Below are 72089 nucleotides of genomic sequence, written 5' to 3'. Positions count from 1 at the left end.
AATTGTTACTGAGGGACACAGAATTGTTACTGAGGGACACAGAATTGTTACTGAGGGACACAGAATTGTTACTCAGGGACACAGAATCGTTTAATTAAAGAGTATGTCAGACAACACGCAGAGGAGTGGCAGAGGAGGCCATGTTTTAGGAGCGAGCAGACGTGGCAGCAGAGGAAGGGGTGGAGGCAGCACTAGTCGCAGCCAGAGGCCAGTGCTCCCGGTGTCATCCAGCGGTCGTGTCTCCACCGACAACCCTGCCGTCATCGATTGGTTGGCTTGGTCGTCTTCCTCTTCCCAGGTCACCTCTGACACCTACAGCCAACGGTCGGTGGGTACGTCAGACACAACCGTTAGTTGGCATGGCCCGGGAGCAAGCCCACTGAAATCACGTGTCCTCTACCTGCCCCTGTCCTTTGGTGTTCCCTCACCAAGCGAAGTATCGCATGCTGTGGGCTCAGCCCCACTGTACAGTGAGGAAGAGCTAACAGAGGGCGGTCAGGAACGGGGGGAGACATCCGCATCTTCAGCAGCCAGGCGAAGAAGTACTGGCGAGGAGAGTGGCTCTAGAGACAGGTCTGTCTCCTGACCCACACGCAGCCGAGGGGGCTAGTAGTGAGGCGGAGACCCTAATTGATGATGATGAGGCTGATCGCACTTTGCAGCCTCGTCGTCATCAGGCTATTTCTTCCGCATCATCAGGAGAAGAGGGTGGCAGCTTGGCAGCGAGCAAAACAGTCGGTGGGTTGCCCAGGAGGCAGCAGGGTCGCAGCAGTGTCAGTGGAGGCAAACGGCCACGGAGTAGAGCACCAGCTCCACTGCAGCCTACCACCACGGCCAGTAGTGGTGCCGGTGTGCACGGAGGAAGTAGCAGTCAGCCAGTGAGGAGTATCGGGGGCAAAGTTTTCTACTCGGCGGTGTGGCAATTTTTCGTCAAGCCGCCCGAGGAAGTAAACGTAGCCGTATGTCGACTATGTGGCCAGAAAGTCAAGTGTGGCCAGGGGGCCCATGTTGGGACTACAGAGTTGCGGCAGCATGTGCAGCGTCGCCATTTGGTGGCCTGGGAAAACCGTGATAAAGATACGGCGGTTCTGCCTGCCCCAGCCCCCGCTCCATCACCCGCTCCGTTACTTGCTCCATCACCCGACGTCAATCGCCCTCTATCAGCCAGTCAAGGCTCCAACACCTCTGCTGAGGGGAGTTGTCGCTCGTTGGCATCTTCCGCTCGTTCAGATGCTCCTTCTCCTGCTACTCCTCTTCACGGATTCCGTCAGCAGTCTTTCTTGGAATCCGTTTCCAAGAGACAACAGTTTGCGAGCACGCACCCGACGGTGCAAAAGCTGAACGTCCTCCTGTCCAAGTTGCTGGTGCTGCAGTCCCTCCCTTTCCAAGTGGTGGACTCAGCACCTTTCCGAGAAATGATGGCTTGTGCCGTGCCGCGGTGGAGAGTGCCAAGCCGTCATTTCTTCGCCAAAAAGGCAGTGCCAGCCCTGCATTCACATGTAGAAGAGATGGTGGGCCAGTCTTTGAGCATGTCGGTCTCTGCCAAAGTGCACGGCAGCGCCGACGTGTGGAGCTGTAACTACGGTCAGGGACAGTACATGTCATTTACGGCCCACTGGGTGAACGTGGTGCCGGCACAGCCGCACCAGCAACTTGGACAGGTCACGCCGCTTTTGCCTCCACGTTTGCACGTCCTTGGTCCACAAAAGATGTCCGCCTCTACCACCTCTTCTTCCGCCGTGTCCTCAGCCGCCACCCCCGTGCCAAGTCCCATTACCCGACCGGCATATCACATGTGCAGGGCGCAACGGTGTCACGCTGTGCTGCACCTGGTATGCCTTGGCGAACGTAGTCACACAGGGGAGGAACTTCTGAGTGTAATGAACAGAAAAATCGACAGATGGCTGTCTCCGCGCAAACTGAAAATCGGAACCATGTTGACCGACAACGGAAAGAACATGGTGTCTGCTCTGCGTCAAGGAAGGTTGTGCCATGCGCCATGCATGGCTCACGTGTTCAATCTGGTTGTCAAGCGGTTCCTAAAATCCACCATCCCACTGCAAGACATCCTTAAAATGTCACGTAAACTTTGCATGCATTTCAGCCATTCCTACACCGCAAAGCACACCCTCCTTGAGCTGCAGCGGCAGAACGGAATTCCACAGCATCGCCTGATCTGCGACGTTGCAACAAGGTGGAATTCAACCCTACACATGTTAGACCGCCTTTACGAACAGCAAAAGGCCATCACCGATTTCCTGATGTTACAAGCGGATAAAGGTACTCCCCTGTGTAACTTCGATGTCAGCCATTGGCAGCTCATGCGTGACACCTGCCGCTTGCTGAGGCCCTTTGAGGAGGCCACGCTATTCGTGAGTCGGCAGGACTATGGGATGAACGACGTCATTCCTCTGTTGCACGTCCTGGAACAAATGCTGTTAACAATGGCTGGTCAGGGTGCGGTAGACGTGGCGCACAGATCTCAACGCCACATGACCCCTGTGGGGGCAGGACAGGAAGAAGAGGAGGAGGTAGAGGAGGACATTTGTGCTCAGGAATTATTGAGTGAAATGGGTGGTTTTTCCACTCAGCGGACAGGAGTGGAGGAGCAGGAGCATCTGGTAGAGGAGGAGGAGGAGGAGACAGAGGACCCAGATGCACCGTGGCAGTATGCTGTGGAGATGGAGGCAGGGAGTCCCTCGCATTCCTTGGCACAAATGGCCCATAGCATGCTCGGTTGCTTGCGTAGCGACAGCCGAATAATAACCATCAGACAGAGGGATGACTTTTGGCTGTCCACCTTGTTGGACCCTCGTACCGTTCAAAAATGGTGGCCTTTTTCACACCTGCTGAGAGGGAGGCCAAAATAACGTAATATAAAAACCACCTATGTAGTCAGTTGGTCTCTGCCTTTCTGCGCCAACGTCCATCCTCAGACACTGTGGGCCCTGTGCGCTCGCGTTCCGCTGCCATGGCAGCAGGGGAGGGGTGGGGTGGTAGGAGCAGTGGCAGCTCCACCAGCAGCGGCTGCCTCAGTCTGCAGTCGATGATGAGTAGCTTTCTTCACCAGCGCAGTGAGGAAACTACTAACCAGCCGCAGCAGCAGCAGCAGCATCAGGTGGACCTGGAGCAGGACCTCAAACAACAGGCTTGGGCCTACTTGGACAGCACCCTGCCAACCGAGGTAGACAATCCCCTTGACTACTGGGCAACGAAACTTGACCTTTGGCCCCAACTAGCTGAATTTGCCCTTGAAAGGCTGTCATGCCCGTCCAGTAGCGTGGCATCGGAGCGCGTGTCTAGTGCGGCAGGAGGTATTGTAACTCCGCGGAGGACACGACTGTCCACCCAAAGTGTGGAGAGACTCACGTTTGTGAAAATGAATCAGGCGTGGATTAGTCTGGATTTCAAACCACCAGTTCCTGACACAACTGACTAAATCCGCCATGAATCATGCCCCAAACATGTTAACTCTGCCATGTGCCACTTTCAGGTCTCCTCACACTGCTGGTGTGTTCCATTTTGTCATAGGGTGCTGGCAGATTACGGGCCTCCCATTGCTGCTGCCAGGCCCGTAATCTGCCATGGGCCCCCGTACCGCCTCCTCATGCTGCTGCCAGGTCCAGAGTCTCTCATGGGTCCCTGTACGGCCTCCCATTGCTGCTGTCTCCATCGCCACACTCTGCCATGTGCCACTTTCAGGTCTCCCCACACTGCTGGTGTGTTCCATTTTGACATAGGGTGCTGGCAGATTACAGGCCTCCCATTGCTGCTGCCAGGCCCGTAATCTGCCATGGGCCCCCGTACCGCCTCCTCATGCTGCTGCCAGGTCCAGAGTCTCTCATGGGTCCCTGTACGGCCTCCCATTGCTGCTGTCTCCATCGCCACACTGTGCCATGTGCCACTTTCAGGTCTCCTCACACTGCTGGTGTGTTCCATTTTGTCATAGGGTGCTGGCAGATTACGGGCCTCCCATTGCTGCTGCCAGGCCCGTAATCTGCCATGGGCCCCCGTACCGCCTCCTCATGCTGCTGCCAGGTCCAGAGTCTCTCATGGGTCCCTGTACGGCCTCCCATTGCTGCTGTCTCCATCGCCACACTATGCCATGTGCCACTTTCAGGTCTCCTCACACTGCTGGTGTGTTCCATTTTGTCATAGGGTGCTGGCAGATTACGGGTCTCCCATTGCTGCTGCCAGGCCCGTAATCTGCCATGGGCCCCCGTACCGCCTCCTCATGCTGCTGCCAGGTCCAGAGTCTCTCATGGGTCCCTGTACGGCCTCCCATTGCTGCTGTCTCCATCGCCACACTGTGCCATGTGCCACTTTCAGGTCTCCTCACACTGCTAGTGTGTTCCATTTTGTCATAGGGTGCTGGCAGATTACGGGCCTCCCATTGCTACTGCCAGGCCCGTAATCTGCCATGGGCCCCCGTACCGCCTCCTCATGCTGCTGCCAGGTCCAGAGTCTCTCATGGGTCCCTGTAAGGCCTCCCATTGCTGCTGCCTCCATCGCCACACTCTGCCATGTGCCACTTTCAGGTCTCCTCACACTGCTGGTGTGTTCTATTTTGTCATAGGGTGCTGGCAGATTACGGGCCTCCCATTGCTGCTGCCAGGCCCGTAATCTGCCATGGGCCCCCGTACCGCCTCCTCATGCTGCTGCCAGGTCCAGAGTCTCTCATGGGTCCCTGTACGGCCTCCCATTGCTGCTGCCTCCATCGCCACACTGTGCCATGTGCCACTTTCAGGTCTCCTCACACTGCTGGTGTGTTCCATTTTGTCACAGGGTGCTGGCAGATTACGGGCCTCCCATTGCTGCTGCCAGGCCCGTAATCTGCCATGGGCCCCCGTACCGCCTCCTCATGCTGCTGCCAGGTCCAGAGTCTCTCATGGGTCCCTGTATGGCCTCCCATTGCTGCTGTCTCCATCGCCACACTCTGCCATGTGCCACTTTCAGGTCTCCTCACACTGCTGGTGTGTTCCATTTTGTCATAGGGTGCTGGCAGATTACGGGCCTCCCATTGCTGCTGCCAGGCCCGTAATCTGCCATGGGCCCCCGTACCGCCTCCTCATGCTGCTGCCAGGTCCAGAGTCTCTCATGGGTCCCTGTACGGCCTCCCATTGCTGCTGTCTCCATCGCCACACTGTGCCATGTGCCACTTTCAGGACTCCTCACACTGCTGGTGTGTTCCATTTTGTCATAGGGTGCTGGCAGATTACGGGCCTCCCATTGCTGCTGCCAGGCCCGTAATCTGCCATGGGCCCCTGTACCGCCTCCTCATGCTGCTGCCAGGTCCAGAGTCTCTCATGGGTCCCTGTACGGCCTCCCATTGCTGCTGCCTCCATCGCCACACTCTGCCATGTGCCACTTTCGGTCTCCTCACACTGCTGGTGCTTTCCATTTTGTCATAGGGTGCTGGCAGATTACGGGCCTCCCATTGCTGCTGCCAGGCCCGTAATCTGCCATGGGCCCCCGTACCGCCTCCTCATGCTGCTGCCAGGTCCAGAGTCTCTCATGGGTCCCTTTACGGCCTCCCATTGCTGCTGCCTCCATCGCCACACTGTGCCATGTGCCACTTTCAGGTCTCCTCACACTGCTGGTGTGTTCCATTTTGTCATAGGGTGCTGGCAGATTACGGGCCTCCCATTGCTGCTGCCAGGCCCGTAATCTGCCATGGGCCCCCGTACCGCCTCCTCATGCTGCTGCCAGGTCCAGAGTCTCTCATGGGACCCTGTAAGGCCTCCCATTGCTGCTGTCTCCATCGCCACACTGTGCCATGTGCCACTTTCAGGTCTCCTCACACTGCTGGTGTGTTCCATTTTGTCATAAGGTGCTGGCAGATTACAGGCCTCCCATTGCTGCTGCCAGGCCCGTAATCTGCCATGGGCCCCCGTACCGCCTCCTCATGCTGCTGCCAGGTCCAGAGTCTCTCATGGGTCCCTGTACGGCCTCCCATTGCTGCTGTCTCCATCGCCACACTGTGCCATGTGCCACTATCAGGTCTCCTTACACTGCTGGTGTGTTCCATTTTGTCATAGGGTGCTGGCAGATTACGGGCCTCCCATTGCTGCTGCCAGGCCCGTAATCTGCCATGGGCCCCTGTACCGCCTCCTCATGCTGCTGCCAGGTCCAGAGTCTCTCATGGGACCCTGTACGGCCTCCCATTGCTGCTGCCTCCATCGCCACACTGTGCCATGTGCCACTTTCAGGTCTCCTCACACTGCTGGTGTGTTCCATTTTGTCATAGGGTGCTGGCAGATTACGGGCCTCCCATTGCTGCTGCCAGGCCCGTAATCTGCCATGGGCCCCTGTACCGCCTCCTCATGCTGCTGCCAGGTCCAGAGTCTCTCATGGGTCCCTGTACGGCCTCCCATTGCTGCTGCCTCCATCGCCACACTCTGCCATGTGCCACTTTCCGGTCTCCTCACACTGCTGGTGTGTTCCATTTTGTCATAGGGTGCTGGCAGATTACGGGCCTCCCATTGCTGCTGCCAGGCCCGTAATCTGCCATGGGCCCCCGTACCGCCTCCTCATGCTGCTGCCAGGTCCAGAGTCTCTCATGGGTCCCTGTACGGCCTCCCATTGCTGCTGCCTCCATCGCCACACTCTGCCATGTGCCACTTTCAGGTCTCCCCACACTGCTGGTGTGTTCCATTTTGTCATAGGGTGCTGGCAGATTACAGGCCTCCCATTGCTGCTGCCAGGCCCGTAATCTGCCATGGGCCCCCGTACCGCCTCCTCATGCTGCTGCCAGGTCCAGAGTCTCTCATGGGTCCCTGTACGGCCTCCCATTGCTGCTGCCTCCATCGCCACACTCTGCCATGTGCCACTTTCAGGTCTCCTCACACTGCTGGTGTGTTCCATTTTGTCATAGGGTGCTGGCAGATTACGGGCCTCCCATTGCTGCTGCCAGGCCCGTAATCTGCCATGGGCCCCCGTACCGCCTCCTCATGCTGCTGCCAGGTCCAGAGTCTCTCATGGGTCCCTGTACGGCCTCCCATTGCTGCTGCCTCCATCGCCACACTCTGCCATGTGCCACTTTCAGGTCTCCTCACACTGCTGGTGTGTTCCATTTTGTCATAGGGTGCTGGCAGATTACGGGCCTCCCATTGCTGCTGCCAGGCCCGTAATCTGCCATGGGCCCCCGTACCGCCTCCTCATGCTGCTGCCAGGTCCAGAGTCTCTCATGGGTCCCTGTACGGCCTCCCATTGCTGCTGCCTCCATCGCCACACTCTGCCATGTGCCACTTTCAGGTCTCCCCACACTGCTGGTGTGTTCCATTTTGTCATAGGGTGCTGGCAGATTACAGGCCTCCCATTGCTGCTGCCAGGCCCGTAATCTGCCATGGGCCCCCGTACCGCCTCCTCATGCTGCTGCCAGGTCCAGAGTCTCTCATGGGTCCCTGTACGGCCTCCCATTGCTGCTGTCTCCATCGCCACACTGTGCCATGTGCCACTTTCAGGTCTCCTCACACTGCTGGTGTGTTCCATTTTGTCATAGGGTGCTGGAAGATTACGGGCCTCCCATTGCTGCTGCCAGGCCCGTAATCTGACATGGGCCCCCGTACCGCCTCCTCATGCTGCTGCCAGGTCCAGAGTCTCTCATGGGTCCCTGTACGGCCTCCCATTGCTGCTGTCTCCATCGCCACACTATGCCATGTGCCACTTTCAGGTCTCCTCACACTGCTGGTGTGTTCCATTTTGTCATAGGGTGCTGGCAGATTACGGGCCTCCCATTGCTGCTGCCAGGCCCGTAATCTGCCATGGGCCCCCGTACCGCCTCCTCATGCTGCTGCCAGGTCCAGAGTCTCTCATGGGTCCCTGTACGGCCTCCCATTGCTGCTGTCTCCATCGCCACACTGTGCCATGTGCCACTTTCAGGTCTCCTCACACTGCTAGTGTGTTCCATTTTGTCATAGGGTGCTGGCAGATTACGGGCCTCCCATTGCTGCTGCCAGGCCCGTAATCTGCCATGGGCCCCCGTACCGCCTCCTCATGCTGCTGCCAGGTCCAGAGTCTCTCATGGGTCCCTGTAAGGCCTCCCATTGCTGCTGTCTCCATCGCCACACTGTGCCATGTGCCACTTTCAGGTCTCCTCACACTGCTGGTGTGTTCCATTTTGTCATAGGGTGCTGGCAGATTACGGGCCTCCCATTGCTGCTGCCAGGCCCGTAATCTGCCATGGGCCCCCGTACCGCCTCCTCATGCTGCTGCCAGGTCCAGAGTCTCTCATGGGTCCCTGTACGGCCTCCCATTGCTGCTGTCTCCATCGCCACACTGTGCCATGTGCCACTTTCAGGTCTCCTTACACTGCTGGTGTGTTCCATTTTGTCATAGGGTGCTGGCAGATTACGGGCCTCCCATTGCTGCTGCCAGGCCCGTAATCTGCCATGGGCCCCTGTACCGCCTCCTCATGCTGCTGCCAGGTCCAGAGTCTCTCATGGGACCCTGTACGGCCTCCCATTGCTGCTGCCTCCATCGCCACACTGTGCCATGTGCCACTTTCAGGTCTCCTCACACTGCTGGTGTGTTCCATTTTGTCATAGGGTGCTGGCAGATTACGGGCCTCCCATTGCTGCTGCCAGGCCCGTAATCTGCCATGGGCCCCTGTACCGCCTCCTCATGCTGCTGTCAGGTCCAGAGTCTCTCATGGGTCCCTGTACGGCCTCCCATTGCTGCTGTCTCCATCGCCACACTGTGCCATGTGCCACTTTCAGGTCTCCTCACACTGCTGGTGTGTTCCATTTTGTCATAGGGTGCTGGCAGATTACGGGCCTCCCATTGCTGCTGCCAGGCCCGTAATCTGCCATGGGCCCCCGTACCGCCTCCTCATGCTGCTGCCAGGTCCAGAGTCTCTCATGGGTCCCTGTACGGCCTCCCATTGCTGCTGCCTCCATCGCCACACTCTGCCATGTGCCACTTTCAGGTCTCCTCACACTGCTGGTGTGTTCCATTTTGTCATAGGGTGCTGGCAGATTACGGGCCTCCCATTGCTGCTGCCAGGCCCGTAATCTGCCATGGGCCCCCGTACCGCCTCCTCATGCTGCTGCCAGGTCCAGAGTCTCTCATGGGTCCCTGTAAGGCCTCCCATTGCTGCTGCCTCCATCGCCACACTCTGCCATGTGCCACTTTCAGGTCTCCCCACACTGCTGGTGTGTTCCATTTTGTCATAGGGTGCTGGCAGATTACAGGCCTCCCATTGCTGCTGCCAGGCCCGTAATCTGCCATGGGCCCCCGTACCGCCTCCTCATGCTGCTGCCAGGTCCAGAGTCTCTCATGGGTCCCTGTACGGCCTCCCATTGCTGCTGTCTCCATCGCCACACTGTGCCATGTGCCACTTTCAGGTCTCCTCACACTGCTGGTGTGTTCCATTTTGTCATAGGGTGCTGGCAGATTACGGGCCTCCCATTGCTGCTGCCAGGCCCGTAATCTGCCATGGGCCCCCGTACCGCCTCCTCATGCTGCTGCCAGGTCCAGAGTCTCTCATGGGTCCCTGTACGGCCTCCCATTGCTGCTGTCTCCATCGCCACACTGTGCCATGTGCCACTTTCAGGTCTCCTCACACTGCTGGTGTGTTCCATTTTGTCATAGGGTGCTGGCAGATTACGGGCCTCCCATTGCTGCTGCCAGGCCCGTAATCTGACATGGGCCCCCGTACCGCCTCCTCATGCTGCTGCCAGGTCCAGAGTCTCTCATGGGTCCCTGTACGGCCTCCCATTGCTGCTGTCTCCATCGCCACACTATGCCATGTGCCACTTTTAGGTCTCCTCACACTGCTGGTGTGTTCCATTTTGTCATAGGGTGCTGGCAGATTACGGGCCTCCCATTGCTGCTGCCAGGCCCGTAATCTGCCATGGGCCCCCGTACCGCCTCCTCATGCTGCTGCCAGGTCCAGAGTCTCTCATGGGTCCCTGTACGGCCTCCCATTGCTGCTGTCTCCATCGCCACACTGTGCCATGTGCCACTTTCAGGTCTCCTCACACTGCTAGTGTGTTCCATTTTGTCATAGGGTGCTGGCAGATTACGGGCCTCCCATTGCTGCTGCCAGGCCCGTAATCTGCCATGGGCCCCCGTACCGCCTCCTCATGCTGCTGCCAGGTCCAGAGTCTCTCATGGGTCCCTGTAAGGCCTCCCATTGCTGCTGCCTCCATCGCCACACTCTGCCATGTGCCACTTTCAGGTCTCCTCACACTGCTGGTGTGTTCTATTTTGTCATAGGGTGCTGGCAGATTACGGGCCTCCCATTGCTGCTGCCAGGCCCGTAATCTGCCATGGGCCCCTGTACCGCCTCCTCATGCTGCTGCCAGGTCCAGAGTCTCTCATGGGTCCCTGTACGGCCTCCCATTGCTGCTGCCTCCATCGCCACACTCTGCCATGTGCCACTTTCAGGTCTCCTCACACTGCTGGTGTGTTCCATTTTGTCACAGGGTGCTGGCAGATTACGGGCCTCCCATTGCTGCTGCCAGGCCCGTAATCTGCCATGGGCCCCCGTACCGCCTCCTCATGCTGCTGCCAGGTCCAGAGTCTCTCATGGGTCCCTGTATGGCCTCCCATTGCTGCTGTCTCCATCGCCACACTGTGCCATGTGCCACTTTCAGGTCTCCTCACACTGCTGGTGTGTTCCATTTTGTCATAGGGTGCTGGCAGATTACGGGCCTCCCATTGCTGCTGCCAGGCCCGTAATCTGCCATGGGCCCCCGTACCGCCTCCTCATGCTGCTGCCAGGTCCAGAGTCTCTCATGGGTCCCTGTACGGCCTCCCATTGCTGCTGCCTCCATCGCCACACTGTGCCATGTGCCACTTTCAGGTCTCCTCACACTGCTGGTGTGTTCCATTTTGTCATAGGGTGCTGGCAGATTACGGGCCTCCCATTGCTGCTGCCAGGCCCGTAATCTGCCATGGGCCCCCGTACCGCCTCCTCATGCTGCTGCCAGGTCCAGAGTCTCTCATGGGACCCTGTAAGGCCTCCCATTGCTGCTGTCTCCATCGCCACACTGTGCCATGTGCCACTTTCAGGTCTCCTCACACTGCTGGTGTGTTCCATTTTGTCATAGGGTGCTGGCAGATTACAGGCCTCCCATTGCTGCTGCCAGGCCCGTAATCTGCCATGGGCCCCCGTACCGCCTCCTCATGCTGCTGCCAGGTCCAGAGTCTCTCATGGGTCCCTGTACGGCCTCCCATTGCTGCTGTCTCCATCGTAACACTGTGCCATGTGCCACTTTCAGGTCTCCTCACACTGCTGGTGTGTTCCATTTTGTCATAGGGTGCTGGCAGATTACGGGCCTCCCATTGCTGCTGCCAGGCCCGTAATCTGCCATGGGCCCCCGTACCGCCTCCTCATGCTGCTGCCAGGTCCAGAGTCTCTCATGGGTCCCTGTACGGCCTCCCATTGCTGCTGCCTCCATCGCCACACTCTGCCATGTGCCACTTTCAGGTCTCCTCACACTGCTGGTGTGTTCCATTTTGTCATAGGGTGCTGGCAGATTACGGGCCTCCCATTGCTGCTGCCAGGCCCGTAATCTGCCATGGGCCCCCGTACCGCCTCCTCATGCTGCTGCCAGGTCCAGAGTCTCTCATGGGTCCCTGTACGGCCTCCCATTGCTGCTGCCTCCATCGCCACACTCTGCCATGTGCCACTTTCAGGTCTCCCCACACTGCTGGTGTGTTCCATTTTGTCATAGGGTGCTGGCAGATTACAGGCCTCCCATTGCTGCTGCCAGGCCCGTAATCTGCCATGGGCCCCCGTACCACCTCCTCATGCTGCTGCCAGGTCCAGAGTCTCTCATGGGTCCCTTTACGGCCTCCCATTGCTGCTGTCTCCATCGCCACACTGTGCCATGTGCCACTTTCAGGTCTCCTCACACTGCTGGTGTGTTCCATTTTGTCATAGGGTGCTGGCAGATTACAGGCCTCCCATTGCTGCTGCCAGGCCCGTGATCTGCCATGGGCCCCCGTACCGCCTCCTCATGCTGCTGCCAGGTCCAGAGTCTCTCATGGGTCCCTGTACGGCCTCCCATTGCTGCTGTCTCCATTGCCACACTGTGCCATGTGCCACTTTCAGGTCTCCTCACACTGCTGGTGTGTTCCATTTTGTCATAGGGTGCTGGCAGATTACGGGCCTCCTATTGCTGCTGCCAGGCCCGTAATCTGCCATGGGCCCCCGTACCGCCTCCTCATGCTGCTGCCAGGTCCAGAGTCTCTCATGGGTCCCTGTACGGCCTCCCATTGCTGCTGCCTCCATCGCCACACTGTGCCATGTGCCACTTTCAGGTCTCCTCACACTGCTGGTGTGTTCCATTTTGTCATAGGGTGCTGGCAGATTACAGGCCTCCCATTGCTGCTGCCAGGCCCGTAATCTGCCATGGGCCCCCGTACCGCCTCCTCATGCTGCTGCCAGGTCCAGAGTCTCTCATGGGTCCCTGTACGGCCTCCCATTGCTGCTGTCTCCATCGCCACACTGTGCCATGTGCCACTTTCAGGTCTCCTCACACTGCTGGTGTGTTCCATTTTGTCATAGGGTGCTGGCAGATTACGGGCCTCCCATTGCTGCTGCCAGGCCCGTTATCTGCCATGGGCCCCCGTACCGCCTCCTCATGCTGCTGCCAGGTCCAGAGTCTCTCATGGGTCCCTGTACGGCCTCCCATTGCTGCTGTCTCCATCGCCACACTGTGCCATGTGCCACTTTCAGGTCTCCTCACACTGCTGGTGTGTTCCATTTTGTCATAGGGTGCTGGCAGATTACGGGCCTCCCATCGCTGCTGCCAGGCCCGTAATCTGCCATGGGCCCCTGTACCGCTTCCTCATGCTGCTGCCAGGTACAGAGTGTCTAATGGGTCCCTGTACGGCCTCCCATTGCTGCTGTCTCCATCGCCACACTCTGCCATGTGCCACTTTCAGGTCTCCTCACACTGCTGGTGTGTTCCATTTTGTCATAGGGTGCTGGCAGATTACGGGCCACCCATTGCTGCTGCCAGGCCCGTAATCTGCCATGGGCCCCCGTACCGCCTCCTCATGCTGCTGCCAGGTCCAGAGTCTCTCATGGGTCCCTGTACGGCCTCCCATTGCTGCTGCCTCCATCGCCACACTCTGCCATGTGCCACTTTCAGGTCTCCCCACACTGCTGGTGTGTTCCATTTTGTCATAGGGTGCTGGCAGATTACAGGCCTCCCATTGCTGCTGCCAGGCCCGTAATCTGCCATGGGCCCCCGTACCACCTCCTCATGCTGCTGCCAGGTCCAGAGTCTCTCATGGGTCCCTTTACGGCCTCCCATTGCTGCTGTCTCCATCGCCACACTGTGCCATGTGCCACTTTCAGGTCTCCTCACACTGCTGGTGTGTTCCATTTTGTCATAGGGTGCTGGCAGATTACAGGCCTCCCATTGCTGCTGCCAGGCCCGTGATCTGCCATGGGCCCCCGTACCGCCTCCTCATGCTGCTGCCAGGTCCAGAGTCTCTCATGGGTCCCTGTACGGCCTCCCATTGCTGCTGTCTCCATCGCCACACTGTGCCATGTGCCACTTTCAGGTCTCCTCACACTGCTGGTGTGTTCCATTTTGTCATAGGGTGCTGGCAGATTACGGGCCTCCTATTGCTGCTGCCAGGCCCGTAATCTGCCATGGGCCCCCGTACCGCCTCCTCATGCTGCTGCCAGGTCCAGAGTCTCTCATGGGTCCCTGTATGGCCTCCCATTGCTGCTGTCTCCATCGCCACACTGTGCCATGTGCGACTTTCAGGTCTCCTCACACTGCTGGTGTGTTCTATTTTGTCATAGGGTGCTGGCAGATTACGGGCCTCCCATTGCTGCTGCCAGGCCCGTAATCTGCCATGGGCCCCTGTACCGCCTCCTCATGCTGCTGCCAGGTCCAGAGTCTCTCATGGGTCCCTGTACGGCCTCCCATTGCTGCTGTCTCCATCGCCACACTGTGCCATGTGCCACTTTGAGGTCTCCTCACACTGCTGGTGTGTTCCATTTTGTCATAGGGTGCTGGCAGATTACAGGCCTCCCATTGATGCTGCCAGGCCCGTAATCTGCCATGGGCCCCCGTACCGCCTCCTCATGCTGCTGCCAGGTCCAGAGTCTCTCATGGGTCCCTGTATGGCCTCCCATTGCTGCTGCCTCCATCGCCACACTGTGCCATGTGCCACTTTCAGGTCTCCTCACACTGCTGGTGTGTTCCATTTTGTCATAGGGTGCTGGCAGATTACAGGCCTCCCATTGCTGCTGCCAGGCCCGTAATCTGCCATGGGCCCCCGTACCGCCTCCTCATGCTGCTGCCAGGTCCAGAGTCTCTCATGGGTCCCTGTACGGCCTCCCATTGCTGCTGTCTCCATCGCCACACTGTGCCATGTGCCACTTTCAGGTCTCCTCACACTGCTGGTGTGTTCCATTTTGTCATAGGGTGCTGGCAGATTACGGGCCTCCCATTGCTGCTGCCAGGCCTGTAATCTGCCATGGGCCCCTGTACCGCCTCCTCATGCTGCTGCCAGGTACAGAGTGTCTAATGGGTCCCTGTACGGCCTCCCATTGCTGCTGTCTCCATCGCCACACTGTGCCATGTGCCACTTTCAGGTCTCCTCACACTGCTGGTGGGTTCCATTTTGTCATAGGGTGCTGGCAGATTACGGGCCTCCCATTGCTGCTGCCAGGCCCGTAATCTGCCATGGGCCCCCGTACCGCCTCCTCATGCTGCTGCCAGGTCCAGAGTCTCTCATGGGTCCCTGTACGGCCTCCCATTGCTGCTGTCTCCATCGCCACACTCTGCCATGTGCCACTTTCAGGTCTCCTCACACTGCTGGTGTGTTCCATTTTGTCATAGGGTGCTGGCAGATTACGGGCCTCCCATTGCTGCTGCCAGGCCCGTAATCTGCCATGGGCCCCTGTACCGCCTCCTCATGCTGCTGCCAGGTCCAGAGTCTCTCATGGGTCCCTGTACGGCCTCCTATTGCTGCTGTCTCCATCGCCACACTGTGCCATGTGCCTCTTTCAGGTCTCCTCACACTGCTGGTGTGTTCCATTTTGTCATAGGGTGCTGGCAGATTACAGGCCTCCCATTGCTGCTGCCAGGCCCGTAATCTGCCATGGGCCCCCGTACCGCCTCCTCATGCTGCTGCCAGGTCCAGAGTCTCTCATGGGTCCCTGTACGGCCTCCCATTGCTGCTGTCGCCATCGCCACACTGTGCCATGTGCCACTTTCAGGTCTCCTCACACTGCTGGTGTGTTCCATTTTGTCATAGGGTGCTGGCAGATTACGGGCCTCCCATTGCTGCTGCCAGGCCCGTAATCTGCCATGGGCCCCTGTACCGCCTCCTCCTGCTGCTGCCAGGTCCAGAGTCTCTCATGGGTCCCTGTACGGCCTCCCATTGCTGCTGTCTCCATCGCCACACTGTGCCATGTGCCACTTTCAGGTCTCCTCACACTGCTGGTGTGTTCCATTTTGTCATAGGGTGCTGGCAGATTACGGGCCTCCCATCGCTGCTGCCAGGCCCGTAATCTGCCATGGGCCCCTGTACCGCCTCCTCATGCTGCTGCCAGGTCCAGAGTCTCTCATGGGTCCCTGTACGGCCTCCCATTGCTGCTGTCTCCATCGCCACACTCTGCCATGTGCCACTTTCAGGTCTCCTCACACTGCTGGTGTGTTCCATTTTGTCATAGGGTGCTGGCAGATTACGGGCCTCCCATTGCTGCTGCCAGGCCCGTAATCTGCCATGGGCCCCTGTACCGCCTCCTCATGCTGCTGCCAGGTACAGAGTGTCTAATGGGTCCCTGTACGGCCTCCCATTGCTGCTGTCTCCATCGCCACACTCTGCCATGTGCCACTTTCAGGTCTCCTCACACTGCTGGTGTGTTCCATTTTGTCATAGGGTGCTGGCAGATTACGGGCCTCCCATTGCTGCTGCCAGGCCCGTAATCTGCCATGGGCCCCCGTACCGCCTCCTCATGCTGCTGCCAGGTCCAGAGTCTCTCATGGGTCCCTGTACGGCCTCCCATTGCTGCTGTCTCCATCGCCACACTGTGCCATGTGCCACTTTCAGGTCTCCTCACACTGCTGGTGTGTTCCATTTTGTCATAGGGTGCTGGCAGATTACGGGCCTCCCATTGCTGCTGCCAGGCCCGTAATCTGCCATGGGCCCCTGTACCGCCTCCTCATGCTGCTGCCAGGTCCAGAGTGTCTAATGGGTCCCTGTACGGCCTCCCATTGCTGCTGTCTCCATCGCCACACTGTGCCATGTGCCACTTTCAGGTCTCCTCACACTGCTGGTGTGTTCCATTTTGTCATAGGGTGCTGGCAGATTACGGGCCTCCCATTGCTGCTGCCAGGCCCGTAATCTGCCATGGGCCCCTGTGCCGCCTCCTCATGCTGCTGCCAGGTCCAGAGTCTCTCATGGGTCCCTGTACAGCCTCCCATTGCTGCTGTCTCCATCGCCACACTGTGCCATGTGCCACTTTCAGGTCTCCTCACACTGCTGGTGGGTTCCATTTTGTCATAGGGTGCTGGCAGATTACGGGCCTCCCATTGCTGCTGCCAGGCCCGTAATCTGCCATGGGCCCCCTACCGCCTCCTCATGCTGCTGCCAGATCCAGAGTCTCTCATGGGTCCCTGTACGGCCTTCCATTGCTGCTGCCTCCATCGCCACACTCTGCCATGTGCCACTTTTAGGTCTCCTCACACTGCTGGTGTGTTCCATTTTGTCATAGGGTGCTGGCAGATTACAGGCCTCCCATTGCTGCTGCCAGGTCCGTAATCTGCCATGGGCCCCCGTACCACCTCCTCATGCTGCTGCCAGGTCCAGAGTCTCTCATGGGTCCCTGTACGGCCTCCCATTGCTGCTGTCTCCATCGCCACACTGTGCCATGTGCCACTTTCAGGTCTCCTCACACTGCTGGTGTGTTCCATTTTGTCATAGGGTGCTGGCAGATTACGGGCCTCCCATTGCTGCTGCCAGGCCCGTAATCTGCCATGGGCCCCTGTACCGCCTCCTCATGCTGCTGCCAGGTACAGAGTGTCTAATGGGTCCCTGTACGGCCTCCCATTGCTGCTGTCTCCATCGCCACACTCTGCCATGTGCCACTTTCAGGTCTCCTCACACTGCTGGTGTGTTCCATTTTGTCATATGGTGCTGGCAGATTACGGGCCTCCCATTGCTGCTGCCAGGCCCGTAATCTGCCATGGGCCCCCGTACCGCCTCCTCATGCTGCTGCCAGGTCCAGAGTCTCTCAAGGGTCACTGTACGGCCTCCCATTGCTGCTGTCTCCATCGCCACACTCTGCCATGTGCCACTTTCAGGTCTCCTCACACTGCTGGTGTGTTCCATTTTGTCATAGGGTGCTGGCAGATTACGGGCCTCCCATTGCTGCTGCCAGGCCTGTAATCTGCCATGGGCCCCTGTACCGCCTCCTCATGCTGCTGCCAGGTACAGAGTGTTTAATGGGTACCTGTACGGCCTCCCATTGCTGTTGTCTCCATCGCCACACTCTGCCATGTGCCACTTTCAGGTCTCCTCACACTGCTGGTGTGTTCCATTTTGTCATAGGGTGCTGGCAGATTACGGGCCTCCCATTGCTGCTGCCAGGCCACTCTGCCATGGGCCCCTGTACCGCCTCCTCATGCTGCTGCCAGGTCCAGAGTCTCTCATGGGTCCCTGTACGGCCTCCCATTGCTGCTGTCTCCATCGCCACACTGTGCCATGTGCCACTTTCAGGTCTCCTCACACTGCTGGTGTGTTCCATTTTGTCATAGGGTGCTGGCAGATTACGGGCCTCCCATTGCTGCTGCCAGGCCCGTAATCTGCCATGGGCCCCCGTACCGACTCCTTATGCTGTGACGTTGCAACAAGGTGGAATTCAACCCTACATATGTTAACCGCCTTTACGAACAGCGAAAGGCCATCACCGATTTCCTGATGTTACAAGCGGATAAAGGTACTCCCCTGTGTAACTTAGATGTCAGCCATTGGCAGCTCATGCGTGACACCTGCCGCTTGCTCAGGCCCTTTGAGGAGGCCACGCTATTCGTGAGTCGGCAGGACTATGGGATGAACGACGTCATTCCTCTGTTGCACGTCCTGGAACAAATGCTGTTAACAATGGCTGGTCAGGGTGCGGTAGACGTGGCGCACAGATCTCAACGCCACATGACCCCTGTGGAGGCAGGACAGGAAGAAGAGGAGGAGGTAGAGGAGGACATTGGTGCTCAGGAATTATTGAGTGAAATGGGTGGTTTTTCCACTCAGCGGACAGGAGTGGAGGAGCAGGAGCATCTGGTAGAGGAGGAGGAGGAGGAGACAGAGGACCCAGACGCACCGTGGCAGTATGCTGTGGAGATGGAGGCAGGGAGTCCCTCGCATTCCTTGGCACAAATGGCCCATAGCATGCTCGGTTGCTTGCGTAGCGACAGCCGAATAATAACCATCAGACAGAGGGATGACTTTTGGCTGTCCACCTTGTTGGACCCTCGTACCGTTCAAAAATGGTGGCCTTTTTCACACCTGCTGAGAGGGAGCCCAAAATAACGTACTATAAAAACCACCTATGTAGTCAGTTGGTCTCTGCCTTTCTGCGCCAACGTCCATCCTCAGACACTGTGGGCCCTGTGCGCTCGCATTCCGCTGCCATGGCAGCAGGGGAGGGGTGGGGTGGTAGGAGCAGTGGCAGCTCCACCAGCAGCAGCTGCCTCAGTCTGCAGTCGATGATGAGTAGCTTTCTTCACCAGCGCAGTGAGGAAACTACTAACCAGCCGCAGCAGCAGCAGCATCAGGTGGACCTGGAGCAGGACCTCAAACAACAGGCTCGGGCCTACTTGGACAGCACCCTGCCAACCGAGGTAGACAACCCCCTTGACTACTGGGCAACGAAACTTGACCTTTGGCCCCAACTAGCTGAATTTGCCCTTGAAAGGCTGTCATGCCCGGCCAGTAGCGTGGCATCGGAGCGCGTGTTTAGTGCGGCAGGAGGTATTGTAACTCCGCGGAGGACACGACTGTCCACCCAAAGTGTGGAGAGACTCACGTTTGTGAAAATGAATCAGGCGTGGATTAGTCTGGATTTCAAAACACCAGTTCCTGACACAACTGACTAAATCCGCCATGAATCATGCCCCAAACATGTTATTATTTTTAACATAGGCCTCTGTATGGCCTTCAATTTAAGCTGCTTACGCTTCGCCACTCTGCCATGGGCCCCTGTACCGCCTCCTCTTGCTGCTGCCAGGTCCAGAGTGTGTCATGGGTCCCTGTACGGCCTCCCATTGCTGCTGACTTCATCGCCACACTCTGCCATGTGCCACTTTCAGGTCTCCTTACACTGTTGGTGGGTTCCATTTTGTCATAGGGTGCTGGCAGATTACGGGCCTCCCATTGCTGCTGCCAGGCCCGTAATCTGTCATGGGCCCCTGTACCGCCTCCTCATGCTGCTGCCAGGCCCGTAATCTGTCATGGGTCCCTGTACGGCCTCCCATTGCTGCTGTCTCCATCGCCACACTCTGCCATGTGCCACTTTCAGGTCTCCTCACACTGCTGGTGGGTTCCATTTTGTCATAGGGTGCTGTATGGCCTCCCATTGCTGCTGCCTCCACCGCCACACTGTGGCTCCACACTCTGGTTTTGGCACCGTGACTGCCCAAATGAGTGAAGTGTGCGGTGATTCTAAGATCGACGGCACTCATCTGCATGTCATACTGACTGACAGTATTATTTCTCTTCCCCAGCAGACTCCAAGGGCATTTAAATTAAAGGTACAGTGTTCTGCACTAATATAAAGGCTCTCTGAAGCCTAGAAACACCTTTTTATAAGTTAAATTCGCAGCGAATATATTCGCATCGAATCAAATTTATTCCCCGAATTCGCCGAATCAGCCGAATCGAATTTTTGAATACTTCGCTCATCTCTAAACAAGATGTGCTTTAACTGCAGACTGTCAGCTTTAATTTGAGGGTATTTACATCCAAATCAGGTGAACGATGTAGGAATTGCAACAGTTTGCATATGTGCCTCCCACTTGGTAAGGGACCAAAAGTAATGGGACAATTGGCTTCTCAGCTGTTCCATGGCCAGGCGTGTGTTATTCCCTCATTATCCCAATTACAATGAGCAGATAAAAGGTCCAGAGTTCATTTCAAGTGTGCTATTTGCATTTGGAATCTGTTGTTGTCAACTCTCAAGATGAGATCCAAAGAGCTCTCACTATCAGTGAAGCAAGCCATCATTAGGCTGAAAAAACAAAACAAACCCATCAGAGAGATAGCAAAAACATTAGGTGTGGCCAAAACAACTGTTTGGAACATTCCTAAAAAGAAGGAACGCACCAGTGAGCTCAGCAACACCAAAAGATCCGGAAGACCACAGAAAACAACTGTGGTGGATGACCGAAGAATTCTTTCCCTGGTGAAGAAAACACCCTTCGCAACAGTTGGCCAGATCAAGAACACTCTCCAGGAGGTAGGTGTATGTGTGTCAAAGTCAACAATCAAGAGAAGACTTCACCAGAGTGAATACAGAGGGTTCACCACAAGATGTAAACCATTGGTGAGCCTCAAAAACAGGAAGGCCAGATTAGAGTTTGCCAAACAACATCTAAAAAAGGCTTCACAGTTCTGGAACAACATCCCATGGACAGATGAGACAAAGATCAACTTGTACCAGAGTGATGGGAAGAGAAGAGTATGGAGAAGGAAAGGAACTGCTCATGATCCTAAGCATACCACCTCATCAGTGAAGTATGGTGGTGGTAGTGTCATGGCGTGGGCATGTATGGCTGCCAATGGAACTGCTTCTCTTGTATTTATTGATGATGTGACTGCTGACAAAAGCAGCAGGATGAATTCTGAAGTGTTTCAGACAATATTATCTGCTCATATTCAGCCAAATGCTTCAGAACTCATTGGACGCCGCTTCACAGTGCAGATGGACAATGACCCAAAGCATACTGCAAAAGCAACCAAAGAGTTTTTTAAGGGACAGAAGTGGAATGTTATGCAATGGCCAAGTCAATCACCTGACCTGAATCCGATTGAGCATGTATTTCACTTGCTGAAGACAAAACTGAAGGGAAAATGCCCCAAGAACAAGCAGGAACTGAAGACAGTTGCAGTAGAGGCCTGGCAGAGCATCACCAGGGATGAAACCCAGCGTCTGGTGATGTCTATGCGTTCCAGACTTCAGGCTGTAATTGACTGCAAAGGATTTGCAACCAAGTATTAAAAAGTGAAAGTTTGATTTATGATTATTATTCTGTCCCATTACTTTTGGTCCCTTAAGAAGTGGGAGGCACATATGCAAACTGTTGTAATTCCTACACCGTTCACCTGATTTGGATGTAAATACCCTCAAATTAAAGCTGACAGTCTGCAGTTAAAGCACATCTTGTTCGTTTCATTTCAAATCCATTGTGGTGGTGTATAGAGCCAAAAATGTTAGAATTGTGTCGATGTCCCAATATTTATGGACCTGACTGTATATATATATATATACATACATACACACACGTTTTGCCTTTAATTCTATTTTAAACTGAATATGTTGTTGTACAAGGTGAGGGCTTACATATACTTTAACATTCAGAAGCAAGGAGACTAAAAAAATTACTTTGCTACAGTAACATTTGTTTTGTTGGTATGCAGAACAAACTGACAGCAAATATTCAGCCTCCTTCCTGAAAAATCCCCCATTCACTATATTTTGATGGTGATTCAGCTCTGACTTTGCAGTAGAGCAGACACACCGGAGAGAACCTTCCACTACCATCCCCCCCATACAGTGGCAACCTCCCCCCACCCCGGTGAGAGAGAAGACACTCACCTTCACAGCTCCAGACACCCCCGGGAACAAGAGTCAGGCTCTGCATACACCATCAAGCAACCCGCAGACTCTCTCAGATCCCACATAACCTTTTTGTGATAACCATAAATTAAGTATAATAAATTCATATAATCAAAACTAAAGAAAAAATAAAATAAAATCTATAAAAATATGTGAATTGTGTCCAAAAATTTTTTTTTTTTTTTAAATAGTAATTGTGTCCAATGTCCAAATCCCAATTTTCCACCTTGATGCAGTTAGAAGGAAATCAATCCTAGATATTCTGAAATACCTCAAAATAAAAGAAAAGAAAAACCATAGTGCATTATCTTTTACATATATAACACTCCACTCAGTGCTCAACACAAAAATCACTCTTAAATTGTGCAAAAAAAAAAAAAAAAAAAAACTTATACAAATATTCTTTTAATTTGTATAAAATTCAAACCCAAAAAGTGAAAACTCTGTGATCACTATATAACCACACACTTTGTGATCAACCACTTCAATTCCATAAAGACACTCTGTGCACAACCCCTAGTGAATAGTGATACTAGGTACTAGTACCCTTTTTAATTCAGCCACAAATGATACCAGGTACTATTACCCTCTTATAGTTGTTTTCAGGCATGACCTATCAAAAGTACTCCTTCCTTTCCAATGCTTTACTTCAAGGGCAATCCTCCAATATCCAATTTTACACTTGTGGGCCAGCCCCTTATTTGGCTATCTACTTTTATTTGTAGACCAGATGCGAGGGCTACACCACGTTATTGGTTGGTTCCTTTTTTCCTCTGCTTTGTACTGTACATTTGAAAATGTAATAAACAGATTTCACATGCACAGCCTCTCCTCAAACACAGGAAGAACCCAGAGAAGGAAAACTACGACTCCCAGCACAGATCCCACCTGGTCCCCATGCTGCGTGTGTCCCTTCTTCCATCCCCTCTTTCGGGAGGCAGCACTGCCCCCCTGAAAAATGCTGCTGCCTCCCTGAAAAATGCCACCCTAGGCAAATGCCTTGTGGTAAATACACCCCTACTTCAGAACAGTTATCAACAAAACAAAGGCATCATTCTTCAACAGTAAAGCTGGCCATACACTAGTAGATTTGTGAATGAATGCATGAACAAACATTCATATGTAAATTCTTACTACATTGGATGACTTGAGGAATGTCCTTTGAAAGTACTTCAAAATGTCCTTTGTTTTTAACATTCAATTTTGGAACTAATGGACTTTACCTTACAAAAACCACATACAATGCTAGAAATGTGTTAATTTGAAAAAAAATCCATCCTGCTCCTTTGAATGTACTCATCACTGCAGTCAAAAATTAACATACTGTATGTAGATTTGACCTCACAAACAGAACTGAATAAATGTTCTTAAGGCTCCATGTACAAGGGACACTTCCAAATGGTGAAAACTGACTGCTGCAAAACATAGGTTAAAAAACTGAAAAATAGTCAAAAATTAACTATTTCAGACATTTTGAGAGAAATAGAGGGAGCAGAAGCAGAGAGAGCAGTATGTGTTGAGATTAGCTGTCTTTTTTTTTTGTGGTGTTTAGATGTGTTCCAGCTCATTTCTGTGCAGATATTATTGCGGCAGTGTCTAACATTTTCTTTCATGCGAAACCTCAAAGTATGGTGCACCAGATCCATTTGAGTACCGGGAAAACGCTTTGCATGCATTTATCATGAAGGCAAAAGGCTCTGGCAAGCATCTGGAAATAGAAGAGTTAAAAAAAATTTCTGAACGCTTATAAACGCGGTTAGCCGTGTTTACAAGCGTTTGGTGTTTGAAACGCTGATAAAATCTACTCCTGAACGTAAGTGCGTTCAAAAACATGACTGTAAACTCAACTGCCTGTAAATAACTGTAAACGGAGATGTGTACATGGACACATAGGAAGGCATTAGGGAGAGTTCAGGGGCTGCTGAACAAAAATGCAGAAAAGCTCCTAAATGTGAGTTTACCAGCTGCAGTGTACATGGAGTGTACATGAAGCCTAAAACAAAAAAATTTGAAAGAGATTTTACTAGTGTACTGCCATCTTAAAGCAGAACGTCCCCAAGAAGGGGAAGTTCTGCTGTTCTGCTGAATCTGGTGAAGAACCGTCTTGGGTGACGACAGTGCTGGATCCTTGGACAGGTAGGTGTCTGTTTATTTACAGTCAGCCGCTACAGTTTTTGTATGTACTGACTGATTTATTCACGATGACTGAAGCTCCTCTTTAAAGTGGAGATCCACCCAAAAGGGGAAGTTCTGCTTTAAACCTTTGTCCCCCACTCCGCATTAAGGATTGGCACCTTTGGGGAGCGGGTACCCGAATTTGACAGGTACCCGCTCCCACTTCCGCTGCGATCTCCCAGGCAATCGGAAGTGGAAGTTGTCCTCCTACCCTCCCTCCCCGTAGTTTACTGGGACACGTGACAGGCCCCAGCAGACTACGGACCATTCACAAAGCGCAGTGCTTCTCGCACATGCGCAGTGGGCACCCGGCTATGAAGCCGCAAGCTGTCACAGTCAAGTGCCCACACTGAAGATGGCGGCGCCAGGGAGAGAAGACAGCCGGTGAAACCAGCGGTTGTGAGGACCGAGGGACAGGTAAGTGTCTGCATTTTAAAAGTCAGCTGCTACAGTTTTTGTTTTTTTTCCACTTTAAGTAAAAGAACAAGATGACATTGTAATAAACAATGAGGCCAGGAAGTTTTTTCCTGATTTTGTTCAGCCAAATTCATTAAGTTATAGTGTATGTCAGGGCAAATAAAAAAAAAAGTTTTCACCATCTTTGCAATACCTGCATATTTTCTAAAACTTTGTTTTTTTTATCTGCAAGTACAGAAACAGACTTGTTATCTTTCAGCAATTCATTGTGTTTCCTATATACTGTTTCAGCTGATAACACTAAAATCCCAAGCAGCAATGTCAGCTCTGCTTGCTGGACTACAGAACTCTGGTTATTACTAGCCCTTTTTGGCCCACTTCACATGTCTACATTGATTTATAACCCCTCTGCAAAACTGCCCACACATTGTGTGTGGCAAAAGGGCTCTTGGGAGGTGTTGTTTTGGGGGTATGTCTACATCAATAGGAAATGGCCTCCAAACAGCTGCCCCTGCATGCAGCTTACAAGCCTAGTGATGATGTCATAAGGAGTAATAAAAGTTGTTCTTCACTACATGAACAAATAAAGGGAAAATGAACAATGGTACATCCTCTAGATCAGGGGTCTCCAAACTTTCTAAACAAGGGGCCAGTTTGCTGTCCTTCAGACTTTAGAGGGGCTGGACTGTGGCCAGTGGAACTAGAAAATGTCCTGGTGTCAGAGGGAGTAAACAATGCCACGTCTTCAGTGGGAGTAATAGTGCCCCATCATTGGTGTCAGTGGGAGTAGTGTCCCTTTGTTGGTGTAAAAGGGACGAAAGATGCCCCATCATTGGTGTCAGTAGGAGGAAAAGTTCCACATTGTTGGTGTCAGTGGGAGTAGTGTCCCTTTGTTTGTGTAAGAGGGATGAAAGGTGCCCCATCATTGGTGTTAGTAGGAGGAATAGTGCCGCATTGTTGGTGTCAGTGGAAGGAATTATGCTTCTATTGGTGGTGTCAGCGGGAGGAATACTGCCCCATCATTGGTGTTAGTTGGAGGAATAGTGCCACATTGTTGCTGTCAGTGGGAGTAGTGTCTCTTTGTTTGTGTGAGAGGGATATAAGGTACCCCATCATTGGTGTCAGTAGGAGGAATAGTGCCGCATTGTTGGTGTCAGTGGAAGGAATTATGCTTCTATTGGTGGTGTCAGCGGAATACTGCCCCATCATTGGTGTTAGTAGGGGAATAGTGCCGCATTGTTGGTGTCAGTGGGAGTAGTGTCCCTTTGTTTGTGTGAGAGGGATATATTGTGCCCCATCATAGGTGTCAGTAGGAGGAATAGTACCGCATTGTTGGAGTCAGTGGAAGGAATTATGCTTCTATTGGTGGTGTCAGTGGGAGGAATACTGCCCCATCATTGGTGTTAGTAGGAGGAATAGTGGCGCATTGTTGGTGTCAGTGGGAGTAGTGTCCCTTTGTTTGTGTGAGAGGGATATAAGGTGCCCCATCATTGGTGTCAGTAGGAGGAATAGTGCCTCATTGTTGGAGTCAGTGGAAGGAATTATGCTTCTATTGGTGGTGTCAGCGGGAGGAATACTGCCCCATCATTGGTGTTAGTGGGAGGAATAGTGCTCCGTTGCTGGTGTCAGTGGCAAGAATTATACCCCCTTTGTTGGTGTCAGTAGAAGGAATAGTGCCCAAAGGCCGGTTAAAGGCAAGCAAAGGGCCACATCCGGCCCCAGGAGTTTGGAGACCAGTGCTCTAGATGAACTGAGGGAGGCTTTGGGTGATAAATTTGGGTCATGCCTAAACAAATTCTTTAAATAGCTATTCTGTGATCGAGGGATGAAATATTCAATGCAATACCTAGCCAAATTGGTGGATGGAAACCACATTGCCTTCACTACATCACTAGAAGAAGCTAGCCCTACAAACTTAAAGATTGTGAACTCTCTGGAAGTATAGCTTGATCCTAAAAGAGTGTTGCACTAAACATTAGAGTGTGCAACCCCCCTGACAGTTAATCTTACATTCCATTCAATGATTTGCTAATTCCCTTTACAAAACACTAAAGCCTGCTGTGTAGACAGTTTTCTCTATTCCACCCCTATTGTCCTTTATCCTTTTCTCCCTGAGGGTGTTCCATCCTCTGGTTCTGGTATATGAAAGGTCAGAGTGATTAGTCCTACAGGTCAGGCAGGATGGTTTGCATTACAGTGTAACACCAGGGGGTTTTTTGGGTGGGTTAAGAGCAATGTGTACAGCTTTTTATATATTTTTATATGAGAGTGTTGGATATACTCTTTCATACTTACGTCTAACTTCTTGGCACAGGAACCTGCTTTTCTTTTATTGAATCAATATGAGCATGAATGCTGGGCAAGTAGCATTTTCAGAAATAGAGGTCAGCAATATCCATAGTTACCTCCAATCTGGTTGCCATTTAAATAGCCATACACACTCAAAGTTAGCCTGTAGTGTGAGGGTCCATCTGACCGGTTATCATTTGACTAGACTTTGTAGTTACAACAATGCACTGAACAATAAACAAATTATGCTGATCTAACAGATTAAAATCTGGCTGTGGACAGCTTTATACAGTTGACTAATTAAAGTGTTACTAAACCTGTGACCCTGCATTCACTATATCTGATCTTCCACAATACATAGAACATGGAAATGCAAATATTTTAGTAAATATAGATTGCTAAATACCTTTTCTCATCAGCAGTTAGAGCTGTTTTGTGACCTCTATCAGTGCCCAGCAGAGCACTGGTTAAAGCTTGTAGGAGGAGTTTTTATTCTCCCTAATTGTCCTATGAGGCTGCATAACCCCTGACCCTCTGTCTGGAAGGTGCTGATTGGCCCTGTGCTGATCACATGCACTTTCCCAATAAAAAAAAAAACTCTCTAGCAATAAACACCAAACTGAGCATGTGCAGCTTGCCCCCTAGGCTCTGTTCTATCAGCAGATGGATTGGAGACAGTAGCAAAAGGGATGGATCAGAGAAGACAGGATCAAACATCCTTTTTACAAATTGCGGAGGATTAACCCCTTAGGTTCCACAGTGAGTATAACAAGCATGCTTTACTGCGTGTACAGACTGATTTTACAGTTGTGAGTTAAGTAACACTTTAATGTCTCCAACCTCAAATTTGTAAAGGGGAAAACCAAAATTCTCAATTTTTCTTTTTAAATTCTATTTAATAAAGCAAAATGACCATTAGGAAATTGTCAAACCACTCAAAAGTTTATTCCCCATTGCTTTGCAAATGTAGGACCTAAAACACATTCTGTTGGCAAGAGTCTGTGATTCAGTAAATCAGCAAAGTCAGTTATTCTTTTTTTGATCATGATGACTGGGATGTGCCCCCTACCTCCTTCTTCTCCATTAAGAAAAGTTCTTTCACTGATTACACTGCTTCTCACATGATTCTTGAATGGGGGAGAGACTCCTCTGTCTGATCAGACTATCAGAGTCAGAGTGAGTAAACCTTCAATCTTTTATTTGTAGGACAACAAAACCTAGCACTTGTCATAATCCCTATTTTCTGGTCTTGAGTTGATATATATATGTATACTTACATACAGTCATGGCTACAAATGTTGGCACCCCTGCATTTCTGTCAGATAATGCACCATTTTGCCCAGAATATTATTGCAATTTCAAATGTTTACGCATTGTCATGTTTATTTCTTTTGTTTGTATTGGTATGGCACAAGAAAGTGGAGAAACAAAAGGCGAATCTGACACATTCCAGGCAAAACCCCCAAACTGGACTGCACAAAATTATTGGAACCCCCAATTTAATATTTGGTAGCACACCCCGTTGGAAAAAATAACTGAAATCAATGACTTCTTGTAACCATCAATGAGTTTCTTACACCTCTCTACTGGAATTTTGGAGCACTCTTCTTTCACCAACTGCTTCAGGTCTCTCAGATTGGAAGGGTTCCTTTTCCCAATTGCTGTTTTGAGATCTCTCCACATGTGCTCTATGGGATTGAGATCTGGACTCATTGCTGGCCAGTTCAATACTCTCCAGCACGTTGTCTGAAACCATTTCTGGGTGCTTTTTTATGTGTGTTTCGGTCACTGTCCTGCTGTAAGACCCATGACCTCTGAAAGAGACCCAACTTTCTGACACTGGACCCTACATTGCACCCCACAATTCTTTGGTAGTCTTCAGATTTCATAATGCTATGCACACGGTTAAGACATCCAGTGCCTGAAGCAGCAAAGCAACCCCAAAACATCAGTGAACCTCCACCATGGTTGACTGTAGGGACTCTACTCTTTTCTTAAAAGGCCTCATTGCTTTTTCTGAAAACAGTAGAATAATGGGCTTTACCAAAAAGCTGTTATTTTGTTTTGTCTCTCCACAGTACATTCTCCCAAAAGGATTTTGGCTTCTTAAGGTAAGTTTTGGCAAACTCCAATCTGGCTTTTTTATGTTTCTGTGTCAGCAGTGGGGTCCTCCTGGGTCTCCTACCATAACGACCCTTTTAACTCAGATGGGGACTTATAGTGCGAGCTGACACATTTGTGCCCTGTGCCTGAAGGTCAGCTTGAATTTGTCTGGATGTTGATTGAGGTTCTTTAGTCACCATTCGAATAATCCTTCATTGTAATCTTTGATCAATTTTTCTCTTTGGTCCACGTCCAGGGATATGAGCTACAGTGCCATGGAACATTAAGATCTTTGGAGATGGACTTGCAACCTTGAGATTGTCCATGTTTTTCCAACATTTTTGTTTTTCAAATCCTCAGACAAATCTTTACTGCTCTTTTACTTCTCCATACGGCACACAGAGACACACAACAGAAAGGTTGAGTCAATTTTTCACCAGTTGAACTGGTTGCCGGTGTGATTTCTATATTATCAGCACCTGTTAATTGATACAGGCGAGTTTAAGTACAAATTACAGGAGCATCACAAACTTTGAATGTAATTGTTTCTCACAATTTTGAGAAGGTCTTAATAATCTTGTCCAGACCATTTTTGGAGTTTTGGGTGGAATGTGTCAATTTGGCCTTTTGTTTCTCCACTTTTTTGTGTAATACCAATACAAACAAAAGAAATAAACATTTGTAATTGCAACAATTTTCTGGGCGAAGTGGTCCATTATCTGACAGAAAAGCAGGGGTGCCAATATTTTTTTGGCCATGACTGTGTGTGTGCGTATATATATATATATATATATATATATATATATATACAGCAGTAGCACTCAGTAGCAGGCTTAGTAATACTCAGCAACAGGCTCAGTGACTCTCAGTAACAGCTGGTAACAGATTCATTAACTCTGAGTAAACAGTAGAATTACAGCTCTGGTCAAACACAATGCAGGTCCCAGTCAAATGCAATGATTGTCCTTAAGGCATAGGAGTGGCAGAGCAGTAAAGGGGGTTGCTAACTAGTGCCATTGTGCAGTGCAGGCTGTGTGGGTCTTATCAGGGTGGCATTTGTTGGAGAGATGGCAGGCTGACATGTGGCAGACACAATTGTGGCTCAATTCAGGATGGAGTGTGTGGTGGCGGCAGCACTAAAGAACAGTGCAGACTATAGCACACAACAGTGACCCCCTACTCTGGCCCTTCTCGCACTGGAACCTTACTCTGTCCCTTCCAGGGTTCCCCTCCCTACACTATCTACTTTCAAAATGTGTGTCAAACCAGGTAGGTCTCTGCTATTTAATACCACCCAAGATGGCTGTAGAAGGCACTGGAAGTGCAGCGTCTAATCAGACAGCTGCGTCTCTTCTGACACCTATAAAGGCTGCCCGAGAACATCTTCCCCTTTGACCTCCACTCCATCCCTGACCAGTAAGGTTCTACCTTCATGGTGGAGGAGAACTACACTTGCCAACACTTGTGCCCGTTACCTACATAGGCAGTTTTTTGGGAAAGATCAACCAACCCTTTAAAGCTGGACCCTTGCAGTGGAGCCCCCACACTGTAAAGGTTACATTTTCATTTGATCTAGATATGCAAGGATAAGGTGTAAAACCTACCCTATTACTGACTCTGGTAGGCTCCCTTCATCCATGGGAACGATGCTTTCAGCACTGGTTGAATGCTAATAGCCCTGCACTGTACGTGATGATACAGAGGGACTGCCCACAGCTGAGAGCTTTGGGTATAAGAGAACAGCACTGGAGCCTGCCACACCTAGGGATTGGGTAAATAATACAAGTTTTCCCTGCACCCCCAGACTAAAAGAGCATTTAACCCTTTAAACATTGACGTATGAGAAGACCTCTTGGTTCCATTTTTGCTACTGCACTTTGGATAAGGTGGCAGCCTCTTTAACTTCTAAGAAGAACTGGTTGGTAGTAGCCATCTAGCTGGAGCACCCACGTGTTCTCTACGGTATATCTGTTATAGCTTCTGCTTGTCTGGATGAAGCATTCCATTCCAGAGTTTAACTCCCTAGCTTGTTCGAGGATCTCAAACAAATCTTTCCACTGGGCCAGAAATGTATTTTCCATGGTTAGGGCCAACACTGAGACCCTGTCTGCAGGTTGAAACTTTCTTACCCTTGCTGACCCATTGTACATCCTGGTTTGAGAGTCCTCGGCTCTTTGCATTTGCTCAGAGACCAAGACATGACTCCAGCTAAGAAGCTGTAGCCTGGACAAGGGCTTTTACAACATCCTCTATTTTAGGAGAGGCAACAGTGCTCAGCCAAAACAGGTCCCTGAGCCCCCATTCACACCAATGTGATTTGTCATGCAACTTGACAGTTCAAAATCACATGACAAGTCACACCCTATTTATGCGTATGGAACCATTAAAATCGGTGTGACTGTGACTTGAACCGATTTTGAAAAAGGTTCCTGCACTATTTATGGCGATTTCATGTGCGACTTGCATTGACATCTGTACATAAAGTCACACAGATGTCACCAAGCCACACCTGAAATCGCAGTAACCAGCAGCTTTGAAGTTGCGCTACTGCTGCTAAAGTAGCAAGATTTCATAGCTGCATTCAGTGTGAACTAGGCCCAGGGGCGGACTGACCATTTGGAAACTCGGGCACTGTCCGAGGGCCCGGGGTCAGTAGGGGGCCCCATTAATGCCCCTGGTACCTTTTTCATAGGCTTTTTTGAGTTTGGGCAAGGACACAGGGGCCCCATGATCCCCTATTGCCCGGTGGCTCCATGAGTTGTCAGTCCGGCCCTGACCAGGCCTGAGAGTTTCAATGTAAATGTCTCTCTCTAGGAACTCCTATCAGCATCTGTGACGAATTGTGACAGGAGACATGCTCAGGCGGTAGCTCTCTGGCAGGAAAGCACCATAAAACTCAATCTCTTTGATGGATTCCTGGTCCAAAGTTTATTTTTATGTATGGTGAAGACAGCGCTACTTCAACAGTATAAACAAAGAAAAAACTCCCTGCTTACTTCAGCAAATACAGCAGCACATATTATAGGCGTGCAAAAACTCACTCTGATAGGTGGGGGGGGGAAGTCCTCTTTTTTGGTGGGACTTTAACGGCACAATTTACTTATCAATCCTGATTTTTATGAGGTCATCAACACTTTCTCACACAAATTCCTTATGGTCATCGCTACGCACTCATAGTAGGTGCGTCTAGTTCTTAAACTTAAAGTTTGTGGACCAGGTTGGCCTGGCTGTGGACCAAGCAGTACAGAGAGGGAACACCAGAGGTGGGTGAGAGGAGCAATACACAGAGGGAACACCAGAGGTGGGTGAGAGGAGCAGTACAGAGAGGGAACACCAGAGGTGGGGGAGAGGAGCAGTACAGAGAGGGGACAACGGAGGTGGGTGAGAGGAGCAGTACAGAGAGGGGACACCAGAGGTGGGTGAGAGGAGCAGTACAGAGAGGGGACACCGGAGGAAGATGAGAGGAGCAGTACAGAGAAGGGACACCGGAGGAAGATGAGAGGAGCAGTACAGAGAAGGGACACCGGAGGCGGATGAGAGAAGCAGTAGAGAGGGGACATCGGAGGCAGGTGAAGTACAGAGAGGGGACACCAGAGGTGGGTGAGAGGAGCAGTAGAGAGAGGGGACACCAGAGGTGGGTGAGAGGAGCAGTAGAGAGAGGGGACACCAGAGGAGGATGAGAGGAGCAGTACAGAGAGGGGGAATGGAGGAGGATGAGAGGAGCAGTACAGAGAGGGGGAACGGAGGAGGATGAGAGGAGCAGTACAGAGAGGGGACATCGGAGGTGGGTGAGAGAAGCAGTACAGAGAGGGGAAACCGGAGGAGGATGAGAGGACCAGTACAGAGAGTGGATACTGGAGGAGGATGAGAGGAGCAGTACAGAGAAGGGACACCGGAGGCGGATGAGAGAAGCAGTAGAGAGGGGACATCGGAGGCGGGTGAAGTACAGAGAGGGGACACCAGAGGTGGGTGAGAGGAGCAGTACAGAGAGGGGACACCAGAGGTGGGTGAGAGGAGCAGTAGAGAGAGGGGACACCAGAGGAGGATGAGAGGAGCAGTACAGAGAGGGGGAACGGAGGAGGATGATAGGAGCAGTACAGAGAGGGGGAACGGAGGAGGATGAGAGGAGCAGTACAGAGAGGGGACATCGGAGGTGGGTGAGAGAAGCAGTACAGAGAGGGGAAACCGGAGGAGGATGAGAGGACCAGTACAGAGAGTGGATACTGGAGGAGGATGAGAGGAGCAGTACAGAGAAGGGACACCGGAGGCGGATGAGAGAAGCAGTAGAGAGGGGACATCGGAGGCGGGTGAAGTACAGAGAGGGGACACCAGAGGTGGGTGAGAGGAGCAGTACAGAGAGGGGACACCAGAGGTGGGTGAGAGGAGCAGTAGAGAGAGGGGACACCAGAGGAGGATGAGAGGAGCAGTACAGAGAGGGGGAAGGGAGGAGGATGAGAGGAGCAGTACAGAGAGGGGACACCGGAGGAGGATGAGAGGAGCAGTACAGAGAGGGGACACCAGAGGCGGGTGAGAGGAGAAGTACAGAGAGGGGACACCGGAGGAGGGTGAGAGGAGCAGTACAAGAGAGGGGACACCGGAGGTGGGTGAGAGCAGCAGTAGAGAGAGGGGACACCGGAGGTGGGTGAGAGCAGCAGTAGAGAGAGGGGACACCGGAGGAGGGTGAAGTACAGAGAGGGGACACCTGAGGCAGATGAGAAGAGTACAGAGAGGGGACACCGGAGGAGGGAGAGAGGAGCAGTACAGAGAGGGGACACTGGAGGAGGAAGAGAGGGGCAATTATATATATATGTATATAAATCCTTGCTTCACTACAAGTGAGTTAGTGACGTGGAAGAAATATGCAAGTCACTTATGTTAATAACACTGAATACTTGTCTGTGACTCACTAAACAATACAATCCCTCGCCCTCTCATATTTCACAATGTTTATGGCTCTTTAAAGTTTCGTCCGGCAGCAGTAAGGACACCAATATGAAAGGGCTCTATCTTTTCCGTTGTATTCCATTCAGGCAGTATTGGGGCAGCAATGTGAAAGTGGTGTATTACTTGCCGTGTAATCGAGTTAGGCAGAGCAGTGGGACAGCCCTGGTGTCCTTCTCCTGTAGTTCCGCGTTGTCAGATCCGCGGGTGCTCGCACCACGTCACGGGCAGCTGGAGGAGACTCGGCTCCCGGGACCCCGGCATGTCCACCCCAATAGACTCGGACGACGCTTATGATTTCCTCTTCAAGATCGTTCTGATCGGGGATGCCGGGGTGGGGAAGACATGTGTGGTGCAGAGGTTCAAGAGCGGCGTCTTTGTGGAGCGTCAGGGGAGCACCATCGGGGTGGACTTCACCATGAAGACTCTGGAGATCCAGGGAAAGAGGGTCAAGGTGAGTGGTCGGAGCATTGGACTGTACCAGGGGTCGGGGCACTACAGGACCCAGCATGCCTGGTCGTTCCTGGACTGCAGAGTCATGCTGAGACCTGGCCTTTCACAGCTCAGTAAAGTGTATGCTCGGCCATACCGAGGGAAGGGGTAGAACCCCTGGCTGGGTATGTTTACTGTCTGGGTACCATTGGGGGACTTTCCCTTCACTTCCTGTTCTTGAGACACAACAGGAGGTAACAGCAATTCCCTCATTGGTGTCCTCGTTGGAAGATTCCCCTTCACTTCTTTTTCTGGGGACAACTCTAACATGTTGACTTTCCTCTCACTTCTTTCTCAGTGATAATGGTCCCCAGTACAAATAGAGAGGGGAAATGTCTGCAATGGGAACAGAGAGTGCTATAAAAACCAGACCGGAGGTCTAACCCTTTCCTGCCCCCCAACTGTAGAGCCATACAGACCAAGTGTGATACTCCTCCTACGTGTACAAATCTGTATTTATTTTGCTAGAAGATTACTTAGAACCCCCGAACATTATATGTATTTTAAGAAGAGGCCCTGGAGAATAAACTGGTGGGTGTTGCAATTTTTTATGTCATGAGGAATTTACTGAATTTTAATGCACACAATATAATACATAAAAGGATGATGTCACACCGAGTAAATTAATACCAAACATGTCAAACCTTAAAACTGCGTCCGCCCATGGAATGATGACAAAATACAGTACCGTAGAGCGGAGCGCCACCCAAAAGGGGAAGTTCCGCTTTGAGGACTGGTTCCCCGCTTCCTGTTAGGGATTGGCACTGGGTATCCGAAATTGACAGGTACTCGCTTCCACTTCCGCTGTGATCGCCTAGGCCAGTGGTTTCCAAACTGCAGCCCTTTGCTTGCTTTTATTTGGCCCTTGGAGCATTATTTCCCCCACTATTAGCAACAGTGGGGTATAGTTCCTGCCACTGACACCAAAAATAGGCACTATTCCTCTCACCGACACCAAGGATGGGGCACTATTCCTCCCACCGACACCAAGGATGGGGCACTATTCCTCCCACCGACACCAAGGATGGGGCACTATTCCTCCCACCGACACCAAGGATGGGGCACTATTCCTCCCACCGACACCAAGGATGGGGCACTATTCCTCCCACCGACACCAAGGATGGGGCACTATTCCTCCCACCGACACCAAGGATGGGGCACTATTCCTCCCACCGACACCAAGGATGGGGCACTATTCCTCCCACCGACACCAAGGATGGGGCACTATTCCTCCCACCGACACCAAGGATGGGGCACTAGTCCTCCCCCTGATACTAATCAGGGGGCATTGTTTACTCCCAAGTCAGGATATTTTCTACTCCCACTGACCACCAGCCCTCCTAAAGTTTGAAGGACAGTAAACTGTCCCTTTGTTTAGAGAGTTTTTAGACCTCAGGCCTAGGCGATCAGAAGTCGTCCCCTCCCTGTAGTCTTCTGGGACACATGACAAGACCCAGAAGACTATGGGGCCATTCACAAAGTTCAGCACTTCTCGCACATGCGCAATGGGCACCCCGCTGTGAAGCCACAAGTTGTCACAGCTGGGTGCCCACAATGAAGATGTCAGTGCTGGGAAGACAGGGCGGGGGATGAAACTGGCTGCAGAGGGGGGATGGGGCACTGTGAGATCATGGGACGGATAAGTGTCCATTTTTTAAATGTCAGCAGATACAGTTTTTGTAGCTGCTGACTTTTATTTTTTTTTCTTTGGAACTCCACTTTAAATTCTCCATAGGCAATGCTTTAAAGGCCTTTACATGGTATCAGTCTCAGTCACACGGGAGTCCTGCTGATAGAATGATTGCTGTCGCTGCGACATTTGCAGTGATACCTCACGTGGTGCGATTGCTGATTACAAATGTGTGCAGGTCCGACGTGTGCGTTCTCCTTTGAGCGTGAGCATGGGGGGATGGGGACACTTTTATTTGTACAGTGGTTCCTTACGAATGCCTCGGTTAACATAATTTTCGGTTTACGATTAAAAATTCATTGAAAATAATGCCTCGGTTTACAAATTTTTTCGCAATACGAAGCAAGTTTCCCCAAGATGCATTGCGCCTGGGAGGTTCATAGCACCGCCCCCGTGCATGATGGAGTCTGTGGGTAGCACATGGCGTCGAGTGTGGAGGTGTTGGAGCGGTTTTTGCATCAAGTTTTGGAGCCATTCTGGAAATTTGTAACGTCCCTGTACAGTATTTATGCCTTTAAGGTGCACTTTATAAAGAGTTTTGAACAGATAAAACTTTTTTTGACCTTTTTCTGACCTCCGGAACGGATTAATTGGTTTTTCAATGCATTTATGAATTATTTTTTATCATGTCCCTGTACAGTATTTATGCCTTTAAAGTGCACTTTATAAAGAGTTTTGAACAGATAAAAGACTTTTTTTTTTTTTACACTTTTTTCCTGACCTCTGGAACAAATGAATTGTTTTCAATGCATTCTTATGGGAAACCGCATTTCGGTTTACAAATTTTTCGCAATACAAAACGTCTCAGAGAACGCATTAACTTCGTAAACCGAGGTACCACTGTATTTTAATGTTACTGTACCTTTACAATTTTATTTAATCCTTTTTATTGCTATCACAGGGAATGAACAACATCCATTATGTTCGCATGGGCTTTGACAGGTCCTCTTTATGGAGAGATCTGGTCTATCAGACCCCAGATCTCTCCTCTGGCCTCCAAAGCAGCAGATCAAACCAAGATCAGTTTGATCTGCTGCTACACAAGCTGTAAACAATGGAAATGGAACCAGAAGTGATGAAATCCTCCTCGCTTCTGGTTTGTGACATCACATAGTGGGAGGAGTCTCATCAGTTTCTGTTTGGGGAAGCCGAGGCCGCTGGTGCCATGCTTACCGGGCTCCCTGATTGCTTGGGAGAGCCCGGTAAAGGTGATGGGGGAGGGGTGGGACCTTCTTCCACTACCTGCAAAAGTAATCCAGCAGCGTTTTAGCCAGTAGCATTAATTGTACAAGAGAAGGGAATCGCCGGCCGAAAAAAAAAAACCCCTCAATGACCGTAATATCACCCTTCCAATCCAGCAGCGTCTTGGTCGGTAAGTGGTTAATGTTCTGCAAGCTCTATTGGTGGCCATACATGAAATGATTTTATATACAATCGTATTGTCTACTGTCTGGGAAAACAATCAGAAGATTGAAAAGACTGATCCATGTGCCATACACGTAACAACCATATTGCTCCATCTACTGTCCTATCATTGGGTTTTGCGTCCACACTGATCAGAAATATTTCAGTGAAATCGATCAGTTTTACTCAAAATCGATCATTGGCACAGCTAGCGGTTGATTTATAAAGAAATCGCATGGCCATTCTCCCAGTCAAAGTGCATGTACCTTTGTTCTGTATGAACGATTACAAAAATAAATGCTATTAGACTATACAATCAATTGGTTTACATTTGACCAGCTCAGGATAGAAATGGAAAATTCCACATTTGGCCATTAGATGACGCAAAGTATTGTAGGAGTTTCCTCTAATGCTCAGCTCCATCTAGTGGCCAAAGATTGTATTTTTCATTTAAAGTCTATGGTTTACATTCGAATAGGATGTTTGCAGTTGTTTTTTTGCCCCCAACAAATGTACATGCACTTTCACTGAGCAAATGGCAAATCCATAATTGATAGATTCGATCTTATTGTTGGATTCTGTGAAGAATCATTTGATCAGATGGGTGCATGTATGGTCACCCTGTGACACTTGGAGTGTTACATGACAATGTATTTATAATGTTGTACATTACGATGACGGGTGAATGGCATGCCTTGTTTCCTGGATCCCCTAGATGGGGGGATTCCAGCAGTCCAGTTTCATATGAAATATTCCCCAGAGAGAGCCTTGGGCTGCAGTTGAAGCTCCCTGTGTTTGAACAGCTTTTCCTGTGTGTGTCATCCTTATAGACCGGCCCTCACCGTCTTTGTTCTCTAAACAGGTTGAGAAAGTCTTCTTACAAAATAAGACACATCCTGTTGTGTTCCATGTGTAAGCCGAACAAAACACACTACAAAGCTCTCTGTTCATATAAAGTACAACTCCACATGTGGGCAGCACAATGGCTGAATGGTTAGCACTTCCTCCTGGCAGGTTTGTTTCGAATCCCAACCACAGCACCACCTGCCTGGAGTTTGCATGTTCTCCCTGTGCCTGCGTGGGTTTCCTCCGGGTACTCCGGTTTCCTTCCACATTCTAAAGACATGCTGGTAGGTGAATCGGATCCTGTCTAAATTGGCTCTAGTATATGTATGTATGAATTTAGGGATGCAGCAAAATGTTGGTGGCCAAAACGTTGTGGCCGAAAACACCTCCATCAGTCGTTGGCCGATATGAAAATAAGCACTGATACAGGTGCCGAAAATAACCCTGCCAACCGCCCGCCCACCCTTGCCGCTGTTCATTTGTTCTCAGCCATACCTGAGAAACCACCGAACACTGGGCATAGAGATAAGTGAAGGAAAGGTGGCCTCCACTCATCTCTATGCCCTTGGAGGACCGGAGCGATGTCACGTCCGCTTCCCACTCCGTGTAAACATGGCCTCTTCTTTTTCTTTTCTTTTTTTTTTTTTAAAGCACTGACTAGATCAGTGCTTTTTTTTTTTATCTAATGCTTTACATTGTAAAGGAGAGATGTGGGGTCTTATTGACCCCATATCTCTCCATAAAGAGGACCTGTCGCTAATTATTTTTATCAGAGGGGATGCATGCAAAGAATGAAACATTTTTTTTAAAGGGACAGTGTGAAAAAAAACCCCATAAAAAAATTTAAATAATAAAAAAAAAAGTTTCCCCCCCGTGCTCTCAGGTAGTTGTGAACGAGTACATAGGCCACGCCCACATATGTAAACGGTGTTCAAACCACACACGTGAGGTATCGCTGTGAACGTCAGAGCAATCATTCTAGCACTAGACCCCCTCGGTAACTTTACACTGGTAACCTGTGGAAATTTTTAAAGCGCCACTCATGGAGTATTTTATGTACCGTAGTTTGACGCCATTCCACGAGCATGTGCAATTTTAAAGCATGCCATGTTGGGTATCTATTTACTCGCCATAACATCATCTTTCATATGTTACAAAAAAATTGGGGTAGATATTGTGGGGGTTTTTTTTAATCATTAAAGTGTTTATTTTTTTTTTAATTTAATACAAAAGGAAAGAAACAACATTAAATAAATGCACTTCACCAATACATCCCAGTTGCATCATATCATATTCCCCCCTCCCTCCACCGTTCCCTAATCCTCACCTCAATCCTAATTTCTAACCTTTTGTCATAATTATCAATCTTAATCTGTATTCATTTCCTCCTATCCCCTTTCTCTGTCGGGTGGTCCTTTAAGACTCCCCACAATACTCTTCCACTTATATTCCGACCAATTCCAAATCTCTTTTTATTTGTTTTAAAAACCAACCACCCGCTCCACATTTTCCTAAATTCTTCAATTTTATCCTCCTCAATGTGACACAACTCCATCCTATAGATGTTCTCTACTCTGTTTATCCAGTCATTCAAGCTAGGTGGATCAGGGGCACGCCAGGATTTGGGAATTAGACCGTAGGCCACACTAACTAGGTGGTATAATACCCTGTTCTTATGTTTTACCAAAGGTTCAAATTTATAAAATACACAAATCTCTCTGTACATTAATCCCACATATTTCCTGAACACATTATAGTACTCCCCAGTATTCTTGTATCTTCAGTCAGTCCCACCATATATGTGCCATCATGCCCTTTTCCCCACAACCTCTCCAACACAAAGGTGAGACATCTGCTCGTTGTCTATGTGCTTTACTTGGTGTGATATATCATCTGACCATATATTTGTAATTCATTTCCACTATGCTCATGTTAGTTACCTCGTGTGCTAATTTAAATAATCTATTCCTCTGTTCAACTTTGATCCCAGTTCCTGCTCCCACTTTTCCAAGTTCTGGGGGGATCAGTACCCTCTATATCCAGAAGATTCTTATAAATTTTAAAAGTGCCCTGTTTAGGGGCTATAGTTACATTCAACAATTTCTCAAATGGGTATTGATCCTCCAACATCCTCAGTGGTTGTGGGAGTGTTGGAACAAAGTACCTAATTGACCATACCGCCACTCGTCTAGTGTAAAAAATATATATTAAAGTATTTTTTTTCCAAAAAATATATAATAATTTTTAAAAACCATTCATTTAGGTTTTCGGCCAAGTGCATGCTGAATTTTCGGTTTCGGCACCAGAATTTTCATTTCGGTACACCACTAGTATGAATGTAAGTTAGGGACCTTAGATAGTATGCCCCTTGAGGGTTAGGGACTGATGTGAATGTACAATATATATGTAAAGCACTCCATAAAAAATTGAACGCGCTATATAAGAACCTGAAATAAATAAATAAAACCTGTTCTTAGTTTCGGATGGCGCAGAGAAGATCATGAATCTGTGTCCCCATTTGGAACTTTCCCCTTATTACCTTTCCCAGTGAGAGTGTTGTCACCAAACAGGGAGGGGTAAAACCCAGTGACTGTAAACCCTCACCCCATGCAGTTTAAAATAGAAATGAAAGGCAAAACATTTGTGTACAGATCTAAAAACGCATTATAAATACTTTTTTTTTTTTTTTCTACGTAATCCTTTACCCTCCGTTCTTGACTACATAAGAGCTGGGGGAGGAGAAACAGCAGCACACTGATGTTTCTAGTGAATGGCTGTACAAGGAGGGGCGTCAGCACAAGCCTGATCATTGGAGGAGAGCAGGCTGAGTTCACAGCACAGCTAAAGAACTTACCATAGTGTGTTCTCATGCCTAGCTTGGTCCCTTTTTAATAGGAAAGCAGAGGGACTGGCAGGAACACCAGGGATTTCACACAAAGGAAGCAATACAAAGAGAACAGGATACGTTTTCATACAAGTACATGGTACAGCAGGCACATATCGGGAATATGAAATGTTGGGTTTACATACTCTTTAAAACTCCTATCAGGATTTTTTTCCTTTTCTTTCTTTTTGTTTTTGCTGTCTGTGACCTGCTTGGGAGATATTTCCTTCCTTTCTTGAAGACACAACAGGAGGTGAGAGGAAATCTCTCCAGTGTGAGAGGAACTCTGATCTCGGGCAGTTGTCACCAGATCCTTGTCCCCATTGGAAGGCTTCCCCTCGCCTCTAGTTCTCATCACAACTCTGAAATGTAGGATTCTTCCTTTCATTTTGTTTAGCAGGATAAATACCAGGGTGAGTCTCAACAGCAGGGACACCACAGTAAAAACTTGACAGAGGGTCTTACTTTTTCATACTCCATCCAAAATTAAAATAGAAAGTTTAGCCTTTCCGTATCCTTTAATAATTTGGCAGAATTATACATGGAACAAAATTGACAGGATTTGTAATTTTAGGTTCGGATAAAGCAGAGAAGGGTTGGAACCTTCACAGGTTTTTGTTGTCTGTATTATGATTTTTTGCTCTTCATTTTTTATTTTGGTGTAGTCATTTGGATATTAGGTGACAGGGTCCTCTATCTCTAAAGCAGAACGCATTTTGTCTGGGGTGCCACTTTAAAGTGGTTATAAAGGATCAAGGTTTTATAAATGTATGCATTCTTTGCACTTGGTAGGAGGGAGGAGCCAGGAGCATCAATGGGGGACCCAAGAAGAGGAGGATCAGGGCTGCTCTGTGCAAAATCACTGCACAGAGCAGGTAAGTATAGATATGTTGGTTATTTTTTGTTTAATTGCCTTTTTATTATCAATTTAAAGTGAACTGTGGCCAGGCTGCAAATGTTGATGTTCTTATGTATTCTTAAAAAGCGATAAACAAGCCCTCACGGATATCTGCATCTACAGTCACTGTGGAGCAACTCCTTCTCAAACATCATGGAAGAGTTACTGAAGTTTATTATTTATTTATATCAGGTACTTATATAGCGCCGTCAATTTACGCATTCACATCAGTCGAAGTTGTTTTCTCGCCAGCTCAGCTTCCCCCTGCTCTTCCCTCTAGCATTGACTTGGCAGTCTTCTATCACTAAATACAGAGTGGGAGCCCTGGGAGAGGGAGCTGAGCTGCTGAGAGAATGAGTTGAAGGACTTAGTGCTTTTGTTATGAACTTTGTAGTTGTAGTTGCAGGTGTTCTGGAGCAATTCATCCTCAGACACCATTGAGGGGTTGTTCTAAAGCTCATTTCAAATATGTAAGTACCTCAATGTTGATAGCCTAACAATAGGTTCACTTTAAGACTACTGAGGTGTGCAGCAACGTACTGCAGGTGTTCACACAGGAACAGCACAAGACTCTGCCATGCATTTGTTGTGGTGTCTTTTATTACTCATGGCGGTTTTAGTTCTGCTATATTAGGATTGTGAAAGAACAACTGAGGGATAAACAAAGCCCTTTCTGTAGAGTCTAATGGTTGGGATGTTTACATCTTTAAATGTAACCAATGAACCATTTTATCTCACTTGTTGAACCTGGCGAAGATGATCATATGTACAGTTTCTATTCTAATAAATTAGACACATGGGATTGAGTGATTGTGCCCACCTACAGCATGAGGTTAGTATTGTGATTGAAGCCAAATACAGCCAGGCAAGAGCAGTAAGCCATCAATGGCGACCTCCATGTTTCTTTTAATACAGGCTTACTTTAAAGTGGTTGTAATCTCCATGCATATACCCAGTGAAGTGACTGGTCTCAGGTGATATAGAGATGAAACAAATCCTCCTACATAAGTTGTGCCTGTTTATCTGCAGTATTCTGTCTCTGCAGAGCTCAGTGAAAAGAGCTCTAAGCTGATTGAAGGGAAGGTACACCTGTTTATCTGCAGTCTTCTGTCTCTGCAGAGCTCAGTGAAAAGAGCTCTAAGCTGATTAAAGGGAAGGTACACTCCCCACCCCCCTTCATGCAGCTCACAGGAACAAAGCTGAGATCCCTCCCCGTCACCTTTTTTTTTTTTTTTTTCTTCTTGGTGTCAGGAAAACTTATCAGAAATGACTCCTACAGATAGCAGAAGAAGGAGGTAGCAGACTGAAATGACACTTAGTGCTTTGGATTGAGACAGGTATACACTATAGAAGGATATTATTTGTTTATATTTCATGAAGTTGATTTACAACAACTTTAAGGCTGAGCTGGACATATCCCAGGAGTCAGGTAGCCAATTCTTCCCAAAAAATAGAGCAGGTGCCTAACTTTTCAGGTTCTCTCTAGTTGTCAGCGAAGATGGTTCCTAGGACCGCCATGTGCATGGGAGCCATAAGGCCATATTTCTATGCCTGAAATACACAGCTGCAAAAACCATAGTAGTGATTGTCTGTATGTAAATTTACGCTGTTACTTGTATTTATTTGACACATTCGTTATCCTACACATGACTGGATGAAGACAATCTGCTTCCAAGGTTGTACGCCTGTACGCATGCATGGGTTTTCACAAGTAGCGGCATAATCATACAACCAATCATTACTAAGGGCCCAGGGTTGGAAATATGCCTGCAATTTACATTACTGTATATGTCCTCATGTACCCGGTGTTCATTAGGCCTTAAAAAAAAATGTGCACTGGTCCCTGGACTAGAAAGACTGGCTCCTGACTTCCATAATAATGTGTCCACCCATGCTTTAAGGGGATTTTCGAGCACTAAGGAGGCCATCATTGCTGTCCTACTGAAAAACCAGTTGCCTGTCTGGCTGACTCGGAACAAGCCGCAGCTGTCAAAGTTAGATGATACATTTTCAGTGAATCAATAAATTACAGCTTGGAAGCCAGGGAACTAGAATTTTCAGAAAGAAAAGTCTGCAAGGACAGCCTTCTTATTTATTTAGACCAGGATTCCTTTAAGATGAGTAGAGTAGAAGCCCAACTGTTAGTCGCCGCTCTCTGCTCAGCCCCCCCAGTTCTCACTGGAGTGCTGGGCTGTAGGGGGCAAGAGAGTTGCTGGCTCATGTTCTCAGCAGATCGCTGAGGGGCTGAGCCAGGTGCCGCTCCAGACTCTGGTGTGGATCCCGACTTTAAAGTCATGATCTTTCCCCAGCCTGGCCTGGCTGAGTGACGTCAGCCGACAGCAGGCTTGAGTCTAAGCATTCTGATAGAAGGAAAGAGCAGAGTGACAGGGTGCTGAGCTCATCATTCTGATGCTTCTCCAGCCACAGGCTTGGGGAGCTTAGGCGTAGGAAGCTGCAGTATGGAAAGACAAAAAAAAATGATTATTTGACTTCTTTGTATTAAAACGGCACAATTGTCAACATAATCGCCTGATTCCCAACTGCCAACTGTATGGCAGGTCACAGCTCCTGTGGTAATATGTTTAGAAGGCCTTATTGGATTATTTCCCAGACTGTTTGAGAAGTTGTGTAATCTGAACATGTGTCCAAATGACTCCAGATGGAACACAATAATAATGTTCTCTTCACCTGTTCAGAGGTTGTCATATTCTAACACTGCATTACTAGTCCTTTGTATTTGTAGTCTAGATCAGCCTTTCTCAACCAGGGTGCCTTCAGGCTCTTTCAGGGGTGCCTTGGCAAAATGCTTAAAAACTGGCCAAAAATTGTATACAAGCCAGCAGATGGATCAAGCCTGCCTTTTAGTTACACAAAGCCATAGGTTTTCATGGTACACTTTTACAACCTGCCAGCATCCTAACAAAAAATGATATAATTAGTTGATAAGGAGGATGTCGGGTGCCTGCACAGCATCCTTGTTTGCCCCTCTCCTTCAACACTGGGGTCACGTTAGTAGAGTGAGGGAGAAACATTGGAATGTTAGTCAGTACCAGTCTGGAAAGAAATATTTGCTTTGGTAGAATCGATCACCTCTAACGTAGGGTGTCCTACATGTGTGGATGTTGTTGGGTGTCCTACATGTGTGGATGTTGTTGGGTGTCCTACATGTGTGGATGTTGTTGGGTGTCCTACATGTGTGGATGTTGTTGGGTGTCCTACATGTGTGAGTGTTGTTGGGTGTCCTACATGTGTGAGTGTTGTTGGGTGTCCTACATGTGTGGGTGTTGTTGGGTGTCCTACATGTGTGGGTGTTGTTGGGTGTCCTACATGTGTGGGTGTTGTTGGGTGTCCTACATGTGTGGGTGTTGTTGGGTGTCCTACATGTGTGGGTGTTGTTGGGCGTCCTACATGTGTGGGTGTTGTTGGGCGTCCTACATGTGTGGGTGTTGTTGGGCGTCCTACATGTGTGGGTGTTGTTGGGCGTCCTACATGTGTGGGTGTTGTTGGGCGTCCTACATGTGTGGGTGTTGTTGGGCGTCGTACATGTGTGGGTGTTGTTGGGCGTCGTACATGTGTGGGTGTTGTTGGGCGTCGTACATGTGTGGGTGTTGTTGGGTGTCGTACATGTGTGGGTGTTGTTGGGTGGGTGCCTTGATTGAAAAAAGGTTGAGAAACACTGTCCTAGATCTATATTCATACAAAGAGATGGGTTAAGTCAAAGCTAAACAGTATTGTATTGTCAGTGTTGAGTCGGAGCTCAGACCACCATTGCTGACCATAAAATGCTGGTAGGTTTGACTTCTCTACACTGCAAGTCTGATGAGTACCCCCTAGACCTGGCCTGTCCAACCTTTTGGCTTTCCTGGGCTACATTGGAAGAAGAGGTATTGTCTTGGGGGACACATAAAATACACTAATAATGATAGCTGATGAGCAAATAGGTTGGACACCCCTGCCATATATCTTTTTCGATTTTTAGGCTCCATGCACATGAGACATTTTGATAACGCTGGTAACATTAGCTGTGTAAAGTCACATTAAAAACTTGAGTTTTTCAGCTTTTTTTTGCATTAGCGTATAGCGGCAATTAGCGGCGTTCTTCCGTGAAAAAAACATTTTTTTGTTACAAAAAAGTCCAAAATCGTTTGCGGCGTTTTACCGTGTTTTTCAGTGTTAGACTGTTTTCACAGCTAAAAAACTCCTCTAGAAACCCACTGGTCTTGGGTTTTTTCCAGCCAAAAAACGTTGATTACAGTCTGTGTGTATGGACACATAGGATAACACGCTGGGGGGTTTACTAGCTGTAGAAAAAAATGTCAAAAGCCAAAAACAGCCGCTGTAAAAATATCCAGTGTGCATGAGGACTTAGGGCTCATGTACACCATGGGACGTATGGAGAACACTTCTGAACACTGTAAATTGACAGCAGGAAAACGCAGGTTAAAAAACGTTCATTTTGCCGCATTTGCATACCGCCTTTAGCCGCGTTTACATTCAGAAGCGTTTTTTTAAGGATAAGCACAGGAGAACCTCCCAAATGCCCAGAATGCACTGAAAAGTGGTAAATTATTAACTATTTCAGACTGTTTCAGAGAAATACACACAGTAGAAGCAAATGCATGTGTTGAGATAATTAGGTGTGAGTTGCTCATGGACCCCTTGGTGCCTGCGCTTCCCAGCCCTTTAAGAGTTTCAGAAGCCGGGAGGCGGGGCAGGGTTTAGGGTCATGTGACCGCCATGACGCGCCGTCACGGCGGTCACATGATCGGGAAAGGTCCCGATCGAAAGAGGAGATCGGGACCTTTCCATGAGTACCGGACATGTGTGCTGGGAGCACGCAGGGCGCACGCTCTCAGCACATATGTTCTTTTTTAATAGAATGCAAATGTGCGGCCGCTGGGGCCCAGACACCGGGAGGCCACACATAAGCATTTGGCCTGAGTGAAGAGGTTAACATTTCTTTTGTTTCCAGGGGTGGGAAAGGTATCTGGTGGAGTAATTAAGTAATTAAGGTCACCTGGCAGGGGGTCTTCATGAGGAATTTGAGGTGTGAATGGTCATTAACATATCTTTTGTTTCCAAGGGTGGGAGAGGTCCCTGGTGTGAATTGGTCATTACAATGTGTGACAAGCTTGGTAGGAACATCCTGTTAAGTGTTTTGTCCATCAGAGTACCTTGAAAACTCTTTGCTTGCGGTTTTCATGATGAAAAAAGGCTCTGGACAGCATCAAGAACTGGAAAAGTTAAAAAAAAATTTAAAACGCAAGCGCTTATAAATGCGATTTGCCACGTTTAGCCGCATTTTGCGTTTCAAACACTGATAGAATCGACATCTGAATGCAAGTTTGTTGCGTTAAAAAAAACGACTGTAAACTCAACTGCTTGTAAATGACTGTAAATGAAGATGTGTACATGGACACATAGGAAAACATTAGGGAGAGTTCAGGGGCTGCTGAAAAAACATCTCCTAAACGTGAGTTTATCAGCTGCAGTAAATAATATATACCTTCTGCGCTAAGGAAGTGTACAGCAACTCAAACAATTATTTTAGATGAATAAATAAAATACATAGAATAGTGGCAGCTAACACCCACACCTATTACCCAAAAGTGAAAAATAGTAAATGAAAAAATAAATGGTGTAGCGCTCAAAAACCATAAATAAATATTAAATATATATGGATCTTACATACAAAATAATACAAAACTGTAGTATTAATGTCTCTGAGTGATCTCTCAATAATGGCATCAAAAAAGTGATAAACCAAGGTGAAAGATCTCTAATTAACCTCTCAATAGTGCCTTGATCCCTAAAGGGATCCAAACGTGACAAAGCAAAGTGAAATAGTGATCATATAATACAACCTGTGATATACTTCAATAAGTGTGCTCACAGCTACCCCGATCCTAAATTTAGGATCAATGCCTGATCATAAAAAAACAGTGAAACCAAACAAGTGATCAGGAATCGGTGATTAAGTGATCCCAGCACTGGGGGATAAATCATACAAATGGAGTGAACAGTGCTTCAAAAAAATCACATACATAAATACTAATCTCAAAATAATTTCCCAAATTATGCTACAATAATGTGAATAAAACACAAAGTCCAACCACATCCAAAGAGATCAGTGTAAATAAATGCAGGTGTTCCACAATCTTAACCGTGCAACTGGTGCTGTGGCTGTGCACTACAGTAGCTGGTGATAAATCAAAAAAATAGCTGAATTGCCTCCTCACCTCCTTATCGTGACCCAATGGGCCAAAAAGCTTTTGGATCACCCCTGGATCCTCCAAGTGCGATATCCCTTTTATGGACTCCTTCCAGTAGCAGCATATTAACGCATCAAGGTCCCCTTTAGGTCTGAGTAATACAGTCAACTCCCACAGGACTCATCATTCGGACATAGAAGAGAGAACCTCCATAGTGTAATACTGTTCTAATATTGAAAGTATCCAAAAGAAGCCAATTTCCTACTTACAATACATCAGATGAATACAGGCTTTTTTTTACAACCTCATGCTATGGGTGTATAGTGCATGGGTTCATTAGGAGCACCAAGATGGCGTCCATGCCGGATATTGCGTCACCACGTTACCTACACGTTACGTCACGGCACACGTAACTTCATCAGGGTAACGCTAGGATCAGGGTAGCTGTGAGCACACTTATTCAAGTATATCACAGGTTGTATTATATGATCACTATTTTACTTTGTTTTGTCACGTTTGGATCCCTTTAGGGATCAAGGCACTATTGAGAGTTTATCAGCTGCAGTGTATATGAGCCCTTATGCAGGCCATAGACGGGTCGTTTATCGGCCGAATTTTGGACCGCACGAAAATTCGGCTGATATTCACGTCGTTAGTGGGGCCAGCCCGTCCGATCTTCTCGTTTACTTTTATCGGTCATGCTGGAAAATCCAGGAAAAACAGCCATTTTTCGTGGACATTGGTGGCAGCATCGACTGAAATTCGACCAATAAATGACCCGTCTGTGGCCAGCCTAATAGTAACCTCTTTGTGGATGAGGATTTGGGGCTCTAGATAAGAGCGAGACAGAGACAAGAAAAGCAAGTATTTCTTGATTCGTCCCCAGGTGTATGGGAGAATTGGCTTTGACTAAAAGTACAGCTACAATTCCTTGTGGCAAAATTGCTTTGCTATGTCAGATTGGATGGGGACTGTTCCTGAACAGGTTTTGCTTTCAAACCACCCCACTGTGTCTTTGGAGGCCGTGCTGGGGAGTGGTTTCTGACTGTAGTCTACATCTGAGTCGCCAAGTATATAAGAGGAATCCAGTGGCAGATGCTACAGCACCAGCATTTTACATGGCCAAAGGATCTCTGTTGCAATACAGAAGGCCCCCCACTGGCAGAACACAATAGCTGGAGCACTGCAGGAGTGATTCCCCCATCCACATCAAATGGGTTCAACCCCGCTGGTTGAACATCAACCAAAAAAAAAATATTATGTATGGCCTGTGTTTGGCGAAAAGGAGTGGAGGAGCTGGTTCAGATTGCATTTTCACTTAAGTGGAGCGTCTTTGGTTGTTTTTCAAAGTTTTTTTGCAGGGGTTTGTTTTTTCTCTTTTTGAATAATTCTAGAGGTCTTTTGAGCATTTTTTGTAGGCACTTTTTGCTTAAACGTTTTCTAAAAATAATTTTTAGCCAATTAAAAGGGTACTACTAAGGGGAAAACATGCAATATGCATGTTTCTGTGCATGTCTCAGGTGTTTCCATTGAAGTCTATTGGGCCCAAAAATGCTTGAAGCTTGTAGCTCAAAAGAAGTGTTTCGTACTTTTTTTCGACTTGCGAACTTCCAGAAAAGTGGCACACAGGTGTGAACAGGCACAATCAAGAACCATGGCATATTACATGTTGAATGTATTTGAGCTATGAGACGATCAAGTGTGAATGGAGAGTTCAGGATAACCTGTTAATTCCATATCCACCAGTTTGGAAACTTGCCTGTATTGTACGATGCTTGCTTTGCTGAAATACGAACTTCAGCTGCAGTCTTGGGCCTATTCCAGGGTGAAACAGGTTTTCCTTTGAATGATAGTATAGGGTCCTCCTGCGCGTATAAGGATCCTCCTTAACCCTAAACTGCTGACACTTAAAACCTAAAACCAAGGTGTATGTGACTTAAATGAAATACAATGTAGTGCAGCGCTATATAATATATACTGTATACAAATAAATATATATACAAGAAAGTGATCAGATCCTTCATGGATCTACGAGTGAAAAAATTGTGACAAAGTGGCAACAATACAAACAATCATATATAAACATGAAAATAAAAATTCCCAGTCCCTCTAATCCACAATTTAAGGATCCCTCAGTTGTGGATTAGGGGGATTGGGAATTTTTATTTTCACGTTTATATGTGATTGTTTGTATTGTTGCCACTTTGTCACTATTTTTTCACTCATAGATCCATGAAAGATCTGATCACTTTATTGTATATATATTTATTAGTATATAGTATATATTATATAGCGCTGCACTACATTAGGTTTTCCTTTGAAATTGCCCTGTATTTTGCACCATCAATCTTGCCTAAAATCCTATCCACTTTCCCAGCTGCTGTTGTGGACTGCAGAGATTTCACACCCTGTACACCAGGTCTGACCTGGTGGGGATCTGCAGCAGTTTTGTTAATTAGCCCTCATGCACACTGGACGTTTTTACAGCTGCTGTTTTTGGATTTTTATGTTTTTTTTTTCTACAGCCAGTAAACCCCCCAGCATGTTATCCTATGTGTCCATGCACACATAGACTGGAGTCTATGTTTTTTTTGCTGGAAAAAAAAACAGGACTAGTGGGTTTTCTAGAGGAGGTTTTTTAGCTGTAAAAATGCTCTAACGCTGAAAATGTGGTAAATCAGTGTTTTTGGACACTGATTTACCCTTGACTTTTTGTAAAAAAACGCAAACGCGAAAAAACTTGGCTAAACGCTAATTTAGAAAAACGCTGAAAAACTCACGTTCTTCACGTGACTTTACACAGCTAACGTTACCATCGTTATTAAAACGCCCCGTGTGCACGGAGCTTCAGATACAGACTCTGCACCAGCTTCTATTGCACGCTAAACCCTGGTTCACACAGATGTGGTTTTGGATTTGTTTTATACTGCAGGGATTTGCATGACATAAAAAATTACAATGAATTCCTATGGAGGTTGTTCACATCTGTGCTGTTCACACACAATGTGTTTTGAAAAAAGGTTGTGTGTGTTTGTGTGTCTGGAGTCCTGCCATCGGGTTTTGAGTTGTTTTGTTTTGTTTTTTTTGTTGTTTTTTTTTTGACCAAAAAAAAGACTTTTTTTTTCATTTAAATATTTATTAATTTTTCAGATAAACAGGTTATACAAACATACTCATTAAAACCTTAGCATATTATCAAAACTTTTATAGTTTCATTCCTACCAAAAAAAGACTTGATTCCCCCAGCCACACATTTGAGGTGAATGGGGGAATCCTGCTGTGCCTTTTGTATTCTGACTGTGGGGAGACTTCCCTGCCATCAGGATACACTGATCAGCACTGCCAACTATAGCCGGTGGTGCTGATCGACCGAAGAAAAATGACAGGGCAGTTATACAGAAGTCGGTCGGTAGATCAACTTCTGTACAACTACCCTGTCTATACATGGATTGAATTTTGGCAGCCGCTGCTAAAACCAGTGAATTTCGATCCGTGTATGGCTGGCTTTCTGGGATGATCTGACTCAGCTGATCTGTTAAAGGCCGTGGTGTGCTTCGTGACTGCTGTGTCAGCTGACTATTGTGAAACCAGCAAGTTACACCTGAACAGTGCTTAGTGTTTGCTTTTATCAGTGTTTGTGTTTACAAGATGCCAGACTGTCCTTAAGGATAATTGCACTTTCCTGGGAACAAAAGATATATATATATATATATATATATATCTCAAATACAATTGCTAAGCAAGCCATATTATAATTTAAAGCGGAGCTCCACCCAAAAGGGTAGGTTCCGCTTTAAGGACTGGTCCCCCACTCCCTGTTATGGATTGGCACCTTTGGGGAGCGGGTACCTAAAGTTAACAGGTACCCGCTCCCACTTTCGCTGCAATCACCTAGGTCAGGGGTGTCAAACACTTTTTTATCCGACCGGATCAGCATTATGGTTGCCCTCAAAGGGCTGGTTTTATCGGTAAGACTACATGTCCAGAGCACTCCACCCCCATTACATCAGATGCCATGAATCCCACACCCTCCCTAACATCACCGTGCACCCCTTTGGGGGTAGAGCTGGAAAGCAGAAAGTGCAGGGTCTGGAGGAGGACCAGAGGAGAAGTGAAGTCAGTTACCAGAGTCTGCTGAATGCTGAGACAAGGGGAGCCAGAGATGAGGGGGTGCTGCAGCTGCGCTGAGAGGTGCAGGATTTGGCAGAGGAGTTCTATTCTCCTCTCTGCTGCTGACTGCTGAGACAAGGTGGGGGCGGAGACAAGGGGGTACCTGCAGGAGAGGTGCAAGGGCCCCATGATATGGCCTGGAGGGCCAAATTCGGCTCGCGGGCCTTGTGTTTGACACCTGTGACCTAGGTGATGGGAAGTGAAAGTCGTCCTCCCTTCCTCACAACAGCCTACCGAGACACGCGACAGGCCACGGGAAAATCCACACAGTGCAGCACCACCCGCTCACGTGCAGCGGGCACCTGGCCGCGAAACAACCGAAGATGTCGGTGCCGGGAACGCAAGGCAGTGGGCGCCAGGAACACAAGGCGGCCAGTGAAACAGACCGCAGGGGACACACCATGGGATCAAGGGACAGGTAAGTGGCTGTTTTTTAAAAGTCAGCAGCTACAGTTTTTGTAGCTGCTGACTTTTATTTATTTATTTTTATTTTCACTGGAACTCTTCTTTAATGACATTAAAATACCTTTCCTTTTTAGTCTGCAACCACTGTACTTACTGTAAAATTCAATGCAATATGGCAACCTGGAGGCATTCTGAACACCCCCAGAAATGTCATCTTGCTTGTGTGATTTGCTCATATAAATATATACAAAAAGTGACTCAGTCCCAGAATAATCAATCAAAAATAATGGATAAGTGACTCAACCCAAAAATGTCAAAAAGTGACTCAGTCCCAAAAAATAAAAAAAAAAAATAAATATATATATATATATATATATATATATATATATATATATATACGTACATACGTACGTATGTATGTGTGTGTGTGTATATATATATATATATATATATATATATATATATATTATGGAAAATGACAGTCCCAAAAAAATCAGAGAGCAACGTAGTGAATCTTCAGTGCATACCGTGACAAATCCAGTGCTACAAACAAATCCTCCACCGGCTAGCGTGCGCAGTCACCTTCAAAATTCGACCTATAAAGAGTCACAAAGCATACAAAGCCTCAAACGATGATTTCCAAGAGAAAGATCGTCTTAAGATAAATGTCTTTTTTTTGTTTTTATTATTTTTTTTATATTATCAAAATAGTAGATGCACAGTACATGGAGGTTTGGCTACATTCTGTTATTCACCCACTATAGTACTTATGGCACAGCAGTAAAAGAGTTCAAGCAGAACTAAACTGTATCTGAGCACCACAAGATAAAGTGCTCTTTATTTCATATTTAATATTCAAAGCAAACTTGCCAATCCATCCATGTCTCTATGCTTTGTTTTTTGAGAAATTGCTTTGAAAACACCTCCAGGGTTTTCTAGGTGCAGCTATCTTGAGTAAGGGCAAATGATTTGTGCACCATTTACTTCCTGGAATCAGTGTGCCCTTTGCTCAGGCATGCAGACAGGAAGGCGTGCTTAGCTGACAAAGTTCCTCCAGCTGAAAGATTTCTGGGATGGATGACCTCATTTTGGCCTAGGCCAGAAACCAGGAAGTAACTAAAGAAATAAAAAAAAAAATGTTTATAATAAGCAAATAGAATATACTTTCCTATCTACTTGCTAAGACTAGCAGCACAAGGATTAAAAACAATTATTGTTGATTGAGAGAGTTTAGTTTTGCTTTAGGCCTAGACTCACACAAATGTGGTGTGGGAAACGCAGTGATCCCTGCGTGGTTCCCACACCGTGTTGCAATTGCAATGTTTTTGCGATCCGCTATGGGTGTGAATACAAATTTTAACCAAACCCAAAGCACGTTGCAAACGCATTGCAGATTGCCTGGGTTGTGGTTCTTCTCCTCCAAAAAAGGTGCCTGCACTTCTTTAGTATGATGCAGTGTGATTTTAGCCCATTCAAAATGTTAGGGACTCAAATCACACCACCCTGGATCGCATGTGAATTGCACAGGAATGCTCAAGCTTCACCTAATATGATAGTGGGGAGGCAGTGCCATGGCAGAAGGAATTCCTTGGCTACAAGTGCCTATTCCAACCATAGATGGAAGGCAGTGCCAAGGCAGAAGGAATTCCTCGGCTACAAGTGCCTATTCCAACCATAGATGGAAGGCAGTGCCATGGCAGAAGATATTCTTTGGCTACAAGTGCCTATTCCAACCATAGACGGAAGGCAGTGCCATGGCAGAAGGAATTCCTCGGCTACAAGTGCCTATTCCAACAATAGATGGAAGGCAGTGCCATGGCAGAAGGAATTCCTCGGCTACAAGTGCCTATTCCAACCACAGATGGAAGACAGTGCCATGGCAGAAGGAATTCCTCGGCTACAAGTGCCTATTCCAACCACAGATGGAAGGCAGTGCCATGGCAGAAGGAATTCCTCGACTACAAGTGCCTATTCCAACAATAGATAGAAAACGGACCATTGCCTAGTTAAGAAGTCTGTGTATTAATGTATGATGTGATGTCATACATTTGATATTGTCTGGTGATCATCACCAGGGCTCGGTAGGAAAGGGAATATTTGGCTTTGTTTAGCTGTTTTCAAGTTTCAGATGTAAACAATGGAGCTGTATGCAGATTTAAAGGGAAGTCAATATATCTGAGTCATTCTGCCCTGAGTCCACCACACCTACCCAGGAAGATCCTCCGCGAGATGCTGGAGATCTTGTTGTTCTTTGTTGCAGTGACTTCGCTTCTGAGACCACACAGTCTTGCAATAGTTAGTCCTCATGTACACGGGGCGTTTTGATAATGCTGGTAACATTAGCTGTGATAAGTCATGTTAAAAACTTGATATTTGTAGCTTTTTTTAGCGTTTTTGCGTTAGTGTTTAGCAGTGTTTTTTTCCACGTTTTGTGTTTTACCTAAAAAAAAATGTTTCTTTTTGGTCAAAAAAAGTCCAAAAACGCTGGTTTGCGACGTTTTACTGCGTTTTGTCACGCTTTTCAGCGCTAAAGCGTTTTTACAGCTAAAAAAACTCTCCTAGAATACCACAGCCAAAAAAGTCCCTGCCAAAAAACATTGATGCATGGACACATAAGATAACATGCTGGGGGTTACTAGCTGTAAAAAAAAACAAACGTCAATAGCCAAAAACAGCCGCTGTAAAAACGTTTAGTGTGCAGGAGGACTTCAGTTCATTAAAACAACTTGGCATTTGTAGCCATCCATGTAATATGCTGATTATCCATTGTGCATTATATACCGGGGGCTGCTCTTATTTGCTGAACATTTTCATTTATGATGTGATCAGCATTTTCCCATAGTAGCAGGTACCTGTGAACTGTAGCAATTTGCAACTTTGTTATCAGCAGCATTCTACTGGTGAAACCCTGGGAAGTACAAGAGTATTCTCTGCAAATGTGTGGCCATTTCATTAGGGGCATATTTACATCTGTTGGTGCATTAAAGCATGCATGTCAACATGGTTTGTTAAGATAGCCCATTCTTTTTTTTCCTCCCAATGTCGTAAATCACTTTTACAATTTCTTACCTCCCACAGACTCCCCTCCCAATGTACCCCAGTCCATATCTTAACTTGATTACCTCCGTTTTTCCTCCTTATATTTATCTATCATTATCTGCATCCCTTTCTCACCCATTATCACTTTTCATATTCTCCGTCATGCTCTCTCTGGATTTTTCTCCCATTCTTCTGACGCACATCGTGGTGCACTGCAGCACTCATGTGTTGACACGCTATTCAGAATGAATAGAACTGCAGCGCACCACCATGCATCGCTGTTACAAAGTAACTGGACTCTATTGACAGAAACATATGTGTTCTATTTCTGCTTAGGGTGAATTATGCTAACCAGTTATTTCTTTTATTTTATTACAGACACTGTTATAACTGTCAGTTTACGCAGCACTTTACATATATTGTACATTCACATCAGTCCCTAACCTTTAGGAAGTGTACAATCTAAGGTCCCCGACTCAGTCATACATACACATACTAGGGCCAATGTAGACAGGAGCCAAGTAATGTACCTGTATGTCTTTGGAGCGTGGAAGGTAACAGGATTACCCATATGAAACCCACACAGGCACAGGGAGAACATGCAAACTCTGTTTACTTTTTTTCTTTACAAAAAGCTGGCACTGCCAAATCCATTCTTTGTCCAGCATCCCGAGTTTAGAGCCTGGCAGCACCTCCTTCCAAGTCTTATAACTGGCCCATCACTGTAATAGGTAATGTTCTAGCAAATGACCCCTGCAGCTGCAGGCAGTGTGGAGCAATTCATTCAGTAGGTCAGGTGACCTTGTTCACTTACTTAAGTAGTTCCTCGGCAGCCTTCCTGCACAGTCAGAGTAGGAGCTTAATGTCAGTCAGTGCTCTCTGCTCTGCCCCTCCAAGGGATAAAGCGGAGCGGAATTGGAACACGTGTCAGGTTTGTATTGCTGTCTGTGCCTGTTAGAGAGATTCACCTGCTCTATTTGTCCTTTTTACTGTTACACAGAATATGAACATTAAAAAAAAAAAAAAATTTCACATTTTTGGGTTGTCCCCAGAACAGTAATGCGTTGACGGGTCGTTTATCGGCTGGATTTTCGTCCGAACGAAAAATCGGCCGATATTCACACCATTAGTGGGGCAATGCTGTTGGCCGTTTTTCGTGGATCTTCTCGTTTCTTTTTGTTGGTCATGCTGGAAAATCCACGAAAAACATCCATTTTTCATAAGCATTAGTGGCAGCATCCATGGCAGCAGCGACCGATTTTTCGTTTATCGGCCCACAATTCGGCCAATAAACAGCCCGTCTATGGCCAGCCTAAGAGATGACATCTTCCAATGGGGACACTAGATCTGGTGACCCTGATAACAACCAGAGATTCCCTCAGGCATTTCTTCCCAATTCCTGTTTTGATTATTGCACAGGAAGTGACGGGAAATCTGCCAAATGGGACACAGATGGCAAAAACAAATCTAGCAGGGGTACATTTCACGTAAATTAGTTTCACTTCAAGTTTTGGCCTTTAAAATTCTAAGGCAGCCAATGCACTTCATACCGTTGTCAGACACCATTTTTGTAAAATTGAATTTTCTGCAAATAGGGATATTCACTGAGAAAGCATTCACGCAGTTCCAAGCTGCAGGGCATACTTTGTACAATGCCACAGAACCGGGGGCGGACTGACCATTTGGAAACTTGGGCACTGCCCCAGGGCCCGGGGTCAGTAGGGGGCCCCATGAGATGCCCCTGGTACCTTTTTCATAGGCTTTTTTGAGTTTGGCCAAGGACACAGGGGCCCCATGATCCCCTATTGCCTGGGGGCCCCATGAGTTGTCAGTCCGCCCCTGCACAGAACATGGTGGAACTGCGTAAATGAACAAATGTTCTTGCTTGATGGTTTCATCTGCTGTCTAGGTGGGGTCACTCCTCATTGATATAGCCTGTGTTGCCTCTATCTGCTGTGAGCCTGGAGACTGGAGAAGGTATAAACCATCATCATGAGAGACAATGATCTAGCTGATGGATTTTCCATTTAACAGTTGCAGATCTGGGACACTGCTGGGCAGGAACGTTTCCGCACAATAACCCAGAGCTACTACAGGAGCGCCAATGGAGCCATCATTGCCTACGACATCAGCAAGAAAAAGTCATTTGAGTCTGTTCCTCGCTGGATAGAGGACGTTAAGAAATATGCCGGCTCCAACATCGTACAGCTGCTGATTGGTGAGCTGAATTGTCTCTTTCCTTTATGAGCTTCTTGTATCACACTAGTGTTGTAAGACTTGCAAAAAGTCAGCGAGATGTTTTCACATTTCCCCAAACTTTTTTGTTTTTCTTTTTTTTATCTATTGTAACCTCATATGTCCTGAATTTTTTTTTTTACATTGTTAGATTCCTAAAGTCCATCTCTTGGCAACATAAAGTGGTATTAAAGTGTTACTAAACCCAGGACCCTGAATTCACTATACCTGGTGTCCCACAGTACACGGAACAACATGGAAATTCAATTATTTTAGTAAATATAAACTGCTAAATACTTTTTCTCATCAGCAGTTAGAGCAGTCTTGTGACTTCAGCAGAGCACTGGTTAAGGCTTGTAGGAGGAGTTTTTCTTTCTGCTCTAGGAGGATGTGACACCTCTGACCCTCTGTCTGGACAGTGCTGATTGACCCTGTGCTGGTCACATTCACCCTCCAAGGAAAAAAAAAAAAAAAACCTCTCTACCAATACACAGCAAACTGAGCATGTGCTTTTGACCACGGGTTCAGTCTGTATCAGGTGGTCATTTCAACAAGAGGAGGGGCAGAGAAGAAAGGATCAGCCTTTTTACACAATGCAGATGATTAACCCCTTAGGTTCCACAGTGAGTATAACAAGCATGCTTTACTGCATATACAGACTGATTTTACTGTTGTGGGTTTAGTAACACTTTAACCATTTGCCGCCCGCCCTATGGCCGAAGGGCAGCCGGCAAATGTCATCAGCGTTCCAGGTGGATGCCATATGGCGTCCTCCCGCACATGCGCAGATTGCGCTCCTGCAGAGCGGCACAGCGGCGCGATCTGTCATCGGCCGTGTACCTCGGACACGGCCGATGACAGATCTGAGTATCGGCCCCCGTTGCCGGTACCATGTGACCTGCTGTGACCAATCACAGCAGGTCACATGACAGTTGTATACAATGGATGGCTTCATTCATGCCATCCATTGTATACTAGTGTCTAGCTGTGAATGGTCACAGCTAATCACATGCACATGTCATGTGATTAGCTGTGGCCAAATCACAGCTAAGCACAAGAAAAAAAAAAAAAAAAAAAAAATCCTGAGTGAATCGATGTCATTCAGGTAAATGCTTGCTTATAGCAAAGTAATTCTTTGCTATAAGCAAATTGTGTAAAAAAAAAAAAAAAAAAAAATACTGATCACTTCCCCAAAGTAGTACAATGTTACTATGGTAACATTGTACTACTTTGGTCATAGTGAAATATGAAAAAAAAATCTTAAAAAAAATATGTATATATATATTTTTTTTCATACTGTCACCATTCAGTGTCCCTGATCACCACCATGCCAGTTATATGATGACGCTGTACTGCACTGGTGACAGTATGTAAAAAAAAAAATACTGAAACTAATTTTTTTAATTTAATTTAATTATGACAAAAAAAATACAACTTCAAAAAACTCGCCATTCCTCTTATGAAGTACGTCGGACTGTCTACTCTGCAAAAAGGGGTCATTTGTGGGATATCTGTACTATTCTGACATTCTTGGACCTCAAGAAATTAGATTGGCTGTCAGTACTTCAGGATTGATCAATATTCAGATCTATACCATAGTTTGTGAACTCTATAACTTTCCTACAAACTAAAAAATACATCCTAATTTGGGTTATTTTCACCAAAGACATGTAGCAGAATACATCTCAGCCTAAATTTATGAAGAACAATTATTTATTTGCAAACTTTTATAACAGAAACAAAGAAAAACATGTGTTTTTGTTCAAACTTTTTTGGTCTTTTTTTGTTAATTTAGCAAAAAATAAAAACCCCAGCGGTGATTAAATACCACCAAAGAAAGCTCTAGTTGTGTGAAGAAAATGATAACATTTTAGTTTGGGTACAATGTTGTATGACCGCGCAATTGTCATTCAAAGTGTGAGAGCGCTGAAACCTGAAAACTGGCCTGGGCAGGAAGGTGTAAAATTGCCCGGTATTGAAATGGTTAAACACCATTTTCTCACCTGTACCTCTAGGGAAGCTTATAATAAAGCGTGTTTGTAGGTACAAAGATTATCTCCTAAATGTGCACCGTTTAGGAGACATTCACTACTTCTACAGCTGGTGATGTCACCAGTGCTTGCGCAGTGCTCTCTGAAGAGACAGCATACCATCCCTTCAGAGCACCGTGCCGCAGACGGGGCTCCCATGGACACGTGAGGGAGTGACTTTCAGGGGAAAAGTTTTTTATTTTTTTCTGTGGGTTTTTTTTTTTAACCACTTTCCCTCCAGAGGATTTACTCCCCTTCCTGACCAGGTCATTTTTTGCAATACAATGCTGCGTTATTTTAACTGACAATTGCAAATGAAATTGAAATGAAATTTATGTCCTTTTTTCCCCCACAAATGGAGCTTTCTTTCGCTGGTATTTGATTGTCTGTGTGTTTTTTTTATTTTTTGTGCTATAAACAAAAAAAGACCAACAATTTTGAAAAAATAAAACAATATTTTTGACTTTTTGCTATTAAACATGTCCAGTAAAAAAAAATCAAATTTCAACATAAATTTAGGCCAAAATGTCTTTGCTAAAAGAAACAAAATCCCAATACGTGTAAATTAATTGGTTTACGTGAAAGTTATAGCGTTTACACATTACGGTATATATACTGGGATTTTTTTTGTTTTTCATACTAGTAATGAAACTAGGACTTTCTCACTGCTAGTACAGTGATCACCCCAACTGAGCTATTTTGTTCTGACAAGGGGGGACGCCCCCACCACCACCAGAACACTCCAGTCAGCTTTCTTAGTCATTGGCTGAGAGCGCTGATAGGGAGCAGATTGGCAGACCTTTTTCAGTCATGCCTCTTCAGACCGGCTGCTATACACATGGGCCGAATGTCGGCCAGTTTCAATTGAATTGATATTTATTTTTTTCAGGTACTTGTATAGCGCCGTCAATTTACGTAGCACTTTACATATATATATTGTACATTCACATCAGTCCCTAACCCTCAAGGGGTGTACAATCTAAGGTCCCTAACTTACATTCATACATACACATACTAGGACCAGTTTAGACAGGATCCAATTCACCTACCAGCATGTCTTTGGAGTGTGGGAGGAAACCGGAGTACCCGGAGGAAACCCACGCAGGCACAGGGAGAACATGCAAACTCCAGGCAGGTGGTGCCGTGGTTGGGATTCGAACCAATGACCCTAGTACTGGCAGGCAGAAGTGCTAAACATTTAGCCACTGTGCTGCCCCATGAATATTTTGAATTATATTATGAATATTTTACTCATAGTTACATTGGTCCAGCTTGCCATACGTGGCAGATGCCTCTGGAGACTGAATCACTGAAGTTTATCACCGATACTGCAGTGATCTCCACTTGCTACAGGGTCCTGTGCTGAGCGGCTGGTCTACTACACTCTGAACACAGGAGGTCGGCCACTCGGCACAGGAGCCATTCAGAGAATACTTCGCATTTTCTGAATGAATGCAAAGCATTCTCTGATTGGACAAGGTGCAGAGCGTGACATCATGGCCCCCCCACCTTGTCCAAACAAAACTTGAAATTGTTCTTTACTATCACCTTCATGGCTTCTAGTAAGAATTCAGACTAAAGCTGGCCATACATTAGATTTACAAACATACATTCAATGACTTGAAGAGTGACATTCAGATGAACTTCAAAATCAAATGTTATAAGCAAATGAAAATTTTGGAGTGAATAGATTTTTCTGAAAGATAACCACATACACTGTTAGAAATGTGTCCCTTTCAAGAAAAAACTTCTGTCCTGCTCCTTCAGATTTTCTCAAGACTGCAATTGAAAACAAGTGTTGATTTCAGTCCACTAATGATTAGAAAATTGAACAAATATGCTTCTTACAAACAATTCAGACCAGAATTCTACTAGTGTGGGCAGCACAATGGCTAAATGGTTAGCACTTCCGCCTGGCAGTACTTGGGTTGTTGGTTCGAATCCCAGCCACGGCACCACCAGGTTCTCCCTGTGCCTGCGTGGGTTTCCTCCGGGTACTCCGGTTTCCTTCCACCCTCCAAAGACATGCTGGTAGGTTAATTGGATCCTGTCTAAATTGGCCCTAGTATGTGTATGTATGAATGTGAGTTAGGGACCTTAGAGGGTTAGGGACTGATGTGAAGGTACAATATATATGTAAAGCGCTGCGTAAATTGATGGCGCTATACAAGTACCTGAAATAAATAGTGTATGGCCAGCTATACAAAGTGATGTGTGCAGCCCAGGGCAAGCTGAGTGGGGATGTGCTAATAGCACATAGTTAGCATGCCAGGATTTCTGTCTGCTCTGGGCTGTATTGTCAGTTTGGCACCATCAGGATCCTGCAGGGGAGGGGTGGAAGATATCCATATTAGCAAGCTCCACTTCCTGCAAGTATTTTTTTTTTTTTTACCTTTTCCATGTACGGCACACAAGATCTTGTTGTTCTTTCATGCCACCTACATCATAGCAGCAGCTGCATGTTAGATGGAGGGGTCCACAGATAGGGAACAGTAGCCACAGTGAGTATGTGTGTACTAGGACAACGCTGCTCCCGCATAGAGATGTTCTGGGAGCGTTGTCGCTCTAGGAAAGGAAGTTGTTGGGAAAGGTGTTAGTGGCAGGATCACAATGTACAAAAAAATGAAAATGCAAGCCCACAGAGAAAAAAGTGGATAAGGTTTATAGTTTCTCTTGTGTTTTTTTTTTTGTTTTTTTTTTCTTTTTTTAATTTGATAAATGTAAAGTTTGTAGTCATTAAAGATGGTCAGGATGGATTTGATTGAAATCACTTGTAAAAAGGCTCGATTTAAATCATAATTTTTAAAGACCAACTGTCATCTCTGTCCTGAAGTGGGTCCTCCTCTGACCTGCCGCTGAGTCACTGACAGTCCCATTCACTTTAATGGGATGGTTGGTGATGCGGCAGTGACACAAGGTGAGGGAAGTGGCGTCAGCAGATGAGTGGATGCCCGCTAACAGGCGGTGCCATGACGGATCTAAAATGACAGGTGCTCTTTAACCACTTCCAGTCCGGACACTTTTACCCCCTTCCTGTCCAGGCCAATTTTCAGCTTTCGGCGCCATCACATTCTGAATGACAATTGGGCAGTCATGCAACACTGTACCCATATGAATTTTTTTTAGCATTTTTTTCAGACAAATAAAACTTTATTTTGGTGGTATTTATTCACCACTGGGATTTTTATTTTTTTTTGCTATATAAATGAAAAAGTCCAAACATTTTGAAAAAGTGTTTTTCTTATAAAATTTTGCAAATAAATAATATTTCATCATACATCTTGGCCAAAATGTATTATCTTGTTATCTTTTTAGTAAAAAAATAAATAACCCAAATTAGTTTATAACCAAAAATGTATAATTTTTAAAATATTTAAATTTTTATTTTTTTTAAATATTATTTGTTTTTGTTTTGTTTTAACATACTGTCACCCTAGCAGTACAGTGTCACCATAGTGACACTGTACTACTTGTGGGGTGTGATGAAGATTTTCTTTTTTTACACTGATTGCTTTTACACCCATAAAGGCTATAAAAGCAATCATTTCTGCTTCTCTCTGGCTGCATACTTGCAGCCATTGAGAAATACTGTGAGAGCTGTGTTTGGTCGCAGCTGGTCACATGGTACAAGGCTGTTGTGAAATAGCTTTGTACCATGTGACCTCTGTGATCATTCACAGATTTCACACGTAGTAAGCAATGATGTCAGAAGTGACATCTTGCTTACTACTATTCATGTGATCACTGATTGGGACCTCACACAGAGGTCCCGTACAGCGATTGGTGTTCTGCTGTGTCCTCCAGATACAGCGGGCACCAGATTGTGGTGCCACACGCTCTCAGGGACTATGCACAACCTGAAAGTGCGGACGCCGTTTATGAACGGCAACCCGCTCCTGCACTGCTCCCGTCCGGTGGTTTGTGTACATGGGCCGGACAGGAAGTGGTTAAAGATACTCAGGATGGATTTGATTTAAAGCACTAGTAAAAAGGCTCGATTTTAATCATAATTTTTAAAGACCAACTGTCATCTCTGTCCTGAAGTGGGTCCTCCTCTAACCTGCCATTGAGTCACTGACAGTCCCATTCACTTTAATGAGATGCTGGTGATGCGGCAGTGACACAACAAGGTGAAGGAAGTGGCGGGAGCAGGTGAGTGGATGCCCGCTAACAGGCGCTGCCATGATGGATCTAAAATGACAGGTGCTCTTTAAATGTAAGGAATCCGACTCATTCTTGCTGGTAGTTAGAATCTTTAATATTTGCAAACTAAATGAAGGTTTCCTTTTTAGAATAATAAGATGTCAGGTTACTAAAACAGCGATTATCAGAACCGATTTTAGGTTAGTAGGTTAATCGCTGGAGAACGACTCCAATTCTTTTATTTCGTGTTTTTTTTTTTCTCATGGATACTGTGAGAATGTAAATATTGCAGAATATACAGCCTCATGCTACATAACTAAGCTCCATTTCATGCTGAATAAACTAAATTATTAATGTATCTTAAACAGAAAACTACCTTTTTTTTTTAGATAGATTTTTACTTGAAAAGCATTTTTTTTTAAATAAACTGATAAAAATCAAAATAATCCAATTTTAAATTAAAAAAAAATCTGATTTTATTTTGGAAAAAAAATAGATTTTTCTCCAGCCTGAAGATAGTGTATTTATGTGATTGTAATGCAGAGTCCTCTTATAACTGCACAACTCACTGCAAAGGCTAAATGCCAATAATGTCCAGGAGGACGGGGAACAATCAAGATTCCTACCCTGCCCTCCACTCTCTAGTGCTGCCCCACGGCATCGTCATGTGCAATGTAGGGTTATTAACCCTGCAAAGTATATATGGGGGGGGGGGGCAAATATGCAACCATAACTGTAAAGTGGATTAGAGAGGAGGCTGCGGTGGACTGATTGAACCTCTTGAGGAAACTGGCTGGAACATAGTATAAGGTAAGTGTTTCTTCTTATTCTGGCACCCCTAGATATAACAAGCATTTGAAACCGTATTAAACACTCACCTTTTTATCGTAACACATTGAGCACAGTAAAATTACTGCTCCCTAGTAAACTATTTGATAAAATTCTTACCCCTGCACTTGCAATATACAACTTCCAATGCTTCTTGGTTCCTGCTCTCACAGGGCCACTTCCCTGAACATCCGGTCTTCACAGGAAAGAGTTAACAGTGGACAGTGCAGTATCCACGCAGACCTTTAGCTTAAAAAAAAGGAGGTAGGAGCAAGGGAATTCCTTACCTTGTTAGGTTGCAGGGCTATGTGTTTCTTTTGAGTGCAGGTAGACACAATTCTGGTTACTATATGCAGTGCAGGGAGACACAGTTCTGGTTCCTATATACAAGGGTGGCTCCTGAAACAGGAAACCTGGGGCAGCGGTCATGGTCACCAGCTTAAACTGGAGCATTGGTAAGAACATCCTGTACGGCTACCAGACATTCTGACATTTAAAGGTCTTATCTTTTACTGGATAAGTTCACCTTTTGGACAAAAATAATAAATGCACATTTTTTTTCAGGTAATAAAATGTGCATTTATTATTTGTGTGCAAAGGAGCCTGTAAAGCATTGCACCAGTAATCAATAGATCGCTGATGCCATGCAGGTCTCCTGCAGACCTGTCAGAATATCTGCTTGCCGTACGGGATGTATGGGATGTTCGGGATGTACGGCCAACAGATATTCTGACAGGAAGCTTGAATGAACCATACCCATGGAAATGATGCAGCTCTGCTCGCTAAAGCTGTATGCAGAGATTATCTTTGTATTCTGAACAAGGACATCTGTAAATAATTTTTTACCTGATGTCAAAAGCTCTGCCGCCAGTGAAGGTGGAGTGTGTTTGACTCCCAGGCCTCCTGCTCTGCCCTTTATCTTTATTGCTGTGTTGCCTGTCTTGGTTGTCCTCAAGTCATATGCACTGACTCTGATGTGCCAACATTGAAGATAAACTGTCAGGGTGTGTGCAGTACTGGAGTGTTTGCTCTCTATTGTCTCTGTTTGCTCTCTGTTCTTTATTGAATTCAGTGTCCTTCCCAAACACCTGTTCCCCCTAGACAGGAGTGTGACCAGGTCTATCCATACCTGTGTCACCCAGCTGTCATCCGTATGCTTTAGGGCTGCATTGAGAACCCTTAGGCAGGCCATAGAGGGGGTCTATTTTTTTTTTCAGTCAGCAGGTTGAACGAAAAATATGACCAGATTCCCCCATCCACACATCTGAGGTGGATGGGGGAATCCTCTGCTGAGCTATTGTATTTTGACAGGAGTGAGACTTCCTCACCATCAGAATACACTAAGGCCCCATGTACACGGGACACTTCTGAAGGATGGAAACTGACTGCTGCAAAATGTAGGCTGAAAAACCTCTGTTTAGCTGCATTTGCATAACACGTTTATGCGTGTTTGAGTTTAGAAGCGTTTTTTTTAAAGATAAGCACAGGAGAACCTCCTAAATGCCCAGAATGCACTGAAAAGTGGTAAATTATTAACTATTTCAGACTGTTTCAGAGAAATACAGAGAGTAGAAGCAGAGACAGCAGTATGTGTTGAGATTAGCTAGGGGTGAGTTGCTCATTAACATTTATTTTGTTTCCGAAAGGTGTCTGGTGGAGTGAGTCATTAAGGTCACCTGGCAGGGGGTCTTCCTGAGGAATTTGAGGTGTGAATGGTCATTAACATATCTTTTGTTTCCAAGGGTGGGAGAGGTCTGAGGTGTGAATTGGTCATTGCAATGTATGACAAGCTTGGTAGGAACATCCTGTGTTCAGAGTTGTGTCCATTTGAGTACCTTGAAAATGTTTTGCATGCATTTTTCATGATGAAAAAAAGGCTCTGGACAGCATCGGGAACTGGAAGAGTTAAAAAAAAAAAAAAAAATTGAAACTGCTTATAAACGCAATTTGCCACATTTACAAGCGTTTTGCGTTTTAAACACTGATAAAATTGACTGCTGAACGCAATTTTTCTTAAAAAAACAACTGTAAACTCAAATGCCTGTAAATGAAGATGTGTACATGGCCACATAGGAAAACAGGGTGAGTTCAGGGGCTGCTGAAAAAACACGCTGAAAAGCTCCTAAACGTGAGTTTATCAGCTGCAGTGTACATGAGCTCTAATCCGTGCTGATCATTGTCAGCATCCCGGTGAGTGTTAAATGGTTTGTATCATCTCTGTAACTGATATATCTTGCTAGAGAGCTTGTTCTTTTGAAAAGCAGACTAAAGCTCTGTACACATGGTCCAAAATCAGCCGCTACAGTAGAAACTTGACGACTTTCGTCCCGTATGTACAGCTGCTTGTCCATAAAGAAGCCAATCTCATGACCAGCTACTGTCGAACGGGCATGCTGGAGACCTAGCAACCGATCAACATCCAAACAGCAATCTCAACCAATGGCTGCGAGTGCTGACCAGTGGGTTCTGGCAAGTGGGACGCAGCGGGGAGATTGATGTGCTAACTTTGTATAGTTAGTACAATGACCTCCTCCGTTTTCTTTTTCGTTCAGCTTGCTGGGTTGAACTAAAAAAAAAACGTAACGTGTATACCAGGCATTACTGGCCAGATCACCAGATGGAAATAAGAGGAAAGCCTAAAAAAATAAAATGAATACAGCCAACATTGCAATAAAATAAATGTTTGCTTCTGGGTTTAATCCCGTGTTAAGCTGTAAAGGCCTCTGGATTGGGTTGTACACATGTGGCACGGAAAAAATTGCCCCCTTGTCATGTTTGGTGGGCAGCAAGTAGTGTAGGGTCATGCTTGGGGCATGGTATTCCCATTCAAAAACCCTATTCAGCTCTAAACCTGCTCTAGCAACGGTAAGGTGAGAAACTGATTGGTTAAGAGGAAGAATAGATCGTTCTTTGTTCAGACACTTTAATTCATGATACTTATTGTGCTAATACAATTTTGAAATATTGTGCTTTAGCATAGCATATTATCAGTTTTTTGTGAGGTTGGTGGATCTGTACATGCAATAACGAAGTACAACCTTTGCTTTTCAGGAAACAAATCTGACATGCACGACTTTCGAGAAGTCCAACTACAAGATGCTGAAAACCTAGCAAACCATTATGATATCATCAATGTCATCGAGACCTCTGCAAAGGATTCCAGTAACGTGGAAGAGGCTTTTGTGAAGATGGCCATGGAGCTGATGATGAGGCATGGAGGACCAGTCTTTACTGAAAAACCAGTAGATAGTATAAAGCTTGACAGCAAAGACATGGCTGGAGAGTCTTGGGGATGTGCCTGTTGATGACTGTTTTTTTTTTTGTTTTGTTTTGTTTTTCCTAGCATGTTATATTTAGTTCTAGAATTGTCATCAGTAAATGGGCTTTTCCACTTTTTTAAAAACTACAGCTCTCAATATGCAGCTTGCATGCTGAGAGTATTAGTTGCTACTTTTAGTATCTGAAGGACAGACTGCTCCTAAAAGCTAATTGGACTCGGTCTTTGGAGAATCTGATTGGTTTCTGGCCAATCCGTTTTTAGGCTGACCTGATCGAAAGCTCCATGTAAGTTTGTGGGCAAGCGAATGTAAACGCAAGTGTATCCGTTTACATCCGATTGCCTCCAAGTCTGTCTGGATCCAGGAAAAAAATGGAAAGGGTCTATGTCCCTTAGTTTTTTTGTTTTTGTTTTTTTTCAGGCCTAACACCTCATGGATCAGAGGTGGTCTGATGTAAATGGATGCAAGTCCTTTTTATAATTCTGCTGCTCGTAGATCTAATATGGGTCCGGAAAGCTCCTACAGCAAAAAACTGAAAGGAGGCTGATGTCAAAAAAGTGAAATTGTTCTGCACCAATTCAATAGGGGATCTTTTTTGCAATTTCCCAGCTAATCGTAAATGGCCTATGTGAAGGAGGCTTTAGCTTGTGTAAGAGCAGTGTGTTTGGCAAGCAAGTGAAGCTATTTTGTTGACTTTTTTAAAGAACCTTTCCAGTTTTGGGAGGTTCAACACAGATGGTAATGGGAGTACTGACTGTACAAAAAAAAAAGAATGCTGCCAGCGGCTTGTTTAACCCTTTGAGGACCAAGGGACGTATTTGTCCCATGTTTTTAATTGCGTGTATCATCTGATTAAGAACTTAAAACTTTTTTTTTTTTTTGGTTTGAGTCAAAATATTAGTTCTTATCAACAAACAACAAATGGATCTAGCTTTTTGCCAATTATTTCATGAAATGGCTTAGTTACAGCAACTGAAGTGTACGAACTTTAAAAACAAAAAAATTGATTCTTTTGGCGTTCCAAAATCTTACGGTCCTCAAAGGGTTAAAGTCAGACTGCAACCAATATTTGTGTTTAACTTTCCCAAACTGGAGATGAATGATACTTTAAAGTCGATCTAACAGTTCATTCCCTGCATTCCCTCCATTAAAGTGGTAGTAAAGACATTTTGTATATTTTTACCTACAGGTAAACTTATAATAAAGCTCACCTGTAGGTAAAATGAATATCTCCTAAACATTCACCGATTAGGAGATATTCTACAGAGCAGCAGCACCCGGGGACAATACCGGCACGTGCGCTCTGAAGAAACGATATACCCGTGCCATTCCTTCAGAGCTGTATGGTGCGGGGGTGATGTCATCGGCAGCTCAGTCATTCAAGCAGTCTCAGCCTGGGAACCCAGAAGGAAGACCAAATGAAGATGTAAGTCTTCTGCAGTGGTGACAGAGGAGGGCTTCGTTCTAAGGTAAGTCTTTCATAATGTGCTAGTATGCGTTGCGTACCTACACATTATATTACCTTGCAGGGAGAAAATGTGTACCGTACTTTTCGCTCCATCAGATGCACTCCCCCCCTTAAAAAATGGGGGAAAATGTCTGTGCGTCCTATGGAGTGAAAAATATGGTGTGTAAATAAATATATATATATATATATATATATATATATATATATACATACATATATATATATATATATATATAATTTTTTTTGTTTTAAGTTAAGTTTACTACCACTACTTAAAAAAAAAAAAAAAAAACTCCCGGCTAACTGTTTTTCCTACGCCCCACGTAAACACTTGCCTGTGCCTTGTCCTTGGTCAATCACTGTCCCGGCTGTAGCTCTTCTTCCTTTACCTCCTGAGGGATACACAGCCAGCAGCAGGTACCATAGGCGCCTGCTGCTGTCAGTCATATCCTGTGAGGAGGGAGCAGGGGGCATGGCCAAGTGGTGTGGGTCTATGGACCCACGCAGCCCAGCTCAGGAGTGCGCTTGCCTGGATGCTTCCATAGCACATGGCTTGCTATGGTAGCACCCACAACTAGAAGGGGGAGACAAGGGACTGCTTTATGCAGTGCCATTGCAAGTATACCCTCATTTTTATTTTGATGAAAAAAGGGTTTAATAAGATCACTTTAAGGTCTCATTCATGCGAGCAGCCAGGGGGCTGTAAAATCAGATGGTTTTAAGAACCCCCACCCAATAACCTCACTCTCTTGCTGTACGGTTGTGGCAGAAATTAAACAGCTTGTCACTGACGGCCGGTGGCAGTGCTGGAATGGGGCCGCAGTTGAGGCATTTTAAGGGTTAAAACAGGCACTGAGGTGGTGATATATATCGTTTCCTCGCTGCCTGTCAAATGCCCTCTGAAAAGCAGTCCACCATGGCCTTCTTTTCAGAGGAGCAGCTGTGATGGCTATGTGTGTGAATGAACCCTACAGCCTTCAACAAAAAGTTGTTTAACGTTCTGCAGATGCTTTCTAAAAGCTTGCTGTACCCACTGCTGTAACACAAGCCAACAAAGGCCTCGTTTACAAGGGCTTCACTGTATGTGAGCAAACGTTGAATTGGGAACCAATGGCCAAAAAATTGTGGACCTGGTGTCCACCTATGTGAGTGATGCAAAAACTAAGCACAGGAATCTGCGCTCTGCAACTTGTATATGAACCACACCGATTGCCTTGTACTCACTGGGCTGATTGCTGACAGTGATACCACGTGATTTAATAACATTTTAGTAGAACATAATTTTTTGCATGTGGCAGGAAGCCACTGAAAATATGTTGGACAACCTGCATTTTTGTAGATCTTTTTTCTAAACTTTGAAATCTTTTTCTAAGATTTGGAACATAAAACAAAATCTATTTTATTAATGTTTTATTTTTCATGCTTGTTCTTTGGACAGTTAGCCTTTTAATACTTTGAAGTCATTCCTGAATTTTTTGAACTTTTGGGTGACCAAATGAACATTTCAAGACGGGGAGTGATGTGCAATGTCTCAGTCATACTATCACTTAACATTTCAGATGTTTGATATACTACGCAAAGTGTTTTCTTTTAAATAGATGATATATTTATCACCAGCAGATGAAGTTGAAATAATTTTAGAAGTATGAAATAAATAATTTTAGAAGTAAAAAGTTTGGTTTACTTGTCGTCATGTACAACAAAATTGTTTGTTCTGTGTGTGTACCATAATGTCCTCTGTCGCCATTTCTCAGTTAACCAATAGCTGTCACAAAGGTAGTTTTCTTTTTTTAATTAGAGCAGATATTGTCTAAATACAAGAGGAATGTGTATTCTTGCTTTAATATTAAATGCACTTTGTGTATGTCTTCCTGTGCAGTAATCCAATGTAAAACTTTGCACCAGTGCAGCAGCTTTCTGTAGCACAGAACAGTAATTGCTGCTCTGTTTTTTTTCGGGGTGACTGGCCTTGTATCTACCCCCCTTGTGTGTATTTTTTGTAGGCCATCTTTATTGGGCGGAGTTGCTCCCACAACTTTGCTCAGACTATGTCCAGGATAATAACAGCTACTTCTATAAAGGGAATATCTGGGCTTGATAAAGCATTTGGTACTCACAAATGGCTTTATATCCTTTGTGGCTATTAGGAATATACACTCACTGGCCACTTTATTAGGTACACCTTGCTAGTTCCAGGAAAATATCCCCCACACCATTACACCACCCCAGCAGCCTGAACTGTTGATACAAGGCAGGATGGATCCATGCTTTCATGTTGTTTACACCAAATTCTGACCCTACCATCTGAATGTTGCAGCAACCAGTCTG

General features: G+C 46.8%; 1 protein-coding gene across 1 annotated transcript; it reads left to right on the top strand.

The window, feature by feature from the left end:
- Positions 1–33930: 33930 nt before the first annotated feature.
- On the top strand, positions 33931–71434 carry RAB43 (RAB43, member RAS oncogene family). Its single transcript, XM_089678726.1, has 3 exons — positions 33931–34193; positions 57814–57997; positions 68067–71434. The coding sequence occupies exons 1-3, from the start codon at positions 34002–34004 to the stop codon at positions 68318–68320; spliced, it is 630 nt and encodes a 209-aa protein (XP_089534852.1). The 5' UTR covers positions 33931–34001; the 3' UTR covers positions 68321–71434.
- Positions 71435–72089: the final 655 nt, after the last annotated feature.

The sequence above is a fragment of the Staurois parvus genome, unplaced genomic scaffold (genome assembly GCF_062004578.1).
Source record: "Staurois parvus isolate SC_StPar_1 unplaced genomic scaffold, SC_StPar_1.0 ptg000209l, whole genome shotgun sequence".
Lineage (NCBI taxonomy): Eukaryota > Metazoa > Chordata > Amphibia > Anura > Ranidae > Staurois > Staurois parvus.
The sequence above is the reverse complement of the archived record's forward strand: the minus strand, read 5'-3'. Positions and strand labels throughout refer to the sequence as shown.

What these genes read in the sequence shown, in the direction of transcription:
- RAB43 (XM_089678726.1), top strand. Translation starts at nt 34,002, where the DNA reads ATGTCCACCCCAATAGACTCGGACGACGCTTATGATTTCCTCTTCAAG. An exon ending in TCCAGGGAAAGAGGGTCAAG is followed by an intron (nt 34,194 to 57,813) that starts GTGAGTGGTCGG and finishes TCCATTTAACAG; the next exon opens with TTGCAGATCTGGGACACTGC. An exon ending in CATCGTACAGCTGCTGATTG is followed by an intron (nt 57,998 to 68,066) that starts GTGAGCTGAATT and finishes TTTGCTTTTCAG; the next exon opens with GAAACAAATCTGACATGCAC.